At 38.3% G+C, this 72,089-nt stretch overlaps 3 protein-coding genes and 1 pseudogene across 3 annotated transcripts; 3 read left to right on the forward strand and 1 right to left on the reverse strand.

The window, feature by feature from the left end:
• Window positions 1-4,807: 4,807 nt before the first annotated feature.
• On the forward strand, window positions 4,808-12,318 carry LOC136243185 (sialate O-acetylesterase-like). The gene is made up of 5 exons (XM_066034706.1): window positions 4,808-4,968; window positions 5,022-5,160; window positions 6,406-6,592; window positions 8,850-9,072; window positions 11,611-12,318. Exons 1-5 carry the CDS (start codon window positions 4,810-4,812, stop codon window positions 12,187-12,189), a joined length of 1,287 nt encoding a protein of 428 aa, XP_065890778.1. The 5' UTR covers window positions 4,808-4,809; the 3' UTR covers window positions 12,190-12,318.
• Window positions 12,319-27,878: 15,560 nt separating this feature from the next.
• On the forward strand, window positions 27,879-38,668 carry LOC136242975 (sialate O-acetylesterase-like). Its single transcript, XM_066034480.1, has 6 exons — window positions 27,879-28,039; window positions 28,093-28,231; window positions 29,535-29,725; window positions 34,983-35,005; window positions 37,349-37,571; window positions 37,961-38,668. The coding sequence occupies exons 1-6, from the start codon at window positions 27,881-27,883 to the stop codon at window positions 38,537-38,539; spliced, it is 1,314 nt and encodes a 437-aa protein (XP_065890552.1). The 5' UTR covers window positions 27,879-27,880; the 3' UTR covers window positions 38,540-38,668.
• A 4,426-nt stretch (window positions 38,669-43,094) lies between these two features.
• LOC136243483 (sialate O-acetylesterase-like) lies at window positions 43,095-59,727 on the forward strand (annotated as a pseudogene).
• Window positions 59,728-62,015: 2,288 nt separating this feature from the next.
• LOC136242712 (sialate O-acetylesterase-like) lies at window positions 62,016-67,247 on the reverse strand. The gene is made up of 7 exons (XM_066034163.1): window positions 67,127-67,247; window positions 65,550-65,708; window positions 65,232-65,401; window positions 65,038-65,176; window positions 64,285-64,480; window positions 62,915-63,137; window positions 62,016-62,861 (listed from the first exon to the last, which is right to left on the reverse strand). Exons 1-7 carry the CDS (start codon window positions 67,191-67,193, stop codon window positions 62,277-62,279), a joined length of 1,539 nt encoding a protein of 512 aa, XP_065890235.1. The 5' UTR covers window positions 67,194-67,247; the 3' UTR covers window positions 62,016-62,276.
• Window positions 67,248-72,089: the final 4,842 nt, after the last annotated feature.

Below are 72,089 nucleotides of genomic sequence, written 5' to 3' on the forward strand. Positions count from 1 at the left end.
CCAGTGGGACAAGTGCCATTTGAAAATTTAGGTGACCACATGGTGGGCATTAAGCACAATTGTGGGACATAATTGAATTATTGTAATATTTTGATTTGAGACTGCCATGAACTTTTAAATTCTGTTGCCTTAGTGACAATATTATCTAATCCAAAACAGCCAAGCTGTAAAAAAAGAGTGCGGCCCTGAGAAAGGCTATGGTGAAAAAAGATGTGAAATCCAAGGTGGCGGCCAAGAAATGGCTGTGATGGTAGGTTAATGGTAAAAATTTTAATAACGACAATTCAAGTGAATTTTGTGCCAAGACCAAGCGGCACCAAATACACCTGAATTGTTGTTATTAAAATTTTTACCATTAACCTACCATCACAGCCATTTCTTGGCCGCCACCTTGGATTTCACATCTTTTTTCACCATAGCCTTTCTCAGGGCCGCACTCTATTTTTACAGCTTGGCTGTTTTGGATTAGATTTCACTTCTTTTTGTATTTGTATACCCCAAAGCCGGCCTATGGCCGGCTTTAGGGCTTTTTAACCTGTCATTTTTTCTTTACTACAGGAAGAAGAAAAGATGAAGCAGGGTGATTTCTTTGTAGCTGACCTCTCTGCAAGGTGATCCTTCTAGCTGATCTCTCTACCGGATGACTTGTTTGCAGCTGAACTCTCTACAGGGTGATTTGTTTGTAGCTGAACTCTCTACAAGGTAATTTCTTCTAGCTGATCTTTCTACAGGGTGATTTGTTTGTAGCTGAATTCTCTACAGGGCGATTTGTTTGCAGTTAAACTGCTGAACTCTCTACAATGTAACTTCTTCTAGCTGAACTCTCTACGGGTGGCTTGTTTCTAGCTGAACTCTCTACAAGGTGATTTGTTTCTAGCTGAACTCTCTCCAAGGTAACTTCTTCTAGCTGATCTTTCTACAGGGTGATTTGTTTGTAGCTGAATTCTCTACAGGGCAATTTGTTTGCAGCTGAACTCTCTACATGGTAGTTTCTTTGTAGCTGAACTCTCTACAATGTGACTTCTTCTAGCTGAACTCTCTACAGGGTGACTTGTTTCTAGCTGATCTCTCTACAGTGTAACTTGTTTCTAGCTGAACTCTCTACAGGGTGATTTGTTTGTAACTGAATTCTCTACAAGGTAACTTCTTCTAGCTGATCTTTCTACAGGGTGATTTGTTTGTCTCTACAGGACAATTTGTTTGCAGCTGAACTCTCTACATGGTAGTTTCTTTGTAGCTGAACTCTCTACAATGTAACTTCTTCTAGCTGAACTCTCTACAGGGTGACTTGTTTCTAGCTGATCTCTGTACAGGGTGACTTGTTCTTAGCTGAACTCTCTACAGGTGATTTGTTTGCATCTGAACTCTCTTACATGGTGGTTTCTTTGTAGCTGAACTCTCTACAAAGTGACTTCTTCTAGCTGATCTATCTACAGGATGACTTGTTTTTAACTGAACTCTCTATAGTGTGATCTGTTCATAGCGGAACTTTCTACTGGGTGATTTGTTTGCAGCTAAACTCTTTGCATGATTGTTTCTTTGTAGCTGAACTCTCTACAAGGTAACGTCTTCTAGCTGATCTCTCTACAGGGCAATTTGTTTGTAGCTGAATTCTCTACAGGGTGATTTATTTGAGCTGAACTCTCTACATGATGGCTTCTTTGTAGCTGAACTCTCTATTAGGTACCTGATCTGACTACAGGGTGACTTGTTTGTGGCTGAATTCCCTACAGAATAACTTGCAATGTAATATAACTGTAAATTATACATGCAGCTGAATGCTTTATTAGTGTGAATGTTCTATTAGAGTATCTCGATCTCGCATTTGCTGCACGTAGTTTCCTTTCAAATCATAACTCAGTGATTTGTAATCCGATTCTTCTGTACTACTGCAAGAACTTTCTATGATGATTATTCCAGCTACATACTGATTTTCAGCTCGTTGCTCTAAGCGGTGTGCCTGGTAGACACGAAAACTAATAGTTTTTTTTATTCATAAAAATCGATCGCTTAATTTTGACACAGGTTGGGTTTTGTGTCATATCTACATGGTCTTTAGGCCACTCCAAATAAATTCTCTGTTTCCCGTCCTGGACTCAAGCATATTTGCATGCGGGCGGGCGGTCCATTTCCATTATTTCATTATAAGATAATAATAATAATAATAATAATAATAATAAACTTTACAGTGTACATATACCTACATACATACAAGTTGCAGATGTTGGTATGATACAAATGGGACATATGGCAGCACACTGATGGTCCACTGACATCCTGTGTCAGTGGCCGGAAGCTTGGCAGCTTTTCAAGCCATTATTTGCCTGGCACAACCATAAAAAGCTGCATAAAAGCATGCTTAAGCTTGTTCCTTCCTTTTTAAGTTGCAAAAATAGCAGTTTGTACCGACTTGATAGTACTGCTGACACCTGAGCTGACACTGTTTCAAGCCTTTACAGAGCCTGTCAGTATGCAAGAATAACCGGAAAATAATGGAAGAATACGGAATAATGGAGTTATTTAGAGCTGACAGTAACCAGATGCGAGCGGTGGATGGGAAACGGAGAATTTATTTGGAGTGGCCTTATCCTGATTCTTTTCAAACCACAAAAAGGCAATCCTACGATGGTTGCTCCATCTACATATCAATTTTCAACTGATTCCTCCAAGGGGTTTACCCTGTAGGCGTGACAGACCTTCGACCTTATTTTACGCAAATAATCGGTAATAACTCCGTGAATGTTCATTGGATTCCTACCAAAGTTGGTACGGAGATCCGCCTTAATGAGCCCTTTAAGTGTGCCAAATTTCAGCCCAATCCTAGCTCGCATTCGTGTTTTATGGCGAATTTTGCGAAGTGTGCGAAATGAAGATGAAGAAAAAAAACGAAGAAATTAAAACGAAATTTTGTTCGCTCTTATCTCGGAAATGGCTGGAGCGATTTTCTTCACATTTGGTATGTAGACTCCCCTAACTGGGCGGCACGTCTCTAGCAAATTTGGTTCCAATCGGATAAGGGATCACAGAGCTACATAGGTGTGAAAATTGCGTTTTCTTTCTTCCTGTTAATATACTCACGGTGTGGCGCGCCGGCTTCTTGGGCCGCACGACACACTATCGTGTGTCTTGATTCACATGGTTAAAACAAGCCATTCTAATTTTTAGAAAATGAAAAATCTAAATTGGCACATGCCCCTTTTCCCACTGACCCCTTCAATTGTTGCTTGAAATACTGTAATGGTTGGATGAAAGCCGTCAATTCAATGGCGGATCCATGATGGGGCATTTGGGGGCAAATGCCCCCCCCCCTCTCACCTTGTGGAAGAGCCAGCCATACTTGTGATTAAAATACTAAACTTTATGTCAGGCCAAGATCAGTTTAGCTATGCAACTCATGAAAATATGCACATTTTACTAGCACTTATTACAATTTCACCTGAAACGTAAGCAAACCAATGTCAAAATTAGCTGTTAATTGTTATCCAGCACCTTCGTGAGTACTAAGCGCCTCTAAAATTAATTATCGTGTTGCTGTTGTTTAAGACGTTTGGAGTCTTTTAACAGCTTTTAAGATTTCACAACCATTTTCAAAGGCAAAAATGACAAAAAAAATCATCAGTGAGACACTACTAAGAGGTGATTATTTGCTGCTTCAAAAATGCAGCAACTAGTCAGAAAATCTGGATCTCCCCAACCACCTCCAACTTAGCCTGTTTGTGCCCCTCCCCTTACTGGCTCCTGGATCCGCCCCTGCAATTGTCAGACATTTGCCAGTAATCCTGCACAAAAGACTTTGATGATTTACTGTACCAATAGAGCTATTAATTGGCTGCTATAATTTATCAATTCCATCTCACTTGCAGAAGACTGAAATCGGGACAAAATGAGAATGTCGCCACCTCTATTCCCAGACATAATGGGCTGTTATTGATGTGTAAACACTTTACTCGTTTCCTAAGCAAACCGCCAAATTTGAGCCCAAAAATTTTTTTTTGGTTGCAATATAGCTGTGCTGACTCTGGCCAATGAATAACTCCAACCATAATGTGGACTATCATAACGTTAAATTGTTTATAAAGCAAGTGTTAGCTATGCTCTTCCTTAACTGTAGATGGAGACTTCAGTTTTGCCAGTTACTACAATGACCACATGGTGTTACAGAGAGCTCCAATGAAGGCCACCTTGTGGGGATACCTTCGTAATGATGCTGTGAGCAACGAAGTGACTGTGAACTTTAACAACAAGACATACAGTGCAGTTTACATTGAAGGTTAGACTGACAATTATCATGATACTCTATTCTATTTGCTACATATTTTAGCAAATTCCTGACCTCAATGAGTACAGATGAGGAAGTATACATGTCATAGCTAGAGTTTGATTATGATTAAGACTCATAGTTGAGTTTGCTTCTCAGGGGTACATGGGGTCTCCAAGGTATCCTATAGAGCAATACAACATTCAAGCATTTGTTGATACAGTAGTCTTTGATAAACTGCTAAAATTAATCTCAGATTTAACTTCAGATGAATCAACTTTCATCAAAAATTTCTATTGCAAATGCAGACCCCCTTAGATTGGTATGCTTTGCATGCTTGTGTGCTCAGAAGGTGCTGGATTTGAAACCAGTAGCCAAAATTCCTATACATGCAGGTAGCATGTGACATTGTTAGTGATGTGTCAGTAAAGGTCACATTTTAACTTTGACAGAATGGAACTAAGTGCCCTAGTATATAACCACAGTGAAATGTGATGTGAACCATGTCTACAATAACCGTTTACTAATCTGTGTATATAGATACTTCTACAATGTATCGGTGGATGGTGATGATGGACCCAATGCAAGAAGGTGGTCCACATGTCATCACAGCCACAGCTGGAAATCTCACCCTCACACTTAATGATGTCTTGTTTGGTGATGTGTGGATATGTAGTGGTCAGAGTAACATGCGGTTTACTGTGTCATCTGTAAGTAATACACAACATATTGCAAGTGTTTGATTATGGTATCACTGTATAAGGTGTTCAATTCTACAGAAGAAATAGCTGCATCTGCCAATTACCCTGAGATCAGGGTATTCACAGCATCTCGGAGGGACTCAGCTCAACTTGAAATTGATTTGTTGGGTATTGATGCGGTGTGGTCAGTGGCAGGACCTAGTGAGTGTAGCCAAATGTATTGACAGTAGAGTAGCCAATGCATGATCTTATCCTTATACCTACTCCCATCATTGTAATACTATAAGGGCTCATGCATGAGCTGTTACACTGTAGCTACGCATAGCCTGGCTTGAAAGTTTTGAGGGATAACATTTTCTTGTTTTATGGCTGCTGTCTTACTATGTAATTCCATTAAAATGTTTCTGTTGATATGCTCATCAGGAGTGCTTAATCTGCAACCCATGCATGTGTTTAATGAATGGACCTAGTGAACTTATTAAACTTAAAAGTTTGCTTCAATATGATTTTTCCTGTTTCACCTTAGTACTAGCTAGGTTAAGTAATTTGAAAGTGTCCATTTCTGTTGTTTATTAGGCTAGGTAATCCAAAGGCTGCAGCACAAGTTGCTGCAGTGCTGGACACTGTAAAGCTCTAATATTGTTAATGATAGCTATGCCTAGTGAAGATGATGAAATGTACAGTAGATTGTCAGCATGATCATTATTGGTATATAGAATTACTATCTGGGGTGGACTACATACATTGGGCTGCACACATGTGTTATATGTTATATAAGAGCAGCTAATTTGGCTTACATGATAAACTTATATGATTAAATATCTCACAATGGCCATGGTTTCATATAAAATTCTGAAAGGACATAATGCTGAGTCACTCTGATGGGTGATAAATGTGATCAGATTTTACAAAGCTAATCCAAAAGTACAATGCAAACCAAACTAACACAACCAACATTGAGTAGTTACACTACCAGACTATGTATTAATAGTAATAGCTAGTGAGGGGAGTCTCTGGCCTTCATTTGTTGTTCCTGTCCCATCTAAAGTTTAACTGATGCACACCCCCTCCCCCCCCCCCAGTGACATACCTCAATATTTTTTATCCTTCTCTGTCTGACAGTTACCAGGCTGCTACTAGAGCAGGAAATGCTGTGAACCGGCAGTAATAAGTTGATGAAAATCTTATACACATGTTAGTGAGTGATAATGATTTGAGGTCTTTAATAAAACTGTTTATGTCAAAACTATATACTGCTGTATGATTTGGATTTCCACAGTGCAGCTTGTAAAAATGATTTTTTTATGCTATGGGTAAACACTATGCGCAATGCCAGGGCATCTATAGAAACACCTATCAAGCCAATCCTTAAACATTTTGTTAGTCTTGATATTTTCAATCCATAAAGTACCATAGATGGTTAAGTTATTTATATAATTCTTATAGATACAATCGGAGATGGTAATTGGACTTACTTTTCTGCTACTTGTTGGTTCTTTGGGAGAAATCTTTATGACAATCTGAAGTACCCTATTGGACTTGTAGCAACTAGCTGGGAAGGTACTACCATAGAGGTGTGGTCATCTCCTGATGCACTGAAGAAATGTGGAATTGATGGGCCCTTATTACCAGAGTACGTAATATAAATTGTTATTGTTATTAGTGCTTTGCAGTGACCAGCACTGAAGGTCTGACAGTAACATGTGCTGCAGCCTTAGGATTACCTAACCTAATTTCAAGGACTTAGACTTAGTGACTTATAGCTGAAAAGATGTAACAGAAAAGGGGCCAAAGTAAGGAAAAAAATCCCTCCAACCCCAGGATTCGAACTGCAGGTCACCCAATGTCTAGTCGGGACCACACTCAGTCTCCTCCAGGAGGGATGGATTTTCTTCCTTAAACCTAAAGTATTTATTGTTATTAGTGCTTTACAGTGACCAGCACTGAAGGTCTGACAGCAACATGTGCTGCAGCCTTAGGATTACCTAACCTAATTTCAAGGACTTAGACTTAGTGACTTATAGCTGAAAAGGTGTAACAGAAAAGGGGCCAAAGTAAGGGAAAAAATAAACCCAGGATTCAAACTGCAGGTCACCCAATGTCTAGATGAATGTACACATACATGTACACAAGGGTACATCATGAGGGGCATAGCCAGACGTTTTGCGATGCCAGGACCTAGCTAAATACTATATCTAGGTGATATTTATGTAGCATGTGAAGCAAGCATATCAACCTATGGGAAAAGCTCTATTCAGGAATTTTTAAAATTGAATCTGAGAGTGAATTCACCAGTTCACATAAACATTTGCTTGCTGTGTTTGCATGACTGCTCTATTTGGTATCTCAATCATGTTGCAATTGCTTACATGTATTTTAAGCATTTATTGATATCCAGGCCTGGTCTGCATGGGTAATCTGCTATGCCATGAGCTACGTAACATGAATGAATACATGTGCAGCATTAATCTGATAAATCAGGGATACTTAGACTCATGGTAGTTTGTCATGTTGCCATGAAAGTATAAGTGCACACCTCTGATAGATAAGCACAACAACTACAGTGAGTTACTTTACCAGTTTTGCAATCCTCACCACCATTTTTTGTTCTTTACCATTTTAACACCTTAGCTCATGGATGTATGGCAAACTTTTAACTTGGCTAAAAACAATTTTTTGTATCCACACCTATTAAGAAGTCTATCAGCGTGAGAAATTTGAAAGATGCTTTTCTGTTATGTGTGACTGATTAATGTGAAACCAGCCTCACCCTATCACTATGGTTCTTTGGCGATATTTGGTCCTGAGCTCCCTTTACCAAAAAAACGCACATCACCCCCATGCAGTTTCACCACCTACATTGTGAGCTACAGCAGTGTAGCCTAGTGATGCCACAATAATCACAATACATGATACATGTATATCATGACATAAATTGTGGTCATAATTAGGATTATGATAAAATAGTGCAATGCTTTATTATGATATAACTATGGAATTTACTTAAGGGATTGTAATCTGCATAAGTAATAAAAAAACTGCACTTACTGCTATTTTGCATGCTGCAAAAACACTTGTAGCTACTTCAAGTTCCTTGTTTATTGGTATTGCTAATTCATTGTAGAATATGAAATATGAAATATCGTTATGGCCTTTGTTAGTGGCCATAAATATTCATCAATAAAGTGAAGATGAATGTAAATGTGTGTCATTTATTCTACTGTATTGTGGTTTTAAAAAACTATATCATGGAATCACCAGTCAGTATGCAACTTTAAATCAAAAATGTTTCCTAGCTTCATGACCTTCCCATTCTATTGGTCAATGCTTGTAACAGCAAGTCAATCTAATAGAGTGGGCAATCACTTCAATAGAGCAATATTGAGGCAACTGCTTAATTTATCACTGAGTGAAAATGACTATTTAAACTCTAAGATTTGTGCCTCATAGACTTTCAGGATGACATCAGGTATTGTTGTCTGTTGTATGTCACCATGTAAATTTTATTCTTAAAGTTGGCCCCATTCTTTTTGGCCTGCTCCATCACCTGCTTGGTCTTGCTCCTCTGCTTATTTGATTATCTGGAATCTTTTTCAGCATTCAGTTACAAACACTTCTTTCCAACAAAGGGTTTTATCTTGAGATGCCATCCTATTAGGGACCTGTGAATATAGGATGTGTATCTATGCCTCTGTGGAATGCAGAAAAAAATACAGATCTGATATATTGCCACAAGGGATTTGCCTGATATATATGCGTGCGCCCTTGGGTCTGCAGCCCTCAGGCTTGGGCATATATATCAGGCAAATCCCTCGTGGCTATGGTATAACTATTAAATCAAGTACTTTACTTTCTGATAATTGATTGCTGCACATATATTTATTACATAGATCTGTAATTCCCACTACTCCATCAGTATTGTGGAATTCCATGATTTATCCTTTCCTGAACATGACCATATATGGTGTCATCTGGTACCAAGGAGAATCCAATACTCTGGAGCCTGACACATACAATTGTACCTTCCCAGCAATGATTGATGACTGGAGGGACAAGTGGTATGAAGGAAGCCAAAAAAATACAAATGAATTGTTTCCATTTGGATTTGTTCAGGTAAGTCACAATTGAGTTATGCAATTTATGAGCATGTAATCAACAAAATAAAATTGCTGCCGTAAATTGTGAATTAGGATCCTGAATTTTACTATGTGAGTACTCAGAGTTGTTAATGGTTGAGTATGCACAAAATACATATAGCTGTGTCTAGGTACGTATGTGGTATGAAGACCTGAAACATTTTATGAATATTCCAGGTAACAGCAAAGTACCAATGTGACTATATGACAAAGTACACAATTCAAACTCCACAGCCTTCTTGGTGACATAAAATGAAGTCATATCTTAACAAGCCAGCAGTTAAATACACTATACAATGGCGGATCCAGGATGGGGCATTTGGGGCAAATGCCCCCCTTCAAGAAATTGCATACAAGATCGAGATACTCTAATAGAGCAGTCGATTACTCTAATAAAGCAGTCACAATGTTCATGAGGCAGTGTAGCTTACCTATGAAGCTATAAATAGGATTTTATTTTACATAACACAATGGCGGATCCAGGATGGGGCATTTAATGCCCCCCCTCTCCACCTTGTGGAGGAGCCAGCCATGCTTCTGATTAAAACAGCTAGTAAATTTTATGTCAGGCCAACCAAGATCAGTTACATTTTACTAGCATTTATTACAAATTCACCTGAGACCAAAGCGAAACGGAAGTCAAACTAACTGTAAAATAGTCACCCAGAACCTTCGTGCGTACTAAGCGCCTCTAAAAATAATTATAGTGTTGCTGTTATTTAAGACATTCAGAGCCTTTTAAACAGTTTTAAGACTTCACAACCATCTGAAAAGGCCAAAATGGCAAATATCAACAGTGAGACACCACTAAGATAGGGTCCGCAATCCGAAAAATCAACTTCTACAAATTAATCCCCCTACCATTGTGGGATGTTCATTGTAGTATCCTATTGCTTGATCCACCATGAAACCGGAGGCACGATTGTTGTCTTCACAGAAATATTGTTTTCAGTATCTCGCAAGATGCAAAATTTATTTTTAAAATTTCGTGCTCCACACAAAGGACCGGATGAAACTTGCTACTTAGCCAAATCGTATCCAGAGTTGTTGTAGTTGAAAAGTACGCACAGAAATAAGTAAATGATTTGCCTGGTGCGCGGGACAGGGTTGCTTTCTTTGAAAAAACAGACAAAGAGATACGAAGTTTCGAATTCAAATTGCCCTATCACCCAGGGAAAGAGAAGCCAACTCTTCCTCATAGTATTTCGATACGGTTGGGTGCATAGTCTGTCTATGCTGTTAGTTTGGAAAAGATCCGAGACTTCTCACCATCTGGGTGACGAGCGTCAAAATTTTCTGCAGCATCAAAGAATTGTGTCGCGCTTTCTAGCCATTTCCAGCGCTTCTGCAGCCACAACAATCATCAATTATAAACTAAAACTATGGCAAAAGATGTCCCTGAACGTTTGGTAGCAGCGGTTGTCAATTATTATTTCATCCACGGCTTCCACGCCTCGTTCTAAGCTATGCATCAAGGGAGGCAGCAAAATCGTCCAAATTTGACTTCACCTCTAAAGCTCCACAGCAAATTCAAATCTTCACTAGATCACCCTACATCACCATTATGCTGCAAAACATCCAAAAACAAACCGAAAAAAGCACAAAATCTTTCATTTTTGATTCGAGCTGGGTGGAGCTCCTGGTGAGCTGCTGGTATACTGCATCATATGAAATTACAGAAACACCAACTACTACTACTACCAAACGTTTTGATCCATCATTTATCATCATTCTAAACAAAATTAAGTGACCAGTGTGGTATAAGAAGTACTGGAAAGCACTTTGGTACCATTGAGAGAATCCCTTGAAATGGCGCACGAAAATTTTGACGTTCTTCACCCAGATGGTGAGAAGTCTCAGATCCTTTCCAGACTAACAGCATAGACAGACTATGCATCCAACCTTATCACATCACTATGAGGAAGAGTTGGCTTTTCTTGTCTTGGCTGGTAGGGCAGTTTGAATTCGAAAATTTGTGTTTCGTTTTCTGCTTTTTGGGAGAAAGCAACCCTGTGCCGGGAACCCAGTGAATCATTTGCTTATTACTGTGCGTACTTTTTAACTACATTAACTCTAGATAATATCTAGCTAAGCAGCAAGTTCTATCCTGTTCTTTGTGTGGAGCACGAAATTTAAAAAATAATTTTTGCATCTCACGAAATACTAAAATCGATATTTCTGTGAAGACAACAATCGTGCCTCCGGTTTCATGGTGGATCTAGCAATGGGATACCACAATGAACACCCCACAATGGTAGGGGGTTCGATTTGTAAAAGTTGATTTTTCGGATTGCGGACCCTAACTAAGATGTGATTATTTGCTGCTTTAAAAAAGCAGCACTGAACTATAGAGAATATGGTTCTCCCCATGCATGCAACCACCTACAACTTACCCTGTTTGTGCCCCTCCCCTAGCCAGCTCCTGGATCCACTCCTGCTATAATACTATCCACATACTGATAATCCAAGTGTTCTGTTGTAGTTTTTTTGTCTCAGCCGTACTATTCTTTTTTAGCTTTCCACAGTGGGTGACAGTAACAACGCTATGAATGGGTTTCCTGACATACGTTGGCACCAGACAGCCGATTATGGATATGTCCCAAATGCTCGTATGAAGGAGGTCTTCATGGCTGTTACAATGGACCTGGGTGATCCTACCTCTCCTTTTCATTCTGTCCATCCCAGAAACAAACAAGATGTAGGATATCGACTTGCTTTAGCTGGAAGAGCTGTAGCATACAAGAAAGAGTCACTATATTACACAGGACCCATAGCCATTGTAGCGTATGTTAATTCACCACAGTCTATCATAGTACATTACACTTATGTAATGGACAATATTCTGGAAATCCGATCTCAGTCTGGCTTTGAAGTATATTGTATGGTGACTGGACAACCAACCTGGATGGAATCAATTGTGTTAAAAGCAGCTAGTAATTTTGTCATTATTGTTCATTCCTGTGGTGCTGGTAATTCACCTACTCATGTCCGCTACAGCTGGAGAGATTACCCATGTGTTTTCAAGGAGTGTGCTGTCTACAGTGGTGACCTTCCTTCACCACCTTTTATTCTACCTGTAAGACAAACATGCTAAAGTGGCCGAAGCACACTTATATACTTTCATAGTTGACATTACATGCATACACCAGTTATTTATTTATTAAACAAATTTTATTTATTTTAATGGCTGTTTAATGCAGCGAGTCTGCATTAACGGTCTGTTGGCAAGGTGCAAACATACTGGTCAACTGCTATAATAGAACATCCAAAGGATAATGTAAACAGACCAGTATATATGTACAGTGGATCCTCGCTTATCTGAACATCAGTTATCTGAACACCTTGATTATCCAAACACTAAGACAGACTGTTCGATTAGAATACTTTGTCATTAGCATGTGTTCTTTTAGAGTAAATGACTGTTCTATTAGAGTAATTGAACTATAAATCAATGGGCTTCATTTTTCAGAACAACTTCACTTATCTGAACTCTTTCTAGGAACAAAGGTGTTAGGATAACTGAGGATCCTCTGTATATGAACTGGAGCCAAACCATTTTCTTGTAATTGTGATTACAAGGACAACGGCTTGCACCTGTACATCCGAACCTTGATCTGAACAGGTGTGTGTAACAATTCAATTCACTTCAGGGTGTTAAAACACACAATTACAATATCTCAGACACATGTCACTATTCATGCAAAATGCAAGTACAGACATAACTAATTAACATAGAACATAAACATGAAGACATAGTTAGCATTAAACAAGGACATAACAAGGACATAACTAACTAAAATACAATCAAGTGTTCCATTCATATAAAATCAATTCATTTCAGGGTTGAGAGGTAGTAGTATTATTTATTTTTATTTTCCAAAAAATGTGCAACCTCAGTTTGAGGATTAACGCACATATGAAACATGCATACAAAATGTTTTACAATATGATTGATTATGGGATTACTGATTGGTAGGGGAAAGTAATAATAATTTCAGTTGGTGCTTAAAAATCTGTAATAATTGTTGTTGGATTAGGTCAGGTGGGAGTGAATTCCACCGTCTTATTGATCTAGGAAAGAATGAGTTACTGTACTGATTGGTCTTTCCATAGATATGATGAAATCTTTGGTTGTGTCCTCTGGTATTAGAAGTGACAGGGATTAAATCAACAGGAGATATATCATGATTAAGAGCATAGGCGGATCTGAGGGGGGGCCAAGGGGTGCTGTGCCCCCCCTGGCCCTTCTCTGGCCCCCCTTGGACCTACAGTACCATATGTATACCAGAAACTAGAATCATGCATTCACACTGCATTTAGAAGTATAGAAAGCCAATTGGCAAATAGAAGACAACGCTTATAAATGTGCCTAACATTTATAGTTAAACTGTACACTGTAAAGAAAGTGAGGCAAATAAATTTGAATTTTGTGCAAGGATCGAGATACTCTAATAGAGCAGTCACTACTCTAATAGAATAGTCGCAATTCTGATGTCATCAATTTACAAATTTTACAATGCTAGCTACTCCTTATTTTGATTTGGTATACACTTTACCATCAAACAAGTTATCTCAGATAGGCTAACCAATCTTTGTACGCATTGCAAATCATACACTTTTAAGCTAAGCATTATCAAAAATGCTCTGAAATTCAAACCTGGGAGGTCTGATTTTTAAAATTTTCTCCAACTACAGTTTTACAAACTGTATGTCCATCGTTCATCCAGCTATATGCTGAATAAGGTTATGCAAATGAATATAACTTGTGTTCTAGAATTTCCCCATAGCTCATAGTAGAATAAACACTGTTGTGCACTAAAACTTCTTGCCCCCCCTTGGCCCCCCCTGACAGTGTCTCCTAGATCCGCCTATGATTAAGAGCAATTTTGTAGAGGAGGGTGATACTAGATACTTGTCTGCGGTGTTCTAAACTGGGAATGTTAAGGTCAATAAGCATATTGGTTACGCTGCTGAAATGCGAGAAGTCAGCCATAATGAATCTGGCAGATTGCCTCTGTACTCATTCAAGGTAATCAATGTCTCTTCAGTGAGGGGACCAGACAGGATTGGCGTATTCTAAGATTGGTCTTTTCATGGCATTATAACATTTCAATTTAATTTGAGTTGGGAAGGACTTAAGATTTCTCTGTAGGAATGCTTTGACTGATAGAGCTTTGGATGGGATGTTAGTAATGTGTGTGGACTAAGACAAGTCATGATCATTGGTGATTAGTAGCTAGAGAGGAGAGAGACGTCTTATTTTGTTAAGACATGTACAGGGGTCTAGACTCAGGGGTGCCATGCACTGGGTGGACAGTACAGGAGCCCCGGACGGCTTCAAATCAACTTGTATCTAACACTAAATTTTGTCCATCCCTTTTAGCGATAATATGATCATGATCACCGTCAGTATTCCACTGATGTCAGTTGCTGTCAGTCAGAGTCACTGAAATGAAAGGTCACCTGGAAGGTCACCCATCTCGTCCACGTCCCTTCCAGACGCAGCCGGCGAAGCTAAAACGCAATGAGACGCCAGTCTTCCGGCTGCTTCACTCACTGCTAGCATGCTAATCCGACTGGTGCAAGAGCATTTTGCGGTGACTGCCGGGGAACATGAACCTCAGGCTGTTGCGTTGCCTAGCTATAGCTAATATGGGTTCCTGCTAATTTTAACAGGACAACTTTCATGACTGATTCAAAGCGGACCAATTGTCAGTTCAACATTCGTGCTCTTTACAAATTAGACTACAGCAATCCAGAATGCGTAGCTACCATAATTATAATAAACTATAATTTGATAATTACATTTAGTTAATTAGCTAAATAAAATTCAGTAATGCCAAAGCTACTCCAACAACACTAATGGCATGTCAGTAATGGTGCAAGGATTTATTCTACTTGTTCTCTTAGTTGCAACATCAGTTGATGCAGGTAAGAAATTTGTAGCTAAGTACTAGCAAGTCAAGTCACTTAAGTCCTTGTAGGTTAGGTAATCCTAAGGCTGCAGCACATGTTGCTGTTAGACCTTCAGTGCTGGTCACTGTAAAGCACTAATAATAAATACTTTAAGTTTAAGGAAGAAAATCCATCCCTCCTGGAGGAAGACTGAGTGTGGCCCGACTAGACATTGGGTGACCTGCAGTTCGAATCCTGGGGTTGGAGGGATTTCTTTCCTTACTTTGGCCCCTTTTCTGTTACACCTTATTCAGTCAGTAAGTCAAGTCACTTAAGTCCTTGTAGGTTAGGTAATCCTAAGGCTGCAGCACATGTTGCTGTTAGACCTTCAGTGCTGGTCACTGTAAAGCACTAATAATAATAATAATAATAATAATAAATAAAACTAGCTATCTGTTACAACGCCTGACAACGATCTTATAAGGGCGTGGTTGCGAGGGGTCAGCAACAAGCTTAAAATCTCGTAGTATACAGCAGTAGTAGTAGTAGTTTTAATATATACACATATACTCATAAGTTAGAGAGCGCACCGAATCCTATGGACCAAACCTGGGCTATAGCGCCTGCCAGTGGGCTGTGCCATATCACTGGGTGCTAGAAGTTAATAAGCACTCAAAGACGTTAATAAGCACCCGATCGCGAAGAAGTTAACTGATAAGCACTCATAGAGTGTTAACACTGGTGTGGATTTCACTGAAGTTCTGTTTCTTGTCCCCTACAGCGAAGACAGAGGTTTACAAAATGGGTTCCAGTCATTGTCACAATATTGTAAAAGGTGTTTCTCTGTAATGCTAGAGGTACATGAGATATTTACAAGCTATACAACCACAAAGATAATAATATAAAACACTTAAACAGTAGGCAGAGAGGCAAACTCTGCCCAGTCCCGGGATGATGCCGGTATTGTTGCCATTACAGAAGCAGCATTGCCACGTTGAACTTCAATGACAACCTTCTGAATCAAAAATTGGGTGGCCCTATTATCACCAGACTGTTCCATTACCCGGGAACCTATCCGCCTCACTAATGAGCATGCACATGATCCCCAAGCACCCAGAGTCTCAACACATAAAGGGGAGAAGTGAAATGATGGAATCAGAGCTGACTCTGCAGAGTTTGCCAGCCGGCTGGCACCACCTGCAGAAGTAGATAAATTAGATGGAGCCAGGGTGTCTGAACAGGTAAAATCCCAGAGCAAGGGTAAGCCCCGTGACCAAGGAATCAATGACATACCATCTGGCCTCTTACCATCATTACGACACACACCGACTGGCTCCAAAAGAGCAGGTACACCTCCAGACACCAGAGCATGACGAATAGTTTCATTCACTGCAGCGTGCCGAGGAATACGGCCTCCACTATGCCTGCAAGACAAACCGTGAGTTCCAAAAACATCAACTTTACTACCACAAACACACGTATGCTCGACAACGATGGGAACACCAAGACATAGACCAAGAGCAATCCTCAAAGATTCATTATCCGGCTTAGTGCCCAAGGAAGGTACAGGTAGAGCACCAAGCCACGCACCAGACTCTGAGGAGGAAACTGACAATAGACGGGCCTTTGTTTTAGCATCAGAGGCAGAGTCCAAAAGAGATGAAAAATGGTGTTCGTAAAGCAGTTCGTCCCAACTATGTTGATATTGTAAAAAAAATTGCATGTTCAGACTCTTACAAATAGCACACAAGTACATTGATTGGTTTAATATTACTTCTGAAAAGTCAGAATCATAAACAGCTTGAAGGCGATGATGAAACAAACATTGTTATATGGTTTAATGTATTTGGACCAGGGGCGGATCCAGGAGCTGGCAAGGGGAGGGGTACAAACAAGATAAGTTTTAAGTGGTTGGGGAGAGCCAGATTCTCTTGTTAGTTGCTGCATTTTTTGAAGCAGCAAATAATCACCTCTTAGTAGTGTCTCATTGTTGATTTTGCCATGAGGCCTTTGCAGATGGTTATGAAGTCTTAATTAAAAGCTGTTTAAAGGCTATTAATGTCTTTAAAAGCAACTACACGATTATTTTAGAGTAACTTAGTATGCATGAAGGTGCTGGGTGACAATTTCACAGCTAGTTTGACTGATTCACTTTGGTTTTAGGTAAATTTGTAATAATAAATGCTAGTAAAATGTGCATTTTTTATGAATTACTATTGATCTTGGCCTGACATAAAGTTTAGTATTTTAATGAAAGGTATAGCTAGTAGCTAGCTATGGCTACTCCACAAGGTGAGGGGGGCATTTGCCCCAAATGCCCCATCCTGGATCTGCCATTGTGGACAGTGGTTGGAATCAGTAAACTGCATATTTATATAGGTGGTGGGGTGGGCAAGAGATAGACTTCAAAATGGAGGAAGACCATGACTGGAGTCCAGACATGAGATTGTAGGGCTGTGCTGGCTTCTTAATGGCTGGTTTGTAGCAAAATCAACAGAAAAAAACAACGTCTGATTAACATTATCAGGCCATCCACCAGTAAACCACTGATTCTTGCCAAGCCAGACCCTTCACAAGGCCAGAAACCACCATTCAAGATCTCTACACCACCTAGAAAAGGTGTCTGTTAAAAGGTATCTTTAGATAGGAGCCAGTCAGAGTGTGAGATCACAGATTTTATATCATTACATATAAAATAAACAACAGTGGGCCCAAGATAGAGCCTTGCGGCACTCCTGAAATAACAGGCAACCAACTAGCATGAGATCCATTGACAACAACTCGCTGAGCTCGAGTAGTTAAAAAAGCCTTGATCCAGTTCAACAAATCACCAGTTATTCCAAGACTCTCCAACTTTAATAATAAACGTGAATGAGGGACAGTGTCAAATGCCTTAGAAAAGTCAAGGAACAAACAATGGCAGCTCTGACGTAATTCTAAAGTATGTGCCCAATCATAGGTAGCTTCCAACAACAAATGAGTTGTTGAACGATGTCTACGAAAACCATATTGATGATTTAGTATGAGACCATGAGCCTCTAAGCATGAAGTTAGCTGTGAGTGAATTATATGCTCCATAATTTTAACAACAATAGAGGTAAGGCTAATTGGGCGATAATTAGAAGCATCACATTTATCACCCTTGAACTGGGACAATGTTGGCTGCGACCCAGTCACGTGGCAAGGTACCAGTTTCCATTGACTTTGTATATAGATATGATAGTGGCACAGATATACTCTCAGCACAGAACTTTAGCAAAAATCCAGTAATCAGATTAGGTCCACAAGCCTTACTATCATCAATAGCACATAGATAATCACATACAACAGTAGGACTGAACTCCACTGATAAAATAAGTGGAGGAACAAAATTCAATGACTTACGAAGCTCAGGAAGGTTAGAAACATCCTCTTTCGTAAAAACTGACTGAAAATATTGATTGAAATTGAAAATATTTGCTTTAGCAGAGTCCTCTAGTATAGGCACATCATCGTGTCTCAGTAAGGGAATAGGATCCCTTTTACCCTTGGAAGAATTTAGCCAGCTCCAAAATTTCTTAGGATTAGAAGAGTATTGCTTAGAGAGTGACTCAGCATAGTTGCGAGAATCTAATCTAGTAAGGAAGCAAACTCTATTACTGAGTTTCCTGTAAACAGCCAATAACTCTGGAGGTGGTGAGTGTCAAAGACGTTGAAATTTCTGAAGACGTTGATACATACGTCGCTTCTTGTAAATGAGATGGATTGTATCACAAAAGAACCAATGCTTCATTTTACTCTTTTTCCATTGGACTTTTGGGACAACAGAATCTACAGCTGAAAAAGAGATCTTTAAACAGCATCCAAGAGCTTTCAATGGTGCCAGCTAACTCCATAGTGTTCCATGGTACCTGACACATAACATTTGACAATAGAGAGAGGTCGGCTCTCTTATAATTATAAGGTAACCTCTTACATGAAGACTTTCCAGGTAGGACCACTGATAAAGTAAACTTAATAGCATCATGATCAGTACCAGGGAGATTATCAGTTACTTGAACATTTGTAATAAAATTAGGAGAATTAGAAAACAATAAATCCAAAATGTTGTCACCTCTAGTAGGAACGGTTACTAGTTGAGAAAGATAGTTATCATTGACCAAGTCACATAAACTATTAGCTGGAAGTGAAGAAACCGTATGGAACCCAACTGACCAATCTATGTTAGGGACATTGAAGTCACCACATAATACAATAGGATAATCAGATATGGACAATAAACAATGGTTCAAAGAAATGATATCACTGTTGCTTTGGGAAGGCGATCTATAATAAACTCCAAAAAGAAGTGGTACATTTAAAGTAGCCACCTCCATCCACAAGAGCTCACTACAAATGGAGTCGAAGTCAGCTCGATGAGACACTTGCAGGTCTTGTTTAAACATAAGGAGGATACCACCACCATGTCGAGAACGATCTCTCCGAAATGTGACATAGTTACATGGACAAATCTCAGTATCCAAAATTGATTCATCCAGAAATGTTTCAGTAATAGCTAAAATATCAACATGATGACAACAGAGGTAGGCAAACAAATCAGAACATTTGGCAACAATACTGCGAGAATTTAGACACAAACAGGAAACAGAGGTAATCCCTCTAGACCTATCAACACTCCTCTGTCTAACATCAAAAGATGAAACAGCAACACTTTATAGGTTACTTGGCACTAAAGATGCCTTATGTCATGTTAATGTGGCAAGGAGTGGCTCTACTTTTCTTAGTTGTGACATCAGCCATTGATGCCGGTAAGAAATTCAGTTGTAGGTAAAATAGTTACGTATCTGTAGCTAATAGCAATTAGTCTAAGGGGGTGGTTGAACGTGTCGTGATTTATGTAAATACTCATAGATCTAGCTATGCAGCAGAGTATGTACTAAACCAGGAACTCATGCCGCATATGAGCCGCAATGGGCGCAACGAGCTGGCTGTGTTTAAACCATTGTGGAATATTCCTTTGCATCCGCAAGCCCTTAGCTGTAACGAAGTGCCTGGTTATGCTGCAGGTGCTATATGTTAATAAGCAACCATAGAGTGTTAATTAGGCCAGGCAAACTTGATTAATTGTTCTCATCCCCGCCTGCATTCCTTATTACCCCACCGCCGCCTCTAATTTCATTATTGCTGTTATCAATCACGTGCACACGTATTTTGATGCTAAGAAGGCTGGCTAACATTTTACAGCACAGTAAATGTCACTTGCACCTCAGAAATGGTGGTAAAACGTAAGTACTAGTTCTTAAAAAGGCTTTAGCTAACTTTATAGTAACAGACAGCTTGATTTGGAGCATTTTCTTTAATAATGAATAATCAAAAATGACCTCTCGCCCACATGGAAATTCATTTTATTTGTGTGGATGAGAAACAAGTAACCGAGTATGCCTGGCTTTAGGGTGAAGTCCCACACTAGCGAGGATGCTAGCTCCTTTGACAATCGACAGTATCATGCAGCACGACGCAGTAGGTATACTGTAGCTAGCTATTTAAAGCATACTGTAAACGTCTGTTGAACCTGTATTAAAAATAAATATATGATCTTGTAAACATAAACATGCAGAATGCACTGACATATTCTAGATAGCTGACTACTCCGGACACCCGAGGTATACTACTTAAACTCCGGACACCCGAGGTATACTACTTAAACTCCGGACACCCGAGGTATACTACTTAAACTGACATTCACATCAAAACACTGCCATTTGACAATTTAACCTAGTCAGTCAGGCTCACCCCACATCACAATAATGGTGCACGTCTCAGTGGTAGTCAAGGGAAGAATAAAGGTGATGGTCAAACAGGCTGGCACCCTGGCTTTTAGAAATTATATAGTTAATAATATCAAAGCTAAACATCTGTTGAGAGATTATACCACAACTCAATGTAAAGATCACTTACAGACACTGACTGTTCAGTCCAAGTTTGAAGGTTCAGCTGATTTAGAATATTTCCGTAAAACTTGGAATCGGCTATTGGGAGATTTCCACCCTGGTAAACTATCCTTCCTCCTACATGCAGCATCTGATACTCTACCAACAGCTGTTAATTTACGGCGGCAGTCAATTCAATGTGATGCGAAGTGCTCACTTTGTGACTCAAATCGCCCTACAACAGCCCATATTTTAAGCAGCTTACCTACTGCTTTAAACTAGCAATGATATACTTACAGGCACAATCAAGTTATTTCCATTCTCGCCTCTACACTTGCTGAGGTCTTTGCTGATACTCCATCTGTCAAGGTGTATGTTGATTTATCAAATTTCTTTGCTGATAATGCCCCCCAAACAACCATTCGAACTAACCTACTAATAACTCCTTACTGTCTAGATATTGTGATATACAATTCCCAGAGCCCATTTTCTCCCTCTGGAGTTAACTTGCTGTCTTGACTGCACGAGACAGGAAACAGAATAAAGTTGAATATCTCCATTTACTGGCTGAATTTGACCATCTTAACATCCCTAATTACTCAGTATGAGACAATTGAGATAACAGTGTTGGGACACTACACTGTGAAAAATGAAATGTTCAAGCACACTTGAAGTGTGTTTGACACACCAAAAATGTTGCAATATACACACTATTTGCACATTTGCACATGGTGTGTATACTGCAACATTTTTGGTATGTCAGACACACTTTATTTTTTACAGTGTACCAACTTTCTATAATTAAGAATCTGCTTAATTAATTAAATTTTGTTCATCCTGAGTTGAGTACATCAAAGTCTTTCATCAAGAAATGTTTAGACATGCAATTCTGCCTTTGCTAGTAAGTTGGCTTCTGGAAAGTTTTCTGGCAAAGGACTGTAAGGAGTGTAAGTTAAGTAGTATCTTATTTTTGTATTTTTCCCTTTCCTTGTTTTGGTTCCATTTGTGGTCCTATTTGTGGTCGCATGTTGTCTGTGGATGCACATACTTACATTTTTTTGTTGTGTACTGTGGCTACATATTTTCATCATTCATGATGGTTTTTCTCTCACAAATGGTAATTTATTTGGCTATAATATAACATCAAATAAACAGCTCAGGTCATCATTTGTGAAAATAGCTTAATTAGAATAATTGGTTATTTATTTACTTAATGGACAAAGAAAAATACTACGTCACTAATTAATAGGCATGGACTCTTGATATGTCCACCAATTTGTGCCCATGCAGACTACTTTTTATTTTTGTGGAGGAAAAGAAGGGTCTGATGGATCTCCAATAGAATTTTTGTACAGCCAGATCTAGCTATACAATTTTAAGGATTGTTAATTAGTGGTGATGAATAGTTAAGGCCTGTTAACAAAGTGACAATGAGATATATGCTTCATGCGAAAACATTTTTGGGCCCACTTCTGACTTGGAAAATTTTTCATGTTTTGTGAACTGTTTTACAGAAAGTCACATTGCTCAAAGAGAGAGATGTCTTATTTGTTAAGACAATACAACATAATTGCAGGAGTCTAGACTCAGGGAAACCATACACTGGGTGCACAGTTGGCAAGACTTGTTCTATTATATTACAATTACAAAAATAATATTTATGGCATGCAGAAAAGTTCAGTTTAGGCAAACTGATAGATCCGGCTCTAGAATTAAAAATCATGTATAAGCAGGAGACAGCAATGCAAGCAGTCTGCTCAAACAGGGATCTTACAGTCTTCTTTGTCATTTCACAAACATTGGCCACTTGGGCAATTGCGTCTGGCATAAAGTGGCCTAAACAACCAATCTCGATGGAAATGAGATTAACAGATAAGCCATGTAGAAAACTGAAGGTCATAATGTAAACAGCCAACTGATCTTCCTTCCGAGCTCTAGCAGCCAAAAGATGTTGCTGGTTATTTGTGGGGATAGTTAGTTCGAATAAAGCAGATGGAATTATTGGAAACCAACACCAAGTCAGGTCTGCTAAGGGTGGAGGAAAGTTTGGTTGGAATCGTGCTAGGAGGGCAGACACTAGCAAGATATCCCATAAGGTCAGCATAGAGTTTATAATTATCAGGTAAGTGCTGTTGGAGTCCATGAACAAGAACCTGCAGGACTGAATCATGTCTCCAGGTATACCTACCTTGATCAAGAGTAACAGGACATCCAGTCAAAATATGGCTTGTTGTGGACTGGGGAGCTTGACAAAGTGCACAATTAGGGCTAGTAATGATGTTCCACCTAGCCAGGTTCATAGGAGTTGGTAGAGTATCACAACCAGCATGTAGTAAGAAGGACAACTGTTTCTCAGGGAGGCCATTCATTAATCTCTTCCATAAAGGACAAGCTTGCTCCAGAGTGACTATGTCTAAAAATTTATTTTGAACAGTTAATGTCTTGAATTTTGATTCCCAATAATCAGCATGAGTACAACATAAATCATGACGTGCATGGTTCTTGAATGTAGCAGACAGGACGTTGGCAACTGAAGCTTTAGCAGCAGATAAACAGTTAAGGACAGTGGGAGAGACATCTGGACAGCTGGCTTGTACAGAATATCGCAGCTCTACAATCAGTGGGTCAACTGACTGCTCAATAGCCAGAACGTATGACAGCTTAGCTGACTGCTTCAGATGAGGTAAAAAGGGGTGATTCAACACATCTGGGTGAAAAACAGTTCTAGGAGTGCAATTTCAGAGGAGGTTCAATCAACTCTTCACAAACTTCAATATTGATGACAATGAAGTTGGATCCGAGTCTGGTTAAATAGCATGACAAAACCAGTGTGCTCCTTGTCTTCTCAAGCAATGTTATGAGCTTTACGGAGGTGAGCATTTCTTTCCTCAACAAGGCCAAGGTAAGTCTTCTCAATCTGGGAGTGAATTGTATAAGGAATGAAGACTGACTAGTAAGAACATGTCACAAGTAGTGAGTACTGTGAATCTGAATATACATGGTGTGACAGTTTAAACTGCAGTTGTTGGTTTAATATATTAGATAATTGTAGGCTCTGAGACTTACTTGTGGATGTCAATCCAACTCAGTCATTGTATATAGCTAGCTACTCAGTGGTTTTGCAAAGTTACAGCTAACTAACCATGCTCTTCTCACTTTTACATAGTGTTGATCTGTTCATGCAATGGTGTTGTACTGTTCTGAATTACATTAGCATGGTTTCACTGTAGCTGCACTACACTTGAAACCTGTTTAATCAAACAGCTATCTCTTGCATGCACTACAGTGAGTGTGTTTAGTTGGACACCTCTCTAATCCAGAATACTATAGTTTGATACTGTTTTTTGCATCAATTTTGTAATGGCTACTACCATAAATGATGAGTTTAGCAAATTGAAGAAATCTGCCAAACTTTGATTCATCACTTTATATTGTTCAATATTGACTGGGTGGTGAATTCACCAAACACTTTATCCATCAACGTGCTTTGCATGCTGATCCACCAAACTTGCCAATTTTTGTAGTTTACAGTATCTCGATACTCCACAAAACCTTACTAATCTGTATTTTTGGCAAAATGAGTGTCAGAATATTATGGGTTTATTGTACCTATATGATTGCATTCCATTTAATGTAAAGTGGCATGATCAGAGCAGCCATTAACCAAAATTAGACCTTTCATTCTATGCAGCACAAACCTTTCAACCTCAAAGCCCACTACCATGCAGATTTTCTTGTAAAAGTCTTCTGTAAATGCAACCCTGCTACACCTCACACCCTATCATTTATGTATCATGTATTTTCAAGTACCACTTTTGCTATCCAAATACCAAAGTCCTTAAGTAGTTGAGTATTTGTTACAGCCCTACTACTATCACAGAAATTTCAACCGCCGATCTCACTTCTATAAATGCATGTTCACACAATACATAAAGAATTTGTATGTGTGTAACAGGAAATCAGTATACGATGAATGCTGTGGAATCTGATTTGTGAAATTCTGTACATTCCACCCCACTTATTAGAAACATTTACAATACAGTGAGTGGTGTGTTCAACAATGTGCATGTATTATCATTACTACTACCTGCAGTGTAACACACATTCAGTCCTAATTGCTGTAGCAGTTTGGATTACATGATCTAGCTGATTAATAGCTTTGGACTATGGCTATTATTCAATCTCTTATATATGTAGCAAAACTGCTATAATGTAGCCTAGGATATGTATATGCAAGTATCTATTTATTTATTATTGCTTTACAACAGCAAACAATGTGTCAAGATTATAACAAATTTTGTTGTGTACAAAATAGGGGTGGTGTTGACAGTCAGATGGCCACATGTACCTCTGCCCAAAGCCTTTCACACTACAGAGTATTACAGCAGTAGAGAGATACATATGTACCTAGCCATGGTGTGACAAGTTAAATCACATGAGTGAATGGTTTGGTGGTTACTGCTATAAGTATGGTGGTCTTATCGATGAGATTATCTTAGCTGAGTTTGAGGTTACTTGACATCGCTACTAATTGAGGGCAGCCATCCATTGGTGAAGTTTCGCTGTCTTCACATACTTGTCATGTCCACTAACAAGTGAACGCAATGCTTATGCATGTCTGTGTGTGCATAAAAAGAAAAATGGAGTGTGCATGAGAGAAATTTTCACACCCTACATTTTATAAATGGACAAATCACTGCACCAACTAAGAACAGCCATGCACCACCACCCATAGAATTAAGAAAATCTACAGAAAACTTGGGCTGGTCAGACCTGTGAAATAACTACTTATATTAAGCTATTTGGCAAAACTTGGACTTGGGTACATCAATATACAATATAGTAATAGTCTCAATACATGTTGGTGAAATTTCCAGTACAATAATTCAAAATGCAACGGTAGGGCTTTTTGCTGATAATTTTGTTGAACTAACAAACAAATTTGATACAATAAACTGGAAGAAAAATTTTCTTCAGTAATTTGTGACCAAAACGGAATCAAAACAAATCCTGTATGTATAATCATGTGTTTAGGATATTATGAGAGCACTGTAATACATGAACTAGTTGGGAAAATCATGAAAGCCTCACTTGTGGCGGTTAAACTTCCTCTATAAAAGTAGGAAATAAATTTTCCTTATAAGTACATAGTTGGAACTTTTGTATGATGTCATTGAGGGAGAACATTGCTAATAATGTTACTATATGAAACCACTATAATTTTTCTTGTTAAACTCAACTGACTGCATTCAATTGTTTTACTTCCCAAATTCTGACACCCTATATAGCTATTATAGGTTGTAGCCTTATTTGTAGGTCCTTATGGTATCCACTGGCAGCCTAGCTTGGTGACATCAATTTAATAGTCATGATTTTTCCAATAATCCAAAAACCTTTCTTATTCACTAGCAATGTGAAACTCTAGTCAACTTTTATGAGCTAATGCTTCTTCCTATTGACGCAGCTTCATTGGGGCAATAGTGAAGTCACTAAAGTAATTAAGTCATCTATTCTTGGACACAATGTATACATAGACACTCATTCTTGTTAACTACTGGGAAGAATTGTGTCTGTGGATATATATAGTGACCTATGTAACTGACACCAATAAAATCTGATTTGGTGGTTGTACTATACACTGAAGCAAAATTGAAGGGGCCAGTGGGACAAGTGCATTTGAAAATTTAGGTGACCACATGGTGGGCATTAAGCACAATTGTGGGACATAATTGAATTATTGTAATATTTTGATTTGAGACTGCCATGAACTTTTAAATTCTGTTGCCTTAGTGACAATGTTATTCACATGGTTAAAACAAGCCATTCTAATTTTTAGAAAATGAAAAATCTAAATTGGCACATGCCCCTTTTCCCACTGACTCCTTCAATTGTTGCTTGAAATACTGTAATGGTTGGATGAAAGCCGTCAATTGTCAGACATTTGCCAGTAATCCTGCACAAAAGACTTTGATGATTTACTGTACCAATAGAGCTATTAATTGGCTACTATAATTTATCAATTCCATCTCACTTGCAGAAGACTGCAATCGGGACAAAATGAGAATGTCGCCACCTCTATTCCCAGACATAATGAGCTGTTATTGATGTGTAAACACTTTACTCGTTGCCTAAGCAAACCGCCAAATTTGAGCCCAAAAAAATTTTTTTTGATTGCAATATAGCTGTGCTGACTCTGGCCAATGAATAACTCCAACCATAATGTGGACTATCATAACGTTAAATTGTTTATAAAGCAAGTGTTAGCTATGCTCTTCCTTAACTGTAGATGGAGACTTCAGTTTTGCCAGTTACTACAATGACCACATGGTATTACAGAGAGCTCCAATGAAGGCCACCTTGTGGGGATACCTTCGTAATGATGCTGTGAGCAACGAAGTGACTGTGAACTTTAACAACAAGACATACAATGCAGTTTACATTGAAGGTTAGACTGACAATTACCATGATACTCTATTCTATTTGCTACATATTTTAGCAAATTCCTGACCTCAATGAGTACAGATGAGGAAGTATACATGCCATAGCTAGAGTTTGATTATGATTAAGACTCATAGTTGAGTTTGCTTCTCAGGGGTACATGGGGTCTCCAAGGTATCCTATAGAGCAATACAACATTCAAGCATTTGTTGATACAGTAGTCTTTGATAAACTGCTAAAATTAATCTCAGATTTAACTTCAGATGAATCAACTTTCATCAAAAATTTCTCTTGCAAATGCAGACCCCCTTAGATTGGTATGCTTTGCATGCTTGTGTGCTCAGAAGGTGCTGGATTTGAAACCAGTAGCCAAAATTCCTATACATGCAGGTAGCATGTGGCATTGTTAGTGATGTGTCAGTAAAGGTCACATTTTAACTTTGACAGAATGGAACTAAGTGCCCTAGTATATAACCATGAAATGTGATGTGAACCATGTCTACAATAACCGTTTACTAATCTGTGTATATAGATACTTCTACAATGTATCGGTGGATGGTGATGATGGACCCAATGCAAGAAGGTGGTCCACATGTCATCACAGCCACAGCTGGAAATCTCACCCTCACACTTAATGATGTCTTGTTTGGTGATGTGTGGATATGTAGTGGTCAGAGTAACATGCGGTTTACTGTGTCATCTGTAAGTAATACACAACATATTGCAAGTGTTTGATTATGGTATCACTGTATAAGGTGTTCAATTCTACAGAAGAAATAGCTGCATCTGCCAATTACCCTGAGATCAGGGTATTCACAGCATCTCGGAGGGACTCAGCTCAACTTGAAATTGATTTGTTGGGTATTGATGCGATGTGGTCAGTGGCAGGACCCAGTGAGTATAGCCAAATGTATTGACAGTAGAGTAGCCAATGCATGATCTTATCCTTATACCTACTCCCATCATTGTAATACTATAAGGGCTCATGCATGAGCTGTTACACTGTAGCTACGCATAGCCTGGCTTGAAAGTTTTGAGGGATAACATTTTCTTGTTTTATGGCTGCTGTCTTACTATGTAATTCCATTAAAATGTTTCTGTTGATATGCTCATCAGGAGTGCTTAATCTGCAACCCATGCATGTGTTTAATGAATGGACCTAGTGAACTTATTAAACTTAAAAGTTTGCTTCAATATGATTTTTCCTGTTTCACCTTAGTACTAGCTAGGTTAAGTAATTTGAAAGTGTCCATTTCTGTTGTTTATTAGGCTAGGTAATCCAAAGGCTACAGCACAAGTTGCTGCAGTGCTGGACACTGTAAAGCTCTAATATTGTTAATGATAGCTATGCCTAGTGAAGATGATGAAATGTACAGTAGATTGTCAGCATGATCATTATTGGTATATAGAAATACCAAGAGTTAATAATAGTAGGGACCCTCCCTACTATTATTAACTCTTGGAAATACTATCTGGGGTGGACTACATATATTGGGCTGCACACATGTGTTACGCATATGTTATATAAGAGCAGCTAATTTGGCTTACATGATAAACTTATATGATTAAATATCTCACAATGGCCATGGTTTCATATAAAATTCTGAAAGGACATAATGCTGAGTCACTCTGATGGGTGATAAATGTGATCAGATTTTACAAAGCTAATCCAAAAGCACAACAAACCAAACTAACACAACCAACATTGAGTAGTTACACTACCAGACTATGTATTAATAGTAATAGCTAGTGAGGGGAGTCTCTGGCCTTCATTTGTTGTTCCTGTCCCATCTAAAGTTTAACTGATGCACACCCCCCCACCCCCCCCCCCACTGACATACCTCAATATTTTTTATCCTTCTCTGTCTGACAGTTACTAGGCTGCTACTAGAGCAGGAAATGCTGTGAACCGGCAGTAATAAGTTGATGAAAATCTTATACACATGTTAGTGAGTGATAATGATTTGAGGTCTTTAATAAAACTGTTTATGTCAAAACTATATACTGCTGTATGATTTGCATTGCCACAGTGCAGCTTGTAAAAATGATTTTTTTATGCTATGGGTAAACACTATGTGCAATGCCAGGGCATCTATAGAAACACCTATCAAGCCAATCCTTAAACATTTTGTTAGTCTTGATATTTTCAATCCATAAAGTACCATAGATGGTTAAGTTATTCATATAATTCTTATAGATACAATCGGAGATGGTAATTGGACTTACTTTTCTGCTACTTGTTGGTTCTTTGGGAGAAATCTTTATGACAATCTGAAGTACCCTATTGGACTTGTAGCAACTAGCTGGGAAGGTACTACCATAGAGGTGTGGTCATCTCCTGATGCACTGAAGAAATGTGGAATTGATGGGCCCTTATTACCAGAGTACGTAATATAAATTGTTATTGCTATTAGTGCTTTACAGTGACCAGCACTGAAGGTCTGACAGCAAAATGTCCTGCAGCCTTAGGATTACCTAACCTAATTTCAAAGACTTAGACTTAGTGACTTATAGCTGAAAAGATGTAACATAAAAGGGGCCAAAGTAAGGAAAAAATCCCTCCAACCCCAGGATTCGAACTGCAGGTCACCCAATGTCTAGTCAGGGCCACACTCAGTCTCCTCCAGGAGGGATAGATTTTCTTCCTTAAACCTAAAGTATTTATTGTTATTAGTGCTTTACAATGACCAGCACTGAAGATCTGACAGCAACATGTGCTGCAGCCTTAGGATTACCTAACCTAATTTCAAGGACTTAGACTTAGTGACTTATAGCTGAAAAGGTGTAACAGAAAAGGGGCCAAAGTAAGGGAAAAAAATAAATCCAGGATTCAAACTGCAGGTCACCCAATGTCTAGACGAATGTACACATACATGTACACAAGGTACATCATGAGGGGCATAGCCAGATGTTTTGCGATGCCAGGACCTAGCTAAATACTATATCTAGGTGATATTTATGTAGCATGTGAAGCAAGCATATCAACCTATGGGCAAAGCTCTATTCAGGAATTTTTAAAATGGAATCTGAGAGTAAATTCACCAGTTCATATAAACATTTGCTTGCTGTGTTTGCGTGACTGTTCTATTTGGTATCTCAATCATGTTGCAATTGCTTACATGTATTTTAAGCATTTATTGATATCCAGGCCTGGTCTGCATGGGTAATCTGCTATGCCATGAGCTACGTAACATGAATGAATACATGTGCAGCATTAATCTGATAAATCAGGGATACTTAGACTCATGGTAGTTTGTCATGTTGCCATGAAAGTATAAGTGCACACCTCTGATAGATAAGCACAACAACTACAGTGAGTTACTTTACCAGTTTTGCAATCCTCACCACCATTTTGTTCTTTTCCATTTTAACGCCTTAGCTCATGGATGTATGGCAAACTTTTAACTTGGCTAAAAACAATTTTTTGTATCCACACCTATTAAGAATTCTATCAGCATGAGAAATTTGAAAGATGCTTTTCTGTTATGTGTGACTGATTAATGTGAAACCAGCCTCACCCTATCACTATGGTTCTTTGGCGATATTTGGTCCTGAGCTCCCTTTACCAAAAAAACACACATCACCCCCATGCAGTTTCACCACCTACATTGTGAGCTGCAGCAGTGTAGCCTAGTGATGCCACAATAATCACAATACATGATACATATATATCATGACATAAATTGTGGTCATAATTAGGATTATGATAAAATAGTGCAATGCTTTATTATGATATAACTATGGAATTTACTTAAGGGATTGTAATCTGCATAAGTAATAAAAAAACTGCACTTACTGCTATTTTGCATGCTGCAAAAACACTTGTAGCTACTTCAAGTTCCTTGTTTATTGGTATTGCTAATTCATTGTAGAATATGAAATATGAAATATCGTTATGGCCTGTTAGTGGCCATAAATATTCATCAATAAAGTGAAGATGAATGTAAATGTGTGTCATTTATTCTACTGTATTGTGGTTTTAAAAAACTATATCATGGAATCACCAGTCAGTATGCAACTTTAAATCAAAAATGTTTCCTAGCTTCATGACCTTCCCATTCTATTGGTCAATGCTTGTAACAGCAAGTCAATCTAATAGAGTGGGAAATCACTTCAATAGAGCAATATTGAGGCAACTGCTTAATTTATCACTGACTGAAAATGACTATTTAAACTCTAAGATTTGTGCCTCATAGACTTTCAGGATGACATCAGGTATTGTTGTCTGTTGTATGTCACCATGTAAATTTTATTCTTAAAGTTGGCCCCATTCTTTTTGGCCTGCTCCATCACCTGCTTGGTCTTGCTCCTCTGCTTATCAAGACACACGGTAGTGTGTCGTGCGGCCCAAGAAGCCGGCGCGTAACACCCGTGAGTATATTGACAGGAAGAAAGAAAACGCAATTTTCGCACCTCCGTAGCTCTGTGCTTCCTTGATGAAACAAGACGATTTTTGCTGTGGACATGCCCCCCAACTGCAGCACTCCACATTCCAAATTTGAGCGAAATCGCTTCGCGCGTTCCCGAGATATGCGACTTCAAAAATTGGCTCAGTTTCTTCGTTTTTTTTTTCTTCTTCTTCTTCTTCTTCTTCTTATTTTTCTTTTTCTTGTCGCACACTTACAAAAACTGCTATAAAACTCGCACGCCATATCCGATTGCCTTGAAATTTGGCACACAGAAGGGGGATATAAAGGCGCATCTCGGTACCAACTTTGGCTGGAATACGATAAACAGGCAAAGAGTTATGAGCGATTATTCACGAAAATTAACACCAATATGTTGTCACGCCTACAGGGTAAACCGCGTATGGGAAGAAGCTGAAAATCGGTGGGTGAATAGGTTAACTATTGAACCTCAAACCTTTTGTGGTTTGAAAGAAATCGAGCTAAAAACCAGGAAGATACAACGAAAAAACCAACAGTGTGTAACAATTACGCAATCGAGATTAGCTAATAAAAAACGACTGCTTGCCACGCCTACCAGGTAAACCGCTTGGGGTAATGCTTTGAAAATCGCTGTACAGATGGAGTTATCATCTTAGAAAGGCTCTTCAATGGTGTAGAAGAATCAGACTTAAAACCACGGAGTTATAACACGAAATCCAACTTAGTGTAGCAAGTGTGAGATCGAGATACTCTAATAGAGCAGTCATCCTAATAGAGCAGTCATCCTAATAGAGCAGTCACCCGAAGAGAATTCAAGAGATCAGCTAGAAACAAGTAACCTGTATAGAGATCAGCTACAAACAAGCCACCCTGTAGAGAGATCAGCCACAAACAATTCACCCTGTAGAGAGATCAGCTAGAAGAAGTTACCTTGTAGGGAATTCATGCAACTATAGAAAGAGATAATTCAGCTAGAAGAAATCACCTTGTAGAGTTCAGCTACAAAGAAACCACAATGTAGAGAGTTCAGATACAAAGAAACCACCATGTAGAGAATTCGTTTACAAACAAGTCACCCTATAGAAAGATCAGCTAGAAGAAGTTACCTCGTAGAGAGTTCAGTTACAAAGAAACCACCATGTAGAGAATTCATTTACAAACTAGTGACCCTGTAGAGACATCAGCTAGAAGAAGTTACCTTGTAAAGAGTTCAGCTACATAGAAACCATTCTGTAAAGAGCTCAGCTACAAACAAATCACCCTGTAGAGAGATCAGCTAGAAGAAGTTACCTTGTTGATAGTTCAGCTACAAAGAAACCATCATGTAGAGAGTTCAGCTACAAACAAATCTCCCTGTAGAGAGATCAGCTAGAAGAAGTTACCTTGTAGAGAGTTCAGCTTCAAACAAATCACCCTGTAGAAAGATCAGCTACAAACAAATCTCCCTGTAGAGAGATTAGCTAGAAGTTATCTTGTAGAGAGTTCAGCTACAAAGAAACCATCATGTAGAGAGTTCAGCTACAAACAAATCTCCCTGTAGAGAGATCAGCTAGAAGAAGTTACCTTGTAGAGAGTTCAGCTTCAAACAAATCACCCTGTAGAAAGATCAGCTAGAAGAGGTCACCTTGTAGAGAGTTCAGTTACAAAAAAACCACCATGTAGAGAGCTCAGCTACAAACCAGTGACCTTGTAGAGACTTCAGCTAGAAGAAGTTACCTTGTAGATAGTTCAGCTACAAAGAAACCATTCTTTAAAGAGCTCAGCTGCAAACAAATCACCTGTAAAGAATTCAGCTACAAATAAATCATCCTGTAGAAAGATGAGCTAGAAAAAGTTACCTTGTAGAGAGTTCAGTTACAAAGAAACCACCATGTAGAGAATTCAGCTACAAACTAGTGACCCTGTAAAGACATCAGCTAGAAGAAGTTACCTTGAGAGAGTTCAGCTACAAAGAAACCATTATTTAAAGAGCTCAGCTGCAAACAAATCACCTATATAGAATTCAGCTACAAACAAATCACCATGTAGAGAGATCAGCTAGAAGAAGTTAACTTGTAGAGAGTTCAGCTACAAACAAATCACCCTGTATAGAGATCAGCTAGAAGAAGTTACCTTGTAGAGAGTTCAGCTACAAAGAAACCACCATGTAGAGAGTTCAGCTGCAAAGAAATCACCCTGTATAAAATTCTGCCACGAACAAATTGCCCTGTAGAAAGATCAGTTAGAAGAAGTTACCTTGTAGAGAGTTCAGCTACAAAGAAACCATTCTGTAAACAGCTCAGCTGCAAACAAATCACCTGTACAGAATTCAGCTACAAACAAATCACCCTGTAGAGAGATCAACTAGAAGAAATTACTTTGTAGAGAGTTCAGCTACAAAGAAACCACCATGTAGAGAGTTCAGCTGCAAACAAATCACCCTGTAGAAAATACAGCCACAAACAAATTGCCCTGTAGAAAGATCAGTTAGATGAAGTTACCTTTTAGAGAGTTCAGCTACAAAGAAACCACCCTGTAGAGAGATCAGCTAGAAGAAGTTACCTTGTAGATCGTTCAGCTACAAACAAATCACCCTGTAGAGAGATCAGCTAGAAGAAGTTACCTTGTAGAGAGTTCAGCTACAAAGAAACCACCATGTAGAGAGTTCAGCTGCAAAGAAATCACCCTGTAGAAAATTCTGCCACAAACAAATTGCCCTGTATAGAGAGATCAGTTAGAAGAAGTTACCTTTTAGAGAGTTCAGCTACAAAGAAACCATTCTGTAAAGAGCTCAGCTGCAAACAAATCACCTGTACAGAATTCAGCTACAAACAAATCACCCTGTAGAGAGATCAGCTAGAAGAAATTACCTTGTAGAGAGTGAAGCTACAAACAAATCACCCTATTGAAAAATCAGCTTGTAGAAGTCACCTTGTAGAAAGTTCAGTTACAAAGAAACCATTCTGTAAAGAGCTCAGCTGCAAACAAATCACCCTGTATGAGAGATCAGCTAGAAGAAGTTAACTTGTAGAGAGTTCAGCTACAAAGAAACTATCATTTAGAAAGTTCAGCTTCAAACAAATCACCTGTAGAGAGTTCAGCTACAAACAAATCTCCCTGTAGAGAGATCAGCTAGAAGAAGTTACCTTGTAGAGAGTGAAGCTACAAACAAATCACCCTATTGAAAAATCAGCTAGAAGAAGTCACCTTGTAGAAAGTTCAGTTACAAAGAAACCACCATGTAGAGAGTTCAGCTACAAACTAGCCACCTTGTAGAGACATCAGCTAGAAAAGTTACCTTGTAGAGAGTTCAGCTACAAAGAAACCATTCTGTAAAGAGCTCAGCTGCAAACAAATCACCTGTACAGAATTCAGCTACAAACAAATCACCCTGTAGAGAGATCAGCTAGAAGAAGTTAACTTGTAGAGAGTTCAGCTACAAAGAAACCATCATTTAGAAAGTTCAGCTTCAAACAAATCACCTGTAGAGAGTTCAGCTACAAACAAATCTCCCTGTAGAGAGATCAGCTAGAAGAAGTTACCTTGTAGAGAGTGAAGCTACAAACAAATCACCCTATTGAAAAATCAGCTAGAAGAAGTCACCTTGTAGAAAGTTCAGTTACAAAGAAACCACCATGTAGAGAGTTCAGCTACAAACTAGCCACCTTGTAGAGACATCAGCTAGAAAAGTTACCTTGTAGAGAGTTCAGCTACAAAGAAACCACCCTGTAGAGAGATCAGCTAGAAGAAGTTACCTTGTAGATCGTTCAGCTACAAACAAATCACCCTGTAGAGAGATCAGCTAGAAGAAGTTACCTTGTAGAGAGTTCAGCTACAAAGAAACCACCATGTAGAGAGTTCAGCTGCAAAGAAATCACCCTGTAGAAAATTCTGCCACAAACAAATTGCCCTGTATAGAGAGATCAGTTAGAAGAAGTTACCTTTTAGAGAGTTCAGCTACAAAGAAACCATTCTGTAAAGAGCTCAGCTGCAAACAAATCACCTGTACAGAATTCAGCTACAAACAAATCACCCTGTAGAGAGATCAGCTAGAAGAAATTACCTTGTAGATAGTTCAGCTACAAACAAATCACGCTGTAGAAAGATCAGTTAGAAGAAGTTACTTTGTAGAGAGTTCAGCTACAAAGAAACCATTCTGTAAAGAGCTCAGCTGCAAACAAATCACCTGTACAGAATTCAGCTACAAACAAATCACCCTGTAGAGAGATCAGCTAGAAGAAATTACATTGTAGATAGTTCAGCTACAAACAAATCACGCTGTAGAAAGATCAGTTAGAAGAAGTTACTTTGTAGAGAGTTCAGCTACAAAGAAACCATTCTGTAAAGAGCTCAGCTGCAAACAAATCACCTGTACAGAATTCAGCTACAAACAAATCACCCTGTAGAGAGATCAGCTAGAAGAAATTACATTGTAGATAGTTCAGCTACAAACAAATCACGCTGTAGAAAGATCAGTTAGAAGAAGTTACTTTGTAGAGAGTTCAGCTACAAAGAAACCATTTTGTAAAGAGCTCAGCTGCAAACAAATCACCTGTACAGAATTCAGCTACGAACAAATCACCCTGTAGAGAGATCAGCTAGAAGAAGTTACCTTGTAGATAGTTCAGCTACAAACAAATCTCCCTGTAGAGAGATCAGCTAGAAGAAATTATCTTGTAGAGAGTTCAGCTACAAAGAAATCATCATGTGGAGAGTTCAGCTGCAAAGAAATCACCACTGCCCAAATTTCAAGGCAATAGCTCTTTCCATTCTGAAGTTATCAATTGTCAAAGTTGGCAAATTGGATGTGTATGGAAGGCCCCTTTTCGCAAATCCGGTCCCATATGTATTATATATATAATTTGTACATTTACTGATAAAATATTTAAAGTACATCTACTTCATCTTTTCTTCTTCCTGTAGTAAAGAAAAAAAACATAGGTTAAAAAAGTCCCAAAGCTGGCCATAGGCCGGCTTTGGGGTATACAAATACAAAAAGAAATGAAATCTAATCCAAAACAGCCAAGCTGTAAAAACAGTGTGCGGCCCTCAGAAAGGCTATGGTGAAAAAAGATGTGAAATCCAAGGTGGCGGCCAAGAAATGGCTGTGATGGTAGGTTAATGGTAAAAATTTTAATAACGACAATTCAGGTGAATTTTTGTGCCGCTTCACAAAATTTACCTGAATTGTCATTATTAAAATTTTTACCATTAACCTACCATCACAGCCATTTCTTGGCCGCCACCTTGGATTTCACATCTTTTTTCACCATAGCCTTTCTGAGGGCCGCACACTGTTTTTACAGCTTGGCTGTTTTGGATTAGATTTGATTATCTGGAATCTTTTTCAGCATTCAGTTACAAACACTTCTTGCCAACAAAGGGTTTTATCTTGAGATGCCATCCTATTAGGGACCTGTGAATATAGGATGTGTATCTAAGCCTCTGTGGAATGCAGAAAAAAATACAGATCTGATATATTGCCACAAGGGATTTGCCTGATATATATGCCCGAGCCCTTGGGTCTGCAGCCCTCAGGCTTGGGCATATGCATCAGGCAAATCCCTTATGGCTATGGTATAACTATTAAATCAAGTACTTTACTTTCTGATAATTGATTGCTGCACATATATTTATTACATAGATCTGTAATTCCCACTACTCCATCAGTATTGTGGAATTCCATGATTTATCCTTTCCTGAACATGACCATATATGGTGTCATCTGGTACCAAGGAGAATCCAATACTCTGGAGCCTGACACATACAATTGTACCTTCCCAGCAATGATTGATGACTGGAGGGACAAGTGGTATGAAGGAAGCCAAAAAAATACAAATGAATTGTTTCCATTTGGATTTGTTCAGGTAAGTCATAATTGAGTTATGCAATTTATGAGCATGTACTCAACAAAATAAAATTGCTGCCATAAATTGTGAATTAGGATCCTGAATTTTAGTATGTGAGTACTCAGAGTTGTTAATGGTTGAGTATCCACAAAATACATATAGCTGTGTCTAGGTACGTATGTGGTATGAAGACCTGAAACATTTTATGAATATTCCAGGTAACAGCAAAGTACCAATGTGACTATATGACAAAGTACACAATTCAAACTCCACAGCCTTCTTGGTGACATAAAATGAAGTCATATCTTAACAAGCCAGCAGTTAAATACACTATAATACTATCCACATACTGATAATCCAAGTGTTCTGTTGTAGTTTTTTGTCTCAGCCGTACTATTCTTTTTTAGCTTTCCACAGTGGGTGACAGTAACAACGCTATGAATGGGTTTCCTGACATACGTTGGCACCAGACAGCTAATTATGGATATGTCCCAAATGCTCGTATGAAGGAGGTCTTCATGGCTGTTACAATGGACCTGGGTGATCCTACCTCTCCTTTTCATTCTGTCCATCCCAGAAACAAACAAGATGTAGGATATCGACTTGCTTTAGCTGGAAGAGCTGTAGCATACAAGAAAGAGTCACTATATTACACAGGACCCATAGCCATTGTAGCGTATGTTAATTCACCACAGTCTATCATAGTACATTACACTTATGTAATGGACAATATTCTGGAAATCCGATCTCAGTCTGGCTTTGAAGTATATTGTATGGTGACTGGACAACCAACCTGGATGGAATCAATTGTGTTAAAAGCAGCTAGTAATTTTGTCATTATTGTTCATTCCTGTGGTGCTGGTAATTCACCTACTCATGTCCGCTACAGCTGGAGAGATTACCCATGTGTTTTCAAGGAGTGTGCTGTCTACAGTGGTGACCTTCCTTCACCACCTTTTATTCTACCTGTAAGACAAACATGCTAAAGTGGCCGAAGCACACTTATATACTTTCATAGTTGACATTACATGCATACACCAGTTATTTATTTATTAAACAAATTTTATTTATTTTAATGGCTGTTTAATGCAGCGAGTCTGCATTAACGGTCTGTTGGCAAGGTGCAAACATACTGGTCAACTGCTATAATAGAACATCCAAAGGATAATGTAAACAGACCAGTATATATGTACAGTGGATCCTCGCTTATCTGAACATCAGTTATCTGAACACCTTGATTATCCAAACACTAAGACAGACTGTTCGATTAGAATACTTTGTCATTAGCATGTGTTCTTTTAGAGTAAATGACTGTTCTATTAGAGTAATTGAACTATAAATCAATGGGATTCATTTTTCAGAACAACTTCACTTATCTGAACTCTTTCTAGGAACAAAGGTGTTAGGATAACTGAGGATCCTCTGTATATGAACTGGAGTCAAACCATTTTCTTGTAATTGTGATTACAAGGACAACGGCTTGCACCTGTACATCCGAACCTTGATCTGAACAGGTGTGTGTAACAATTCAATTCACTTCAGGGTGTTTAAAGCACACAATTACAATATCTCAGACACATGTCACTATTCATGCAAAATGCACAGTACAGACATAACTAATTAACATAGAACATGAACATGAAGACATAGTTAACATTAAACAAGGACATATAGCTAACTAAAATACAATCAAGTGTTCCATTCATATAAAATCAATTCATTTCAGGGTTGAGAGGTAGTAGCTATTATTTATTTGTATTTTCCAAAAAATGTGCAACCTCAGTTTGAGGATTAACGCACATATGAAACATGCATACAAAATGTTTTACAATATGACTGATTATGGGATTACTGATTGGTAGGGGAAAGTAATAATAATTTCAGTTGGTGCTTAAAAATCTGTAATAATTGTTGTTGGATTAGGTCAGGTGGGAGTGAATTCCACCGTCTTATTGATCTAGGAAAGAATGAGTTACTGTACTGATTGGTCCTTCCATAGATATGATAAAATCTTTGGTTGTGTCCTCTAGTATTAGAAGTGACAGGGATTAAATCAACAGGAGATATATCATGATTAAGAGCAATTTTGTAGAGGAGGGTGATACTAGATACTTGTCTGCGGTGTTCTAAACTGGGAATGTTAAGGTCAATAAGCATGTTGGTTACGCTGCTGAAATGCGAGAAGTCAGCCATAATGAATCTGGCAGATTGCCTCTGTACTCATTCAAGGTAATCAATGTCTCTTCTGATGTGAGGGGACCAGACAGGATTGGCGTATTCTAAGATTGGTCTTTTCATGGCATTATAACATTTTAATTTAATTTGAGTTGGGAAGGACTTAAGATTTCTCTGTAGGAATGCTTTGACTGATAGAGCTTTGGATGGGATGTTAGTAATGTGTGTGGACCAAGACAAGTCATGATCATTGGTGATTAGTAGCTAGAGAGGAGAGAGACGTCTTATTTTGTTGAGACATGTACAGGGGTCTAGACTCAGGGGTGCCATGCACTGGGTGGACAGTACAGGACAGCGGCGGAGCAAGTAGTTGATACGAGGGGGGCTGGGCTGAGACTTATTTCTATAGTTTGGTAAGGTGAGACCAAAAAAAAAAAAAAAAAAAAAAATGGTCACAACCAACTGACAAGAGCTTTCCACCTGACCAGCTACCATTTCTAGCTGATAAACTACATAAAAATCCTTACATAGCTCGCTACACACTGACTACTTTATTAGAGTGACTGCTCTATTAGAGTATCTCTATCTTTATCACGGTTTTCAGCCCCACTCCAAGAAAGATAATTTCGGTGTGATATCATTCTGAGGGGGGGCTAAGCCCCCCCCTCAGCAGACCGAGGGGGGGCTTCAGCCCCCTAGCCCCCCCTTTCCGCCGCCTATGGTACAGCAGCCCCGGACGGCTTCAAATCAACTTGTATCTAACACTAAATTTTGTCCATCCCTTTTAGCGATAATATGATCATGATCACCGTCAGTATTCCACTGATGTCAGTTACTCTCAGTCAGAGTCACTGAAATGAAAGGTCACCTGGAAGGTCACCCATCTCGTCCACGTCCCTTCCAGACGCAGCCGGCGAAGCTAAAACGCAATGAGACGCCAGTCTTCCGGCTGCTTCACTCGCTGCTAGCATGCTAATCCGACTGGTGCAAGAGCATTTTGCGGTGACTGCCGGGGAACATGAACCTCAGGCTGTTGCGTTGCCTAGCTATAGCTAATATGGGTTCCTGCTAATTTTAACAGGGCAACTTTCATGACTGATTCAAAGCGGACCAATTGTCAGTTCAACATTCGTGCTCTTTACAAATTAGACTACAGCAATCCAGAATGCGTAGCTACCATAATTATAATAAACTATAATTTGATAATAGACACAATCCAAAACTACGTAATTGTCATAGCAACAGCTTTCCGCCATTTTGAATGGGGCCAGTATCAATTATTACGATTGCGCTATATTGAAATCCGATGATGAATAAAGCTCGAACTGGGGGGTATTGTCGAACAATTGGCCGTGGAAGTCTTCGAGGTTGTAAATTGGTTAGGGGCAGGTGGTTATCAGGGTTGAACAAGGCGCGAAGCATCGACAGCCCAAATTGCCTTGTTGGTCCACACAGGAAGCACTGCGAAGCAAATAGATAGTATTTTAGTATCCATTACTGCGGTAAATTATTTGTGATAGTAACCGTAGTCAGGGGCGGATCCAGAGTTTCGAAAGAGGGGGGGCACCTTTCTGAAAAACAGTTGAAGACCAAAAAAACTTGCTGAAAACCAGTTGAAGACCAAAAAAAAAAAAAAAAAAAGGTCACAACAATAATAGCTAGTTATCCTTACCTACTATATCACGTCTGTTATGTAAAATAAAATCCTATTTGTAGCTTCATAGGTAAGCTACACTGCCTCATGAACATTGTGACTGCTTTATTAGAGTAATTGACTGCTCTATTAGAGTATATCGATCTTGTATGCAATTTCTTGAAGGGGGGGGGGGGGGGGGGCATTTGCCCCAAATGCCCCATCCTGGATCCGCCACTGGTAGTAGCGGCTGACCATCCAGGCGCTCCTTGTACAGGTAAACAAGGGAATTAGTGTCGTCAGCGCTTCGCGCCTTGTTCATCACCTGATAATCACCTGCCTTTAGCCAGAACAAAGAATTTACAGCATTAAAAACTTTCATGGACTATTGTTTGACAATACCACTTAGTTCGAGCTTTCTTCATCGCTGAATTTCATGCAGTGCAGTTAGTGATTATTGAAATTGGCCCCATTCAAAATGGCGTCCGAAAAGTGGGCGTGGTTTTGGATAGTGTCTATCACATTTAGTTAATTAGCTAAATAAAATTCAGTAATGCCAAAGCTACTCCAACAACACTAATGGCATGTCAGTAATGGTGCAAGGATTTGTTCTACTTGTTCTCTTAGTTGCAACATCAGTTGATGCAGGTAAGAAATTTGTAGCTAAGTACTAGATGCTCTAGCTATCTGTTACAACGCCTGACAACGATCTTATAAGAGCGTGGTTGCGAGGGGTCAGCAACAAGCTTCAAATCTCGTAGTATACAGCAGCAGTAGTAGTAGTTTTAATATATATACACATATACTCATAAGTTAGAGAGCGCATCGAATCATATGGACCAAACCTGGGCTATAGCACCTGCCAGTGGGCTGTGCCATATCACTGGGTGCTAGAAGTTAATAAGCACTCAAAGACGTTAATAAGCACCCGATCGCGAAGAAGTTAACTGATAAGCACTCATAGAGTGTTAACACTGGTGTGGATTTCACTGAAGTTCTGCCGGTTTCTTGTCCCCTACAGCGAAGACAGAGGTTTACAAAATGGGTTCCAGTCATTGTCACAATATTGTAAAAGGTGTTTCTCTGTAATGCTAGAGGTACATGAGATATTTACAAGCTATACAACCACAAAGATAATAATATAAAACACTTAAACAGTAGGCAGAGAGGCAAACTCTGCCCAGTCCCGGGATGATGCCGGTATTGTTGCCATTACAGAAGCAGCATTGCCACGTTGAACTTCAATGACAACCTTCTGAATCAAAAATTGGGTGGCCCTATTATCACCAGACTGTTCCATTACCCGGGAACCTATCCGCCTCACTAATGAGCGTATACATGATCCCCAAGCACCCAGAGTCTCAACACATAAAGGGGAGAAGTGAAATGATGGAATCAGAGCTGACTCTGCAGAGTTTGCCAGCCGGCTGGCACCACTTGCAGAAGTAGATAAATTAGATGGAGCCAGGGTGTCTGAACAGGTAAAGTCCCAGAGCAAGGGTAAGCCCCGTGACCAAGGAATCAATGACATACCATCTGGCCTCTTACCATCATTACGACACACACCGACTGGCTCCAAAAGAGCAGGTACACCTCCAGACACCAGAGCATGACAAATAGTTTCATTCACTGCAGCGTGCCGAGGAATATGGCCTCCACTATGCCTGCAAGACAAACCGTGAGTTCCAAAAACATCAACTTTACTACCACAAACACACGTATGCTCGACAACGATGGGAACACCAAGACGTAGACCAAGAGCAATCCTCAAAGATTCGTTATCCAGCTTAGTGCCCAAGGAAGGTACAGGTAGAGCACCAAGCCACACACCAGACTCTGAGGAGAAAACTGACAATAGACGGGCCTTTGTTTTAGCATCAGAGGCAGAGTCCAAAAGAGATGAAAAATGGTGTTCGTAAAGCAGTTCGTCCCAACTATGTTGATATTGTAAAAAAAGTGCATGTTCAGACTCTTACAAATAGCACACAAGTACATTGATTGGTTTAATATTACTTCTGAAAAGTCAGAATCATAAGCAGCTTGAAGGTGATGATGAAACAAACATTGCTATATGGTTTAATGTATTTGGACCAGGGGAGGATCCAGGAGCTGGCAAGGGGAGGGGTACAAACAAGATAAGTTTTAAGTGGTTGGGGAGAGCCAGATTCTCTTGTTAGTTGCTGCATTTTTTGAAGCAGCAAATAATCACCTCTTAGTAGTGTCTCACTGTTGATTTTGCCATCAGGCCTTTGCAGATGGTTGTGAAGTCTTAATTAAAAGCTGTTTAAAGGCTATTAATGTCTTTAAAAGCAACTACACGATTATTTTTAGAGTAACTTAGTATGCATGAAGGTGCTGGGTGACAATTTCACAGCTAGTTTGACTGATTCACTTTGGTTTTAGGTAAATTTGTAATAATAAATGCTAGTAAAATGTGCATTTTTTTATGAATTACTATTGATCTTGGCCTGACATAAAGTTTAGTATTTTAATGAAAAGTATAGCTAGTAGCTAGCTATGGCTACTCCACAAGGTGAGGGGGGCATTTGCCCCAAATGCCCCATCCTGGATCTGCCATTGTGGACAGTGGTTGGAATCAGTAAACTGCATATTTATATAGGTGGTGGGGTGGGCAAGAGATAGACTTCAAAATGGAGGAAGACCATGACTGGAGTCCAGACATGAGATTATAGGGCTATGCTGGCTTCTTAATGGCTGGTTTGTAGCAAAATCAACAGAAAAAAAACAACGTCTGATTAACATTATCAGGCCATCCACCAGTAAACCACTGATTCTTGCCAAGCCAGACCCTTCACAAGGCCAGAAACCACTATTCGAGATCTCTACACCACCTAGAAAAGGTGTCTGTTAAAATCAGCCTCAAATAGTTTGAGTAGTATTGAGTGTCAAAACTAGTAGTTTGCCCAATGCGCGATTTGGATCAGTTTTGTAAAATCTGGTTACATAATAGAGACACGAATGTCACCACCTCTATTCCCAGATATGATGGTTCTATATAGTAAACTGTTTTGATGTTATGTGCAGTAACTTGTTGCCTAAGAAAACCAACAAAATTAAATGATTATATTTTTGGTTGTCATGCAGTCAGAACCTTGATTAACTCAAACTGGCTAGTAATTTGCCTTTTTTTCACTCTACACTGACTATTGAAGAAAGTGGCCAAATTATTAGCCAATTAGAGTTAAAATTAATTAATGCAAGACTGCACAAGTCCATGATAATAAGATGGTCAAACACAGTTAGTTGCCTCACCATTAATTCTTGGCCTCATCAGGTTTTATTTTACTGTCATGGATGTGTTCGTTTTGTACAGCCAAGGTGTAAATATAAATGAATAAGTAATGGAAGTAGTGTAAGGAGATCCTTGTATTATATTGAACTTGATGTGCTCCTAAAATAGCGGACCAGCTACAACCATTGTACTGTAGGAATGACTCCTTTTGATGTTAGCTAATAGACCATGTAAAACAAGTGTTTACTATGCTCTTCCTTGATTGTAGATGGGGATTTCAGTTTTGCCAATTACTACAATGATCACATGGTGTTACAGAGAGCTCCAATGAAGGCCACTTTGTGGGGATACCTTTGTAATGAAGCTGTGAACAATTTGGTGACTGTGAACTTCAACAATGAGAAATATGATGCTGTTTACATTAAAGGTTAGACTGACAATTGTCGTGATACTCCATAGTAATTTGCTATATTAGCAAAGTCCAGTACTCAATCAAAAGAAGTATACATCTGATAGCTAGAGTTGGATTGTGATTAAGACTCAGGGTAGAGCTTGAGTTTGCTTCTCAGGGGTGGCTCCAGGGCATCCTAATAGAGAAATACAGTAGTCAAGCATTTATTAAAGTAATAGTCATTGATACTGTAGAAATTGATCTCCTTCAGAGGATCTAACTTTCAGAAATGTCCCTGGAGGAGCGTGCCCCCAGCACCAACAGAGTGTACTAGTATGTATATGTGAAAACTACAATGAAATATGCATTCTGCAGTAACTGTTCACTGATCTAAGTGTATATTTTATAGTTGTAACATGGGAACAGATGGTCTGCCTGATATGTCTACTTGAAACCAGGCCCGAAGGTTGAGGGTAGACATATCAGTCATAGCCCTCAGGTGCTTTGGGTAGACATATCAGCTAGACAATGAGTGCATGCACATATTACAACTACTTTAAAGCCGGTACTTTTTAAACTTGTGAAGTCACTTTTAAATTTAGTAATTAAGTTATTTCAACTTAAAAGCCTTTGATTGGTTGAGAGTGCTTTTGATATGGTCTGGCATTTGTCCAGAGCCTTTGAAGTGGATAAACTTATTTACATACAGTATGGCAGTACTGTATATTAGGGATCATGAAGGTTTGGGTTTTTATGATCAAAAATATCACCCCAAAACCAGCTTCACAAAACCATCCTGGTGCCTTGGCAGCAGAGACAGATCCAGGGATGCTTCTGAGGTTTCCAGAAACTGGCTAAGTATATAATTCAGATAGTTTGAATTGATTTTTCATTGATTTGCAAGCAAGAACAGTTAACTACCCCTAATAGGACAGTCACATTTTGTATTTAGTTACCTGTAGAAAATTCCATTGAATAATTAAAAAAAAAAATTGCAACATTCTATTGGAAGTCATACTGAAGGCACTGTTGGACTTGGTTATACCTAATCAATATTGCCCAAGGGCAGTTGCAGGAATTTTGGTGATGGGTTTCCATGTTTTTGGTGCATGCAAACTTAAATCTAGGGGCATCCTCCCTCAGGAAATTTTTGTTTTTTGAGATTAAACGTGGTAATAAATTTCACCAAAAGTTGTTTTCAAGCTGACATTTTAGAAATTGATTGATACAGGCAGCTTATGATTAAATTCCTTCTGCTGGTATAGTATCAGGAGCAGGCAAAATTAAAAGTTAAGTGGTGGAGCTATGTGCAGTTTGCCATTCTGGGGGCTCTGGGGACATGCCCCAAGGAAAATTTTCAGGTCTTAAACACTTTGAGATATTATTTTAGACTATTCTTACTGTGTTGGTACTAACTGCCTCTCCCTGCATGCCTGATGCCTTCAGGCCAGTGTAACTTGATAATGGCTAAGGCTATGTGTTTGATTTTTTCACTGCTTGATGTCCTTTCATCCTGAGATTATGCCTTTTGGCATACCTCAGTATGTACAATGCATACATCATGGATTTATTTTTGTCCTTCTTTGTTTCCCACTTTTTGTTGCTGACAGTCCAAGTTGTCAATTCTTGGTAGAGCAATGGCTAGGGATGTGTCGATTTCGCCAGAAATTTTTTTGTCATAATGAGTGGGTGAAAGCAATGAGCAAAATGCTAGCATAATAGGTGTAATTTTGTGATGTGAGCATAAAAATTGTACAAAATATTGAGATACTCTAATAGAACAGTCACACATGATAAAATGTCAACAATACATAGCTAATTGTTATGGGAAGAACAAGCGATGATTGAGATACCCTAATAGAACAGTCACACATGTTAAGCAATATTAGCTAGCTTCTTGCTATACATGGTAAGAGCAAGTGCAGATCGACATACTCTAATAGAACAGTCACTTTAAGGTGAAATTGCAGCTTTGCACTTGGAAATGATCAATTAACAAAGATTAATGCTGAGCAAGATGTATAATTCTTGAGCAAAATATAGAAAACTCCTAATTTTTTTATACTTGTTAGAGATAATACCTCCGACACAGGGTATGTATACCCAAAAATTTCTTTGATCTGCCCATACAAATTGTTACATTTACAGATACTCCTACAAAATATCGGTGGAAGGTGACGATGGACCCAACAGATGTAGATGGTCCACATGTCATCACAGCCACAGCTGGAGATCTCACCCTCACACTTAATGATGTCTTGTTTGGCGATGTGTGGATATGTAGTGGTCAGAGTAACATGCAGTTTACTGTGCCATCTGTAAGTAATACACAACATATTACAAGTGTTTATTTATGATGTCACTGTACAAGGTGTTCAATGCTACAAAAGAAATAGCTGCCTCTGTCCATTACCCTGAGATCAGGGTATTCACTTCATCACGGAAGGAATCAAATAAACCTGAAATTGATTTGTTGAGTATTGATCAGATGTGGTCAGTGGCAGGACCTAGTGAGTGCAGCTAAATGTATTGACAGTAGAGTAGCCAATGCATGATCTTATCCTTATACCTACTGTACTCCTGTGCATTGTAATTAAAATAATACACTCAAAATAATGCATGGGTTGCAGATCAAGCACACCTTATAGAGCATATCAACAAAAACATTTTAATGAAATTATATAGTAAGCCAGTAGCCCGTAAGCAAGAAAACTTTATTCCTCAAATTTTCAAGCTGTAGCTACAGTGTAATAGCTCGTGCATGTACTTATATAGTACTTTCATACCTTTTATTACAAAAATAATTATCGTGAAAGTTGTTGAATGTGTTTGGTGAATATATGCCATTACACGAGGCTCAAGCAATGGTGAGTTATATAATTTTAAAATTTGTTCCAACATAATTCCTGGTGAAGATGATGAAAAATGATTGTTAGAGATACTATCTAGGGTGGACTGTACATGTGTTATGATTAACTATCATTAAAGCTCAATATCTCAAGATGACCATTTCATAAATGTTACAAAGCTGATTCATTCTGATGGGTGATGTATAAATGGGATCAAATTTTACAAAGCCAATCCAAAAGCACAAAATCAAAAACCCAACAAACACCACCAACATTGAGTAGTTACACTACCAGACTAATAATTGGTTTTAAATATAGCCTTTATTCAAGGCTTTGTGGGAGGATATATTAAGATGTTTGCGGCTGCCTAATTGTCTGTATTGCACAATAGAAATCAAACTACTACTACTACTACATAAATACATGTACATTTAACATGTCTGTCAATGTCCACCATCTTCAATTGCTGCCACTGTACTGACTAATGACTCTGTGTCAACCTGCACATGAGCTATTCCAAATAGTGCAACACCTGCAAGCCACCCTGGGTGCCCAGTACTGCACCCTTTTTGTTACCTTATGTTTAATCTGCATGCTACTGAAAAACGGTAGGTAAATATACTTTGATTTATTAAAATGTAAAATGTGACTGGGCCTGCGATAATAGGGCATGTTGGCACACAATTTTTGCCTACTTTTTCAAACCTCCATCACTCATAACTTTTTATAACATTATGCTATTGTCATGACAATTTCCACTCTTAGTAAGCATTTAATTGGCTTTATGATGCAAGTTACAGAATGCAAATATTCTGTTCCAGTACTGAGATATGACCTGTTGTGTAATGGGGTGTAGTTTGTGCCCACATGCCCTGTTTTCGCAGGCCCGGTCACAAATGTGTAATGCAGGATTAACAATTGGTTATTGGCTTCTTTTGATGATATCAATATTGGATATTGGTAAATACCAAAAACCCATATCGGTGCACCTCTACATGTAATGAGATGTAACTCGAGTGCCCATTCTATCACTACACCTGCTAATCAGGTTTTTCCACAACAGTTTGTCGTAAAACTCAAAATTTGAATGTCAGTTGTGGACAGATTAAGGAATGGTCCCCAAAAACGAAATGGTCTTCTTTACACAGAAGGAACATGCCTCCTAGTTGTTAGCTCTGGTAGAATTCCCCTGAACTCTGTGTAGAGAGAAAGATACAGTGTTTCAAAAAGGTAATAACAATACCGGGCGACTGCTAACAGCCGCTTGATTGCTGCTAACCTATTTTTCTCTAGTCTTCAATTGTTATTCCTGTCTCACTTAAAGCCTAGCTGGTGTGTACACCTCATCTCCCCTACCAGTGTGAACACCCACTGAAATGTCAGCCTCAATTTTTATAAGAAAGTTACGACCAGGCTGCTACTAGAACAGGGAATGATATGTGAACAGTAATTAATTGATGCATTTTTTGAAAAAAATCTTATATACATGCTCAACTACCCTTAGTGAGTTTTAATGGTGTGAGACTGTTCATGTCAAAACTGTATACTGCTGTATGATTTACCAATCATAGTACATTACAACATGTAAAATAAAGCACTTTTACAGTTTGGGTAAACATATATACATCTCTAGATATTGATTGCACTAATCTTCAAACATTTTGTTAGTCTATAAATTTTCAGAACCATAGTTAGCTAAGGTAGCAAGAAGCACTATCATGTACTCCATAGGTTCAATCGGATATGGTAATTGGACTTATTTCTCTGCTACTTGTTGATTCTTTGGGAGAAATCTTTATGACAGTCTGAGGTATCCTATTGGACTTGTAGCAACTAGCTGGGAAGGTACTACCATAGAGGTGTGGTCATCTCCAGATGCACTAAAGAAATGTGGAATTGGTGAAGAACATAAATCCCTATCACCAAAGTATGCAATGTACACACACACACATACGAGGGCATAGCCAGATGTTTTGTGTTGGCTACATACTATATCTAGATGGCATTTATGTAGCATGCAAAGCATGTTAACCTAAGAGGAATTAGTCTCCCTTCAGGAAATTTTTGAAAAAAATTTCTAAAATTGAATCTGAGAGTGAATATAAATTTTTGCTTGTTGTTGTGTGCTCTATTAGGATCTTGATCATGATGTTTATAGTCTAGATGTATTATTGATACCCAGGCCAGCAGGCCTGATCTATATAGGTACTCTGGGTTCTGGCTATGCCATGAGCTACATAATTTGAATGAGTGCATGTGCAGCATTAATGTGATATGTATAGATCATGCACGGATATTATAGATTCACGGTAGTTTGTCATGTTGCCATGAAAGTATAAGTACACACCTCTAATAGATAAGCACGTCGCTACTAAATTCTGCCTCAATACTCACTAATCCATACTCTCCACTCTCCTAATACATGTATGTGAACCAGTGCTGAGAAACTTGAAACATCAGATTAACATGAAACCAACCTCACCGTACCTTCACAGTACCCTGGCAGTATTAAATTGGGTTCACCAGTCATAATAATTATTTACAAAAAAGTTATTAACAAACAAATACACAAAGAAAGGAATTTTCAACTAGAGTAGGGACCATAGCACATCGATAAAAAGTACTGAAACAAGCTGGAGTAGTGCATGATATTAAATCACAGTAAAACAATAAGAAGTGTTATATCCCTACTGTGCATTTCCATTATGGTATTTTGAGCACAGTAGGGATATAACACTTCTTATTGTTTTACTGTGATTTAATATCGTGCACTACTCCAGCTTGTTTCAGTACTTTTTATCGATGTGTTCTGGTCCTTACTCTAGTTGAAAATTCCAAATTTTTCTGTGTACTTGTTTGCTAACTTTTTTTATGTAAATAATTATCCCATCCAAAAACAGCTTATAGCTGTAAAAAAAGTGCGCGTCCAAGTAAAGCAGAGTTAACTGCGACAAAAAGTAATGATATCATAATGCGGCCATGTGCGAGGTGTGCAAGTTGTAAAATTAATATTAGCTAATCAGATAATACAATGTTATTGTTAAAGTGTTAATGAGAACTATGTGATGCTGCTAGTTTTTAAGTGTGTGAGCATCTTCATAAATGCCACATAAATTTAATTCTCAATAAAGCAATGTGTATAGATTCTCTGATAGTAATAAATAGTTTGAGTTTGGCCGCCTTTCCTGTATACAGCAATGCTACGAACAAAGGAAAGGTGGCCAAACTCAAACTATTTATTACTATCAGAGAATCTATACACATTGCTTTATTGAGAATTAAATTTATGTGGCATTTATGAAGATGCTCACACTTTAAAACTAGCAGCATCACATAGTTCTCATTAACACTTTAACAATAACATTGTATTATCTGATTAGCTAATATTAATTTTACAACTTGCACACCTTGCACATGGCCCCTGGGCCCCTCTTTAACTCTTTTCCCTGGGCCCTCTAATTTCTCTGGACGGCCCTGTTAGTGGCATGCAACTGCAGTCAACTAACACCCATTTTAACTAGTAAACCCTTAACAACACTTTGCCTTTCATCTCGTACTGCATTGAAACGATCAAGATACTCTATTAGAGCAGTCACAAAACAGCTGTAACACAGCAATCAATATTTAGCATAGTTACAACTTCTGCTTAGCATCGGATTGTATAGTTTAAACTACTAGCTACTTACTGACTTTACAATATAAAAATATGTCACTTGTAGAAATGTGACTGTTCTATTAGAGTATCTCGATCTACTTCAAGCATTGACTAATTCAAGTGAAGAAGCTACGCCCCTGCCAAGAGATCTTGTGAAATGAAATGAGAATAGTAAAGAAAAGGAAGGTATGTACAGAGACAATAGAGGGGTGCGTAATTATGTCCTGTTGTAAATAAACGCCTTTAAAATTTATATTACTACTAAATAAACGCACCAGAATAGGCTTGTGTGGCTGTTGTCTCCAAGGTTGTCTCATTACTTGTCTTTTCGTGTTGAAGGGATTTAGTCGCAATTGGTGAGTTTAACTATACATGTAGAGTAAAGTATCAATTACCGGACAATATGTTGTTCGGACAGCTGCCACTCACTTCCTGGGAATCCTGCAGCTTAGGTTATTGTACCAAAAGGTAGGCTACAATAAGCAATAATTATCCTCCAACAATCAGCTTTGTGTGATTAAAAGCTTAAGAGTTACAGCCAATAGTATGCTTAGTCCGATAAAATCTATGCTCGGATAAAACTATCAGTTGTCGGACTTTGATTTTTACTACCAGTAAACAATGTCCAATTTATTTCAAATTTGTATGCAATATACCTGTACTCATTAGCTATTAATGACCAAAAAATAGTTTCGTTATCTTTAGCATAGAGGGAGTACGAGCCTCCTAATTTTTAGCGGTATTGTTGGACGCCCTCCGCTTTAATTTAGCCATGCCCACCAACAGAATTTGTATGCTTTTGCAACAAATGCACCAGTGCTAAACCACAGAAGAAGGTAAATAAATATCTCTCAAGAGTAGAGGTTGCTTTAAAGTTGATATTCAGGATATTTCCATTGGAACGCAGTACTTTTGGCTCTTAAATGAAGGAGATGCGTGCAAGGTGGAAAAATGAAGTTATGCAAAACCACCTTCTGACCACCTACATATGCTATTCTTGGTGTCCTATCACAAATACTGTCACGGAAATTGAAAGGCTTTTCTTTCTCTACCTTATATGGGTGAAACAAAAAGGACCAAAATGTTGCTTTGTGCATCCATAGAAGATAGAAAATGGAACATCTTTTCATTTCTAGGTGGTATTCGTGATTGAGACACCAAGACTAACAAATGTGGTTGGTCAGAAAGTTGTGCCTCGTAATTTCATTTTTCCACCTAGCGTGCATCTCCTTCATTTAGGAGCCAAAAATACTGCGTTCCAATAGAAATATCCTGAATATCAACTTTAAAACACACCTCTACTCTTGAAAGATATTTATTTACCTTCTTCTGTGGTTTAGCACTGGTACATTTGTTGCAAAAAACATGAACTCTGTTTGTGGGCATGGCTAAATTAAAGCGGAGGGCGTCCGACAATACCGCTAAAAATTGGGAGGCTCTTACTCCCTCTATGCTAAAGATAACGAAACCATTTTTTGGCCATTAATAGCTAATGAGCACAGGTATATTGCATACAAATTTGAAATAAATTGGACATTGTTTACTGGTAGTAAAAATCAAAGTCCGACAACTGATAGTTTTATCCGAGCATAGATTTTATCGGACTAAGCATACTATTGGCTGTAACTCTTAAGCTTTTAATCATGTAAAGCTGATTATTGGAGGGACAATTATTGCTTGGTGTAGCCTACCTTTTGGTACAATAACCAAAGCTGCAGGATTCCCAGGAAGTGAATGGCAGCTGTCCGAACATCATATTGTCCGATAATTGATACTTTACTCTATTTGTGTTGTAAAACTTAAGTATAAAAAGGCGATTAGCACATATCATGCATGTATTTGTTACAGTAGAGTCTCTCACGAAGTCACGATTATTACGAGACATTGGACCAGGGTAAAAATTTACTGCTATATTTAGAGGTTGTAGCGTTTGTATATCTTAGTATCTTAATAAATAATCCCCCATGATCACTAATCACTAATAGTACAGTGAAAACTGGTCATTATTCAGGCCGTAGGGACAAAATTTTCTAACCTTGCCTTTTAAAGAGGTGGCTGCATTATGCGGCCTTAAAAAAAGGTAAGAAGCATGTTGTTCTAACTGGCTATAGAGATGGATTTAGTGTATGACAGCGTATGAGACAGTGAGTGCTGGCAGCAAGGGGGCAGCCAATCTGTTAGAGCACCAAAAGCACTGCTTCAGACATAGGCAGTTGACTGTCAGCCCCAAGTGTAAAAAGTTTCACTATTGGTCCTTATAAGCTCCTGATGAAGAAAGTGATGAAGTCATTATCCATAGGATATATTTTTCAGAGTATCCATTCCAGTTCTACAATATAGTAGCCAAGCATAAGATAAACATAACACAGCATTCCAGTAGTTTAGTGGTGACCACAACACTGCCTGAGTTAAACTGTGGTGAGATTTGAGACTACCAGAAGCCCTGGAATGTCTTCAACACATGAAATACCAAATATCTAATGCCTGGCTTTCATCCACAGTGGACCTGTCTTGGTGGCCACTTGTACAGAAGGGAAACAGCTGCCACACAGTCTTGCAGGCAAAACAGCTAGTTGCCACACCCCTTAATTATCAATTTGTAAAATCTTTAGTAAAATTGTGTGTGCGAGCAAGTGTGATGTGGCAGTGCCGTGTATATGGTTACTGCCTAGCAGTGACACATCACGAGTATTGAAGTCACAATGCATTACTGTATTATCCATCTAAATACAATCTCTGAATGTGTCATTTTGTGTAGAGAGCAATCTTCCACAAGAAGTGACCTGCAAGTTTCAGTGTATATTGTTAACCATTAATATTGTTCACAATATTGTGAACTATATGTACAGTGAAACCTCACTTAGTGGCCACCTCTTTAATAAGACCACCTCATTATATTGGCCACCTCTAGTAGGTCCCAAATATAGCTAAGCATTACTTATGACCTCATTAATAAGGCCACCTTGTTATTCAGGCCAAATTTTTTGGTCCCACAGCCTGCCATATTAATGAGGTTTCATTGTACTTATGTGAATTTTTATTTTTCGTAACTTTTCTTCAGGTTTACTGATGGGCACTATGAAGCATTGTTGACTGGTACGTGTATAATGTGGTGACTTGAAATGCTAAAACAGTACGTAGCATGTCTTGTATGTACATGTAATGTGTTGTAATGTGTTGTAATGTGTCCACACATCCACACATCTTAGAAATAAATATAATTGTATTCTCTATAAACAGTCAGTTCCATTGTGCCACTGGGTCATAAGTTGGTTGAGTATGGATCATCCAGGGCACTTGAGTCACATTTTGTCCTGGCCAAGTGGATCTCATCCACTGACAGAATATACAGGATCAGATCACGTGTATAAATTACGGTAGAACTTGTTTATTGCCACCTTCACTCATTCAGCAGGTAACAGTGTATAAATTCTCAATTGGAATTGGCTTTTCAAGAGTGGTTGTCTTTCTATACTAGTGGCCATTAAGATAGGTTGTACTGATAGTGTACATACTAGAGATGCAACAATATCCTCCACTTAGTGTCATTTGATAGTGATGCAATGGAGACTATGTATTATTACATTTAAATACTATACTATTATATTGCAACTCTAGCACGTATTTATAACAGGAATGTTTGTTAACTGTTTAGACATACTGGAGCCACACCCACTCATCTGGATTCTACAAATGGAGTCATACCAACTTGTTGTCATCATACTTACTCGTTACTCCCATTGTGTTTGGATGAATATACATGCCGTCATGTGAGACTTGCTACTACCATGGCGGGCCACTGGAAAACATTTGCATAGCAGTTATATTACAGTCATTATTGTACAATTCTTACATTATTGTTGTGAAAAGTGTTTGGTATTCATGTGTCTCCTCTGTATGTTGTAATTACATGTGTAATTTTGTGTGGGGGTGCTATAAAATGCAATAATGCATGGTGACAATTGTATTAGGCGATTTTGCATACTTCCTTTTAAGCTAGCTACATGTGCTAATTACTCACAACTTGTGTCAACAACTGGTAACCGCAGTTGTACTCTTGTGTCATTCTTTAAGCCGCACCCTTAGAGGACAAATTATGTGGGGGAGATTAATTTCAAAACGAAGGATGGTATGCAGCACCATAGATTATATCTATGGACTATAATCTATGGCAGCACACTTCTTGGTGGCTATATGTACTGATTAACTACATAGAGCGCCAGTTCATCAATACCCAGTGACCGCAATTGTGCTCTGCGTCATTCTTTAAATTCCGAGTAAAATTCTTAGAGAGCAAATGACATGGGGGCGACTAAATTCAAATTTCAAACTAGCCATTCTCGAAAACAAATGTTTCAATCTGAACGAAACTTTCAGAACAGTTTAAAGACACATTGTCCTACATGCCAAGCAAGTATTGCGGAAAACAACAACCTGGGATTTGTATTTGGCCTCTAGGTCGACTGAGGACGACTGAAACTTCGTTTGGTGCTGAAATCACGACTGTAGGGTAGCTAATCATGTATGGTGAAATCGATGATGTGAATCTTGAGGTGATTGAGTGAATACTGAAGCGATAACAGGGCGATCAATGTTCGGATGCACAAAGGAACGCAAGGCATACACCTGCGGTTGCGTCTAACCGCATGCGATAAAAAAAAAAAAAAAAAAATGAAACTTCCCCTTTGATGTCGGCAACCTCGATCACGAAACAATCGGCATGGATTTGCTTCACTGCTTGTGTGGTAGTTACTAGTGACACGATGAGTTCAACTCCAGAGTTTCAGAGGGATAGCGTAAGTGACGGGTAGATTACAGGAAGGCCGAATTTGACAACGTTCATTCTTGTAAAATCCTCACGTAGTGGTCGCGTCATTTATTGTCTGCGGCGCGCGTTTCTGCTTTACTGGCCGCGCGATTCACTACCGTGAGTCTTGATTATGACTGGTGAACCCACGTATACCACATCTGAAATGGCGCCACATGCTTCAATTATCAACTGAAAAGTGAAGTATCCATTACGCTTCATTGTCAGCTATGTTCAACGCGTTATGCAGCATTTCAAATCAATGAAAAAGCACCTCTGCTTATCAAAATAGCCACTATGAAAAATACAGACGATTTCTGTTATGAAGGGAAGCCATCACGTGCTACCACCAAATTGACACTTTTCACTGTCAGCAAAGATGAATGGAACACAAAGGAGGACACTAGTTAGTCCATGAAGAATGCACTGTACACACTGCAGTATGCCAAAAGGCACCTGTCGGGTGAAGCAACGTCGAACAGTGAAAAAATCAAGCCCGTAGCCTTAGCCATTATCAAGTTACACTTGTCTGAAAGCATCAGTCAGTCAGTCAGTTACTCAGTCAGTCAGTAGAAAATTCCGTTAAATAATTAAAAAAAAAATTCCATAGCAACTTGTTGAAAGCGTTTCGAGTCGATCTGAAAACTTGTTTGTGCTTAGTTTTACCTAACCAATACTGCCTCATCATCATCAGGGAAAATTGAAGCTGGTTTTTGGGTGATGTTATCCCATGGGCCATGCCTACTCCCTTGTGGTCCCTACTATACAGTACTATTGTATTGTATGATACTATCGTACTGTATGATATCTCTACTGTGCATTTCCGTTATGGTATCTTGAGCACAGTTGGGATATAACAGTCTTATTGCTTTGCTGTGATTTAATATCATGGACTATTTCAACACTTTTTATCGATGTTCCCTACTCTAGTTGAAAATTCCAATTTTTTTGTGTAGCTACTTATTTCTATGATGGTTTTTAATTGCAGCATTTTAGCAGGTGTCATTTGGCAGGTGCCATTCACTTTAGAGGGAAACCCTATACTGTACATATATGACTGCAATCCTATACTATATCTCTTTCTGAATGGTACTTTCACAGATTTGCAACTCCCATTACTCCATCAGTATTGTGGAATTCCATGATTCATCCTTTCTTGAACATGACCATATATGGCGTTATCTGGTACCAAGGAGAGTCCAATGCTGTAGAGCCTGACACATACAGCTGTACCTTCCCAACAATGATTGATGACTGGAGGGCTAAGTGGTATGAAGGAAGTCACAAAAATACAAATAAGATGTTTTCATTTGGATTTGTTCAAGTAAGTCATGGTAGAATTTTGTAATTGATGAACCATGCAATTAAAAAATTTTGTTATTATACTATTGTAATTTATAAATAAGGATCCTAAATTTTGAACACTTATAGGTGTTAATGTTTGAGTACTCACAAAATACATATGTGACTGGATTTGCAAAAGGGTACCTTTTCAAATATTTTACATGCAAGCAACCAAAATGATATAACACTTGGCTCCTTATACTGATTAACTTGTAGTATCAAAATGCAGCCAGGTACTCTCAAGCAAAACGTCAGGCAATTATGAGCTTCAAAGTTCAAAAATGAGTCAAATTGTGTGTGTGCATGCAAAAAGATACCTTTTCACAAATCTGGTCACATATAACCATGTCTTCATATATGGTATGGAGACCCAAAAAACCTTCTACATATAACAAGTACCATATGTTGTGAATGAGAAAAGTGAATTTCAAGTTCCACAACCTTCTTGGTGGCATCAAAATTGAGTCACATGATCTTGACAAGCAAGCACTTAAGTACCAATTAATACTATCCAAATACCGATATCTATAATGATAATATAAGTGTTTGCTGTTCTGTGTCTCAGCCCTATTGTTTTCTTTCAATTTTTTTAGCTTGCCACAAGGGGTAGCAGTAATAGCACTATGAGTAGATTTGCTGAAATGCGTTGGCATTAGACAGCCGATTTGTCCCAAATGCTCGTATGAAGAAGGTCTTTATGGCTGTTGCAATGGACTTGGGTGATCCTGCTTCTCCTTTTGGCTCTGTCCATCCCAGAGACAAACAAGATGTAGGATATCGACTTGCTTTAGCTGGAAGAGCTATAGCATACAAGGAAAATTCACTATACTACACAGGACCCATAGCCAGTGTAGCATATGTTAATACACCACAGTCTATCATAGTACACTACACTCATGTGGTGGACAATAAACTGGAAATCCGATCTCAGTCTGGCTTTGAAGTACACTGCATAAAGAATGGAGAACCAACCTGGATGGAATCATTTCTGATAAAAGCAGTTAAGGATTTTGTCATAATTGATAATTCCTGTGGTGCTGATAATTCACCTACTCATGTTCGCTACAGCTGGAGAGATTACCCATGTGTTTTCAAGGAGTGTGCTGTCTATAGTGGTGACCTTCCTTCACCACCTTTTATTCTACCTGTAAGACAAGCAAGCATGGCTGAAGCACATTTATTTACTTTTGTAGTTAGTATAGTTAGCATTACTTGCATGCATATATATATGTATATATATATATCAGTTAATTATTGTTTGGCTGCAGCAGGCTGCATATACTAGTTAGTATAATTTCCAAATGATAATATATACTAATTATACAAGTGTAATTTTAAACTCGCAGCATATTTATTTATTTAGTTAGTTATTTATAGGCTATAGCTGTGTTTGACTACAACAGAAGTATATGATGTAAGATGTTGTGCAATACATTTGATGAGGTAATGTGGAAAAAGTTGTTGCACAATCCTTATGCATGATGGGTGGTAAATTTTATTGTTTTATTGTTGTTCTACTAGGTATATTCATACTGTATTTGAGGCACATACATTATATATAAAACTTATTTTGCAGCAAGTAGCTAGCTACTTAGATAAATATGTAGTGATTGACAGTTTAAAGTGTAAGATCAATCACACTACACATGTGCAATGTCTATGACTGTTGAATATTGATACAAAACCATAGAAACATGAGATGCATAGTAAAGTGTGTATTGCAAACATTATCCTGGGATAAGTAAATTGTAGCTAATTCAAAGGATTTTGCTTCTACATGATGGTCTGTGGAGTTGCTCATCAGTTTTGCACCTTAATCTTTCTGAGTATATAGGTAGCTATAGTTATGCATGAAGGTACAATGACACTCAACCGGGACTCACATGTAGCTGGTAAGTGTCTTCAGTCATTGACAGTGATCACAGAGATTTCTAATGAGGATGTATAGGAATGGATTTTGTGTTGCAATTGGGTGCTCACCACAAGCCAATAAGTAAAACTGTAGTCCTTGGAACAAGAATATCAATACAGGCTTATGATCTGCAGGCTAAGCGACACAAATACTAATACAACACTGAATTGTTTTGAATGTTTTCATCTGATTGGCTAACCGCCAGTGTATATGTATCCACATTTTCAAAAGATAAGTTGTGCAAGTATGTCAAACCATTACCTACAATATTTTAACTGTTGGAGCACATATCATCATGCCATGAGCAATTCAACATAATTAATGGTTTGACTGACTGTACATGTGTGAGAAAGAGCTAATCCTAAGGCTGATTACTTGGCATATTCTTGTAACAATAGACTGCTAAGCTTAGCTTCTACTTTGTCAATAGACACAAAGATCCCTTTATTTTTAGGACAAATAAATAAGCGTAGTTCTCGTGAATCACATTGCATTACAGTACAATTATTTACATTGAGTTGCAGTTGATATGAATCAAAAAGTTGGTTAAGGTACATACTGTTGGAACTGAATGATATCTTATTGTAGCTTGTTCAGTAGTAATGACTCTGTAAAGAAGGTAGCTGCACTCATTGGCTGCAAACAGATGCAATGGCGAACTATATATTTCTTGTTATAGTAGCCACATTTAGTATAGGTCCCAAACATATAGTAAAAATGTACTTTATGTCCACATTAACAAGGCATAGATTTTGTGGTCCTAGTAAAATAGTGTTTTTTTGTTATACAGTAAGCTGACTTAAGGTGTGGCACAATGTGTGAACGGAATGTGCATTTATTTATTTAAAAAAGCTTTACAGCATAAGTACTAAAGGTTGGTCCTACAGCCTATTTAAAGATGTTATATTAAGTATGTTTGCAAAGGCGCAGAAAGGAGAAAAAATCCCATGACTAGACCTTGGCAGCCTCAAACCTGCAGTCATCTGATTTACACTCGAACACTTACAGGGTGGTCAGGATGTTTTCTCCTTGTCAATTTCATGTATTTCTATCCATAGGAATTCTAGAGAGTGACTTATTATCTTCAAGTACCCCATGTGGAACCAAATAGGTATTAGTTTATTTATTATAAAGGCTTTACAGCACAAGTGCTGAAGGTCTGTAGGACACCTGCATGCATGGTACTACAGCCTCCATGTTCACATGCCAGCAAATATCCACGCGCAGATCCTGGTTGAGAGAATCTGACATCTTTTGTTTGAGGTCAAGGATTTTGAATAAGATCTTATTCTCACTCTACTTAAACTACTGGTTGAACTTCAGATGGAATAAAATCTATATCATGAATCTTTGTGAAAATTATTTCATTCTTAAGCAGGAATTTGTACCACAATAAGCTTTGAGTTATAGAACTCATACAACTGATTTGTAAGACACTGTAAATGCACTTCCCAATCAAATTGATCCAAAATGTCACCCATTAGCATTTAAAAAGCAAAATAGTGTGTACTATTAAAAGTAAAGTAAGTTATAATTCTATTTTCGGGTTTATTTTATCTCCGATCTACATTGGGTAAACCTTTAGTATTCACAAAAATTAAAATTCTAACAAATATTATTGAATGTGTTACTATACATGACCACAAATTAGATTACATAAGCCATTCACAACAAAAACGAGACATATATATTTGCAAAAAATTGCAATAAATTTGTTTAGGCTATCTATTATTTGCACCTGAAATGGTGACGTGAGTCCCAATATCCTCTGAAAAGTGAAGTATCCATTACGCTTCATTGTCAGCTATGTTCACCCATTACGCAGCATTTCAAATCAAGAACTGTTCGAAAAGCACCTCTGCAATCCACGCGTACCGAAAGAAAGAAATGGTGCCACGCGCCCCAGTTATATCAATTATCGTCTGAAAAGTGAAGCATCTATTACGCTTTGTTGTTGGCTATGTTCCCGTTACACAGCAGTACGAATCAAGAATAGTTAGAAAGTACCTCTGCTATCAAAATAGTCACTATGACAAATACGGACGATTTCCATTACAAAGGGAAGCCATCATGTGCTATCGCCAATTTTATTTTTATTTATATATATATATATCACAAAATCGACACTTTTCGCTGTCAGCAAAGATGAATGGGACACAAAGTAGGACACTGGTAAGTCCATGAAGAATGCATTATACGTACTGCGGTATGCCAAAAGGCACCTGTCGGGCCGAAGCGACATTGAACAGTGAAAAAATCAAGCCCGTGGCCTTAGCCATTATCAAGTTACGCTTGTTTGAAGGCAACTCAGTCAGTCAATCACTAGAAAATTCCCTTAAATAATTTTTTAAAAATTCATAGCAACTTATTGAAGATGTTTCAGGTTGATCTGAAAGCTTGTTTGGGCTTAGTTTTACCTAACCAATACTGCCTCATCGTTGTCTGGGAAAATTGAGGCTGTTTTTTGGGTGATGTTATTTTGTGGGCCATGCCTACTCCTTTGTGGTCCCTACTATACACTACTATCGTAGTGCATGATATAAGTGTGTGTCATTTGTTACTACTATGGACAATCACTTATAAGTTGAACATAGCTACTGTGGCTGCTAAAGGCCTAACTAAATGGTGTGTGCACAAATATAGCTGATCATACTGTTTCTAGAGAAAAAAAACCAAGTAGCTCTATTAATAAATCAGTTTTCCACTAAGGTGCTGGAAACACTTTCATAATAAAAGGTGGTGAAGGAAGGTCATCACTGTAGACAGCACACATCTTAAGAACACATGGATCTTCTCTCCAAGCGTAGCGGACATGAGTAGGAATGGTATTAGCATCACAGGAATAATCAATAAGGACAGTATTATGATCAACTTTTGACACAAATGATTCCATCCATGTTGGTAGTCCAGCCTTTGTACAGCTCACTTCAAATCCTGAATGAGATCGGATTTCCAAACTATATCCCTTAGGTATGGTGTAGTTTATGATAACAAAACCCGGCGTAAGGTGATCTATAATTGCTTGATTAGCTATGGGACCTGTATAGTACACTCCTTCTTGTTTATATGCTACAGCTCTTCCAGCTAAAGCAAGTCGATATCCTACATCTTGTTTGTCTCTAGGATGGACAGAACCAAAAGGAGAGGTAGGATCACCCAGGTCCATTGCAACAGCCATGAAGACCTCCTGCATACGATCATTTGGGACATATCCATAATCAGCTGTCTGGTGCCAACGTATATCAGGAAATCCATCCACAGTGACATTGCTGTTGCCATTTGCAGCAAGCTATAATGAAAGAATAAACCATCCATACATTTATTAATTAAGTTAAGGCTAACTTGAACAAATCCAAATGGAAACAGCTCATTTGTGCTTTTGTGACTGCCTTCAAACCATTTTGCCCTCCAGTCATCAATCATTGCTGGGAAGGTACAATTGTATGTGTCAGGCTTTCCAGCATTGGCTTCTCCTTGGTACCAGATGGCACCATATATGGTCATGTTCAAGAAGGGATGGATCATGGCATTCCACAATACTGATGGACTACCTGGACCTTCAACTCTATAGAAACGGTGTATATGTAGATTTGGAATGTGATAAATGCAGTGTTATATATATAGGAAAAATGTCTTGAGCTCAGTTAACAATATAAATATATATCACCCATTATATATATATAATGGGTGATATATATCATAAATAATATATCAGTCCAATAGGATACTTCAATACAATATATCAGAAAAACTGAAAGAGCTTGTACACACTGAACATAACTTGCAAATGAAGCAGAACATACAAACTCTATTATAAACCTGAATGTTGCAAATGAAGAATTATGTGCTGGATATTTTGTTGGAGGTAAATGGCTATATGGTAAATAGCTAGATGAGAATCACATTTGATGAAATAAACTTTTGACAGATTCCTTCAGCTTTGGAATATCTCATAAACAAGAATTAATTGGGGGTTAAACTTTGATGAAATTCCCCTATAGTTTCACTTCATACCTTATGTTTAGGGAACTGCACTGGTATGAAAAAAATTTAATGGATTTTGTGGTTTTACCTTCAACTGTAGCTAGATAGTACCAACCAATCACAATAATTTCTGCACACTCATATTGCAAGCAAATGCAAGCTATGCTGAAGAGCTGTATTTTACAGTAAATGTGGCCTCATGCCCTTAGCACGCAGCATAAAAATTATTGAAGTATTTAGTTTGTTGTATCTTACTATTGCTTATAGAAGATTTTTAACGCATTATTGCATGTCTTACCCTTTACTGTATAAGACTCCCTAATTTTATTAGTCACTTTGTAATGCTCAGGTGCTCACAGAAGTAATATGGAAGGTGGGTTTGTTGAGTCAACAATATATAGTACCACAAATGGAAGTGAAAGATGATGGAAGGGAGATTGCCAAACTATATATAGTGGCTCATAAAAACAGATGCTTTCCAGCATTACATACCTCATTGTATGCACTTCCATCACACCCATACATGCATTACAAATGGGACTCAGAAAAGCTGAGCGACAAAAGAGTAAGACAAACTGGATGAGTCTGGTCATGGTTGAACAGTGCATGAGGGAGTGTGGCCATGGACTTGTATGGATTGGATGTCACAAAATGTACAGGATTTCACAGATCCAACTAGTCACAATTGATTATTCTACCTGCTGTTTGTGTAAGCTTATCTCACATACTTGTGCAATTGAGGGTTGTGTTTCTTATCCATTCCACATTTTTTCAGTGCATCTGGAGATGACCACGCCTCCACAGGAGTGCCACCCCAGTCAGTTGCTACAAGTCCAATAGGATACTTCAAACTGTTATAAAGATTTCTCCCAAAGAACCAACAGGTGGCAGAGAAATAACTCCAATCACCATGTCCGATTGAACCTGGAATATATTATGCATTATATGTATACTACACTATAATATGCAAAATGTAGTCAGCATTAGCAAAAAAACTAGTTGAGCATACTTGGTATATTTATGTAGATGGATATATATAGCATTATTTTTTAACAAATATTTAATGAAGGTTTTCCCTTGAAACCTTCTGCTTTGACCACATATGTTGTAGAATGGTAATTACCCATTTTAGTGTTTACATCAGGGGAGGATCCAGAGTTTGGAAAGGGGGGGGTGCACTTTGCTGAAAAGTTGAAGAGCAAAAAAAAAAAAAAAAAAAAGGTCACAACAATAATGGCTACCCTTTACCAAATGTATTTACTATAGAGTATATAAAGATCCTTATTCAGATCCTTATTCATAGCTTCATAGTTAAGCTACACTGTTTCATGAACACTGTGACTGCTTTATTACAGCGACTGCTCTATTAGAGTATCTCGATCTTGTATGCAATTGTTTTTGAAAGATGTGAAGGAGGGGAAGGGGGACGTGCCCCCCCCCCCCTGGATCCGCCACTGTACATGTTGCACATTCACACTCACTAGGTCCTGCCACTGACCACATCTCATCAATACCCAACAAATCAATTTCAGGTTTAGTAGAGTCCTTCAGTGATGCTGTGAATACCCTGATCTCAGGGTAATTGGCAGAGGCAGCTATTTCTTCTGTAGCATTGAATACCTACAGTGATACCATGTTTATTTGCTACTTTTGTGCATGTGCTAGCGTTTCTTACAGAATGAACAGTGAACTGCATGTTACTCTGACCACTACATATCCACACATCACCAAACAAGACATCATTAAGTGTGAGGGTGAGATTTCCAGCTGTGGCTGTGATGACATGTGGACCACCTTCTTGTGTTGGATCCATCATCACCATCCACCGATACATTGTGGGAGTATCTGTAATGCAATCATGCTATTATAGTTCAAACTCATAGTATGTAGAACATTTAGGATATGCAGACAATGATATGCATGCAGATATGCAGTCATACAACTATAAGACTCCTATTTATGAGCATGTAGTTATCTCTTGCCACCTTCTAACCTTTAATGTAAACAGCATCATATTTCTTATTGTTGAAGTTCACAGCCACCAAATTGTTCACAGCATCATTACGAAGGTATCCCCACAAGGTGGCCTTCATTGGAGCTCTCTGTAACACCATGTGGTCATTGTAGTAACTGGCAAAACTGAAGTCTCCATCTGTAAATATATATTTATTTATTTATTATTAATGGTTCTGAAAAAGACTAAAGTCTTATATAACCATACAAATTAAATTACATAATTATTATAAATCTACTGTCTTTCCGTAATGTCTTGAAAGAAGTTGTGTCCAATACATTTACTATATCAGTTGGAAGGGTGTTTCAGTCATTGATTATTCTGTTAGTGAAAAAATTTAATCTAGTGTTGGTGTTGGCCCTTTCCTTAACTTTCCTTAATAATTTCACACCATTAGATCTTGTGGTGTTACAACTTATGGTAAAAAGATCTTGATGTAGTACCTCAACTAAGCCCCTGATAATTTTATAGATGGTTATCATGTCCATTCGTTTTCACCTGTAGTAAAGGGAAGGTAAGTTTAAAACTTGTAATCTTTCCTAGTAAGTCAACCTACTCAAATCTGGACCCATCTAAGTAGTATGTCTTTGCACTGCTTCTAATGTTCTAATGTCCTTCAATAGGTAAGGGTTCCAGATTATAGATGCGTAATCCAAGTGGGGTCTAACAAGGCTGATGTACAATATACGAAATACTGTTGGGGTGAGGTGAAGAAAAGTACACTTGATTTTTCCAACCATTCTGTTTGTCTTCATGATGGAAAGGTTGATATGCTTTGAAAAATTGAGATTACTTGAAAAGGTGACGTCTAAGTGGCTAAGTCTCGTTCTTCACTATATCCCTGAATCTCTATGTCGTCAGAGTCAACTGTAAGTGTGTAGCTACCACCATTTGGAGAACCATCTGAAGAACCTAGTGACAGATACTTACATTTGGGGATGTTTAAAGATCCCTGCCAAGTCTTATTCCACTGCATAAAATAATTTGTGTTAGCTAAACCACCTTTAATCTGCAGAGAGAAAAATTACTACCTATTCCACAAGAGATAGAGCCAGTTGTAGTTAATTCATGTTTCAGATCAGTAAGTTAGCCTAAACCAACGCGGGCGGGCAGCTCATTATTCATTAGAATAATACATGCACCAGACTGTTTTATTAGAATTAGCTGAATGCTCTATTAGAGTATCTTGATCTTTTATGAATCTTATTGAGAAATCGGAAAGGGTTAGTCCCTTCTCCTTCATCTACCTTCTTTTTTTCTATGCCTAGCACAATCATTAAGCATTGGGATGATGAAATAATGGTAAAAACTAATACAGAATAATGACCACATTTAGGTGGTGAGACATAGCTAGCAATTCGGGCAGGGATCTGAAACATAAAATTAACAATAAGTGGCCTAGTAGCTAAGAATTTATGAAACGTGCATATTGAGCGATGCATTCCAATTGACATACTATCAGGTAGGCTGCAAAAGTAGCCACGCCCCTATAAGCCATTGAATGATTAACCACCCAACATTGTACTTAAATCTCGTTATAAAAAAGGAACGCTTACCTTGTGTTTTAGCAAAGGCGCTTGAGAATACAAATGAAGCAAGAATAAATGCTATCCACCACGCCATGATTAATCAGCTCAGGAAGTCACGCGCACGATATCATGTGAGTGCACCAACTTTTGCATCACGTGACCATGCAGACCGCTCAGGATGGTAAACTCAGGAGTGGTTCAATCAACTTGCAGTAACTTTTGCTGTTGTTCCTCTCAGGCGGGTCAGGCCCTAGTTATAGCTAATAGCTATAGGGTCTGACCCGCCTGAGAGGAAGTTCAATTTTGGCTCACATGCAGGTCATTATATCTAACCCAAACCCCAACCCCTGTTATTTTTACTGTGCAAGACCTCAAAATTGATTATAAAAAGCACACTATACTATAGTTATAATTTACATAGTAAAGATTTAAAATGTTCTTACACCTGATGCATTAACTAAAGATTCTGGAAGATTGTTCCGAAAAGGAGTAGTGGTAGGAGTTGATTCTGGTGGGATGAAATCTCAGTTGGTGCCCTCTTGTATTATGTATAGATGGTCGAGGTAAGAGAAGGTCATGTGTGTTGATGTATACTAAATTATCAACAATCTCATACAAATTTTAATTTCTTCCTTTTCTCTGCTAAAGTCTTAAAGTCAAGTTCGTTTAACATTTCCATACCACTAAAGTAATATATTAAAGATAAGTGTCACTAATTGCCTTTGGGCAGCTTTTTCTAGCTCTACTAACCCTACTAGTGAATTTCATAACCCTGCTAGCACATATCAAATGCTACCACAACAGATTCCTAACCCATTCACATTAACACAATTTACCCACAGATGTGATTGTGCCTGATTTAATTAGGTGATACTCTCTCTCCTATGGTGTTTCTATTAATTTTTAACCATCTGCTTCAATTGGCAGCGTCTCTCAATTCTCCATATGGCTGTACACTTTTCAATTACCAGTGCCTAACTCTGATGGCTTACCACTAGTTGGTTCATGCTAAATGGTCATTGAGCGGCCTGGATGGTATAGAGCATGCATTGATAAATATTTTTGGATGGTTGCTGCAAGGTCATGATGATGTACTGCTGAAAGGTACAAACTTTCTAGCCCTCTTATTACAGGGCTTCCACTCCACTTGATGGAGGTCAATTTCTTCCAAAACTACTGTATCGCTGTAAACTAGCTACTGTTAAAGCAAGTCGGAAACCTACGCCTAAGTTGGTGACTCAATGATGGATCATTCTGTGGAGGGATATGCTGATGATGCTACACAAATTTCTACTAACTTTGACACTCATTACAAGAAATATACGATTTGGATCTAATGCTGAAGCCATCCAAATGTGTGTCATTTCTTTTTGATGGTGTTGAACACCAATCTCAAGGAATACATCTGTCACTAGTCTGAATAGGTGGGACAAAATTTCTTGGGAAACTTGTAGATGTGTCCTTATAAGCAACCAAAGCAATTTCAAAGAAAAAGGTAACTGCCTTCTTAACTGAATTATTATCAGCAACAGATTCGCTCCTAATTCATTGAGAGTACAAGTTGTGGATTTATATAGTTACATCATTTCATTACTGAGGTTTCATTTTTATGTTTGGATGCCATAATCAATCATACTATCAGAAAGCTTAAATCAACGGTAGCACTGGAATTATCTCAAGAAGTGGTTACAGCTTCCAAAAAGTACCACCCACTGATATTACACTGGTATTTTCTGCCATAGAGTGTTTTTCATGTATCTAGGGAAGCAAGGTTCAGTTTATTTACATGCATTAATATTTGTGACTGAATTTTGGAAAATCACCCATATGGGCGCGTGTGAAATAATTAGAATTTTCATGTTTAGTGTGTTGCTAATAAGAGTAGGGCACAGGTTTGAAAATATTTCAAGAATTTTCTTGTAATTTAAGGTATAGAGAACGGCTTAAAATAACCAATAAGTAGATTTGCACTATAAAGTTTGTGTTTTGATTATTAAATATTTTAGGTGTCAAATGTGCCCATATGGGTGATTTCCAAAATCCGGTCACATTTGTACATCATGCATCCGACTCTAGACTGCAGGAATTGGGCTTGCATCTCCACCTTGGTAATGATCTTCTACAGTTTCAGACTCAAGACTGTTCCATCCTGTCTACTGCATGAAGTCATCTATCTTACATGTCATTAGCACATTCCTTATATAAAGATCAGCTAAAATGAAGGCCGCCACTTTAGATCGTGAAACGCACTTCAATCATCTCAGTATATTTATAGACTCAGCAAGGTTGGAGTCTTCTTGCAGAGCATGGACAAGCTCTTAGGTGGATTTCACCCTGGGAAATTTTCCTACTTCATCTGACACATTGCCCACTGCAGTCAACCTGCATCGCTGGCACATACAGTGTAATACAAAGTGTACCTTGTGTGACTCCAACCAACCAACTACAGTCCATATTCTGGGTGGGATCCCAGTGGCACTAGGAATTCTTATTGTCATAATCAAGTATTGCCCATTTTGGCCTTGAAGTTGACAACCCTTTTTGCTGATTGCCAAGGTGTCAGTATCTATGCTGATTTACAGGGTCTTAGCTTTAATGAATGGCCACAGGAAACCATACCTTCAGCTGTGCTGGTAACACCTTATCCCATTGTTATCTATAATTCCAATTCTCCATCGATGGGTATTATTGAGTTAACCTGCTCCCTCAACTTAAGGCATTTGCTTGCTGTCAATAGCAATAGTAACTACAACTGCTTGCTAGCTGGGTTGAATCATTTGAACATCTCTAACGACAACTATGAACATCTCTAACTACAACTGTGGAAGTCAGTGTTTTGGGTCACCTGATGTAATCAAAGGAATTAAGGATGTAATTTCTTTTATACAACAAGATTTACCATTTTCAAAAGCTAAGTAGTGTTAGAGACTTATCGAATGAAATGACCAGAATATCCATTAATCTCTGCATTTCAGAGGATTTTTTGGTAGGAACAGTACCATCAGCCCTGACTTAATTATAATGTATTTTTTTGTACAATTCTTTGATTGGTTGTTTGTTGCTGTTGTTGTTGTTTTTTCTTTTTGTATGTATGTAGTTAACATTGTTTTCCTTGCCATTCCCACAACAGATCTACAGTGTGTGTGGGTCAGTAATGTGGTCGTATGTTTGTCCAAGGGTTCACATACTGTTTATTTGTTTGTTTTCTGTACACTTTCATCATAACCATGATGGTTTTCTCTCACACTTTTCAAAAGGATCTCCTATAAGTCTACTCACTTGTCCTAACTATACTCATATTATAAAATTCAAATGGATCCAGGGGGCATGAAGGCGCGTGCCCTCTCTCCCCCACCCTCACCACAATAAATCCATACAAGATCAAGATACTCTGATAGAGCCAGTCACATACTTTAATAGAACAGTCACTGCATGCAACATTTAAGAACCCTCCACAGTTATTGCTGAGTATAAGAAACTTTATCTGCAGCACCATCTCATGTGCAAATTAAATTCACATGGTTCTTTGTATGCCATTCTATATGTAATAGTTATACCAAGGGCACGAGTGCATATATACAGGCAAAGCATGAGTACCCGTGGTACAACTAATATGTTCTACTGTGATTGTGGGATTGAATTTTGCCAAACAAACTGTGATTGTGGGATTGAATTTTAATTCATCAAAGAGTAGTTTGATTATATTTTTGCTAATATAGCAATTTTAAGAGACTACTGTTAATTATGTTACTTTAATTGCTACATTTACAAAAGTAAAAAACAAACTACTGTTGATGTATTAAAATTGAATCCCACAATCACAGGTTGTTTGGCAGAATTCAATCCCACAATCACAGCTTGCTTGATTCCCTATATATATAAGAGAAGAGGATAACAGTATAACATCAAAGAAATCTGATGATTTCTGGATATAGTGTGCACTCCTATTAGGTGTACAATGTCTCAAGTTATCTCGTTAAGGCAGTGTGTAACGAGATATACACACTGGTAGCAGTGCGTATATCTCGTTAACATTTTGAGCCAGTGCAATATGTGATATATGTGCACTGGCTTTCCTTTGATCTGAGGTGTGAAAGTGGTACATATGACAATAGGTCATTAGAACTAGCTATATAGGAATAACCGAGTTAAATGTATTTGAGAATCATGGTAGCTATGAAGTAGCTAAAAAGTCATGTATGCGATTTTATAGCTTTATAGTTTTCATTTTATAATAATAGTGAATAGCTAAGGTTATTTTATGATTAGTCAGTGTGTTGGTGAAAACATGATGAACTGGAATGCCATACACATACAACTACGTATATACTAGCTGCACTACTCGAAGTAAGAACAACAGATCTTGTGCCTAACTTGTGAGTCTGTTGAATTATCCAGCTCAGAATGGTTTAGCTGCCAATTTGTATCAATCTCTGCCAATTATATAGTTAGTGTACAAAGAATTATAGTATTGTCAATGATAAAGGAAATTATGTTGACAAGCAAAGGCTTTCATGATGTCTAATCATTTATCCTCTCATTTGGATTGTCCCCGTATTTGTATAGTCAAGGATTTTGTATACACAAAAATGGTCTGGCTGGAGATTACCTTACTATATATGTAGACATATAGTCATTAGACATAGACCTGTTCTGCTGTGTGTGCATGTGCCTATTCCTGATTCATGCAACAGTAAATACAACACTAAAAAAACTTATCCTGCTATGCTATATAAGGTCAATAAAACTTGATTAGTGTCATTGTCTTTACTGACTGGCCTATGCAATGTTGTCTCGCATTTACTTTACTGGTTTTATATGGGACAAGAGATTATGAATTACTAATTTTTGAAAATTTGATGCAGGTGGGTGGTCATTATTCATTATTTCCAATCACAGTTAAAACATATACACAAATGTAATACCACAGCAAAATCTATGCTCGTTGGCTAGTAAAAATATATCACGAGCAATAATAGTGCCAAAACTC

Source organism: Dysidea avara, chromosome 13 (genome assembly GCF_963678975.1).
Source record: "Dysidea avara chromosome 13, odDysAvar1.4, whole genome shotgun sequence".
In the NCBI taxonomy this organism is placed as follows: domain Eukaryota; kingdom Metazoa; phylum Porifera; class Demospongiae; order Dictyoceratida; family Dysideidae; genus Dysidea; species Dysidea avara.

What these genes read in the sequence shown, in the direction of transcription:
- LOC136243185 (XM_066034706.1), top strand. Translation starts at nt 4,810, where the DNA reads ATGTATCGGTGGATGGTGATGATGGACCCAATGCAAGAAGGTGGTCCA. An exon ending in GTGGTCAGTGGCAGGACCTA is followed by an intron (nt 5,161 to 6,405) that starts GTGAGTGTAGCC and finishes TAATTCTTATAG; the next exon opens with ATACAATCGGAGATGGTAAT. An exon ending in TTCCATTTGGATTTGTTCAG is followed by an intron (nt 9,073 to 11,610) that starts GTAAGTCACAAT and finishes ATTCTTTTTTAG; the next exon opens with CTTTCCACAGTGGGTGACAG.
- LOC136242975 (XM_066034480.1), top strand. Translation starts at nt 27,881, where the DNA reads ATGTATCGGTGGATGGTGATGATGGACCCAATGCAAGAAGGTGGTCCA. An exon ending in GTGGTCAGTGGCAGGACCCA is followed by an intron (nt 28,232 to 29,534) that starts GTGAGTATAGCC and finishes TAATTCTTATAG; the next exon opens with ATACAATCGGAGATGGTAAT. An exon ending in TCAGCTAGAAAAGTTACCTT is followed by an intron (nt 35,006 to 37,348) that starts GTAGAGAGTTCA and finishes TTTATTACATAG; the next exon opens with ATCTGTAATTCCCACTACTC.
- LOC136242712 (XM_066034163.1), bottom strand. Translation starts at nt 67,193, where the DNA reads ATGGCGTGGTGGATAGCATTTATTCTTGCTTCATTTGTATTCTCAAGC. An exon ending in TGATGCTGTTTACATTAAAG is followed by an intron (nt 65,402 to 65,549) that starts GTTAGAAGGTGG and finishes ATTGCATTACAG; the next exon opens with ATACTCCCACAATGTATCGG. An exon ending in CACAACCCTCAATTGCACAA is followed by an intron (nt 63,138 to 64,284) that starts GTATGTGAGATA and finishes CCGTTTCTATAG; the next exon opens with AGTTGAAGGTCCAGGTAGTC.